General features: G+C 46.2%; 1 protein-coding gene and 1 pseudogene across 5 annotated transcripts; both read right to left on the reverse strand.

Moving 5' to 3' along the window:
• Positions 1–13,462: 13,462 nt before the first annotated feature.
• UBE2V1 (ubiquitin conjugating enzyme E2 V1) lies at positions 13,463–46,686 on the reverse strand. 5 transcript variants are annotated; one of them, XM_036417742.2, is made up of 4 exons: positions 46,541–46,686; positions 27,652–27,800; positions 16,184–16,309; positions 13,463–15,075 (listed from the first exon to the last, which is right to left on the reverse strand). In XM_036417742.2, the coding sequence occupies exons 1-4, from the start codon at positions 46,560–46,562 to the stop codon at positions 14,929–14,931; spliced, it is 444 nt and encodes a 147-aa protein (XP_036273635.1). In that variant the 5' UTR covers positions 46,563–46,686; the 3' UTR covers positions 13,463–14,928. The 5 variants fall into 5 exon arrangements, with proteins under 5 accessions (XP_036273635.1, XP_036273638.1, XP_036273636.1 ...); XM_036417745.2 differs by lacking the exon at positions 46,541–46,686 and adding an exon at positions 28,450–28,537; XM_036417743.2 differs by lacking the exon at positions 46,541–46,686 and adding an exon at positions 17,475–17,624.
• Positions 46,687–52,748: 6,062 nt separating this feature from the next.
• Positions 52,749–52,893, reverse strand: LOC118708567 (annotated as a pseudogene).
• Between the last annotated feature and the right edge of the window lie 5,879 nt (positions 52,894–58,772).

Consider the following 58,772-nt stretch of genomic DNA (forward strand, 5'->3'; position numbering starts at 1 on the left):
GACCGGAATCGAACCCGGGACCTTTTGGCCCACAGGCCAACGCTCTATCCATTGAGCCAAACCGGTTTCGGCTGAGAAACGTGCTTCAGACCCACCTCGCCTCACAGCCGCCTGTGCTCAGACCTTCCACAGCTCAGGCCGCCCCCAGGGAGCAGCCCGTCCTCCCAGGACCGCGGGGCCCTCAGAAGGGGCCTCCCCTCCCCCTCTAGCTCCAGCCACATCCTCCTCCCTCTTCGTCCGCCTCAGCCCTTTCCTTTGCTTTCCCCAAATGTTCCCAGACGTCTAACTCTCCCTCCTTCCCTCCTGACTCTGTCAGCGTCACCTCCTCCCAGAGGCCTCTGTGACCCCCTCCTTAACACCGGCCACCCCCCTTCTCCCTGGCGCCAGGGCCGACGGTTACTGATGTGTCTGTGAGCAGCCCGCCTGGGACATAAGCTCCTGGAGGGAGGAACAGGGCTGGCCTCTCACTGCTGTCCAGGTTACACAGCCTCTAGCACACAGTAGGTGTTCAACAAATGCCAACAGTTTGACTAGTGGATCCCTCATCCCCCGCCCCCTCCAAGAGGCTGATGTTAGTCAGCAGCTGGGGACAGAGGACCCAGTGGCAATCCTCACCAAGGACAGTAGCAAAGGTAGAGGGCCCCACAGACAACACCCCAACACTGCCAGCATGTATGGAGCACAGACTGCGTGCCCCACTCAGGACTGGGCAGCCGGAGCCTGTACCTCTGTGAGCTTCCTGCCCCAGGGCCTGTCCATAGCCACAATGTATTCAAACATTATGGGGCACCTACTGTGTGCCACTGACTCTTCTGGGTAGTGTCTATCTGCCAAGAGAGAACTTCCAGGCAGGAGATTTAGGGAGAAGAAAAGTCAGTGCACTTTTCTATCAATGCTTTAAAAAAAAAAATTATATATATATTTACTTTTTATTGATTTCAGAGAGGAAGGGAGAGAGAGAAAGATAGAAACATCAGTGTTGAGGGAGCATGATTGGTTGGCTGCCTCCTGCATGCCCCACAGTGAGGATCAAGCCTGTACCCCGGGCATGTGCCCCGATGGGGAATCAAACTGTGATCTCCTGGCTCATAGGTTGACGCTCAACCACTGGGCCATGCTGGCCAGGCTATTGATGCTTTTAATTAAATGTGTGTGTGTGTTTTCTGCAGAAAGCGTTATTTGTGTAAATAAATAGCCACGAGGCTGCTCTCCCTCCTGTGCCATTCCATCCCCCCTTGCCCCCACCCCCATATCCCCTAAAGATACATAAATAAATGGTTACATAGATAGACACGAAGGATTCCCAAGTATGAAAGGACACTTCCCTACCGCCCACCGGCGCTGGGAGGACCTCAGGGGGCCTGGGAGCCAGAGGCCCTTTGGCAGGGAGCTCCCATAGGAGGTGAGCTCTGAGCGGCCCAGGGCTCCGGGGGCAGGATGAGCCCTGCCAGGCCCTCGCACAGGCCTGGGGCCGCCGGCACCGATGGTCAGGCCCGCCCCGCCCCGCCCAAGGCCAACCTCCTGCCGCGTGCGTCCCACGTTTCTCCGTGGTGCTCATTGCAGAGTCGTGTCTGCAGTGGCCGTTCTGTCCCCCCCAGCACCCTGAACTGGAGCTCCTGAGGGGGAACCCACCCGTCCTGCTCACCCTCTGGCCCCGGGCCTGGAGCACAGCTGGCGCTGGTAGTGTCCCCCCCAGAAGCTCAGAACGTGACTGGATTTGTCACAGGGTCTTGGCAGATGCCACTGGTGAAGGGTCTTGAGAGGAGATCACGCTGACGCTGGCTCGGGGTGACGGCGTCCTTATACGGAGAGGACACGGAGACACACGGGAGAGGCCAGAGAAGACGGAGGCCAGGGGAGGACACGGAGACACACGGGAGAGGCCAGAGAAGACGGAGGCCAGGGGAGGACACGGAGACACACGGGAGAGGCCAGTGAAGACGGAGGCCAGGGGAGGACACGGAGACACACAGGAGAGGCCAGAGAAGACGGAGGCCAGGGGAGGACACGGAGACACACGGGAGAGGCCAGTGAAGACGAAGGCCAGGGGAGGACACGGAGACACACAGGAGAGGCCAGTGAAGACGAAGGCCAGGGGAGGACACGGAGACACACGGGAGAGGCCAGAGAAGATGGAGGCCAGGGGAGGACACAGAGGCCAGTGAAGACGGAGGCCAGGGGAGGACACAGAGACACACAGGAGAGGCCAGAGAAGACGGAGGCCAGGGGAGGACACGGAGACACACGGGAGAGGCCAGAGAAGATGGAGGCCAGGGGAGGACACAGAGGCCAGTGAAGACGGAGGCCAGGGGAGGACACAGAGACACACAGGAGAGGCCAGTGAAGACGAAGGCCAGGGGAGGACACGGAGACACACAGGAGAGGCCAGTGAAGACGGAGGCCAGGGGAGGACACGGAGGCCAGTGAAGATGGAGGCCAGGGGAGGACACAGAGACACACGGGAGAGGCCAGAGAAGACGGAGGCCAGGGGAGGACACGGAGACACATGGGAGAGGCCAGAGAAGACGAAGGCCAGGGGAGGACACAGAGGCCAGTGAAGACGGAGGCCAGGGTAGGACACAGAGGCCAGAGAAGACGGAGGCCAGGGGAGGACACAGAGGCCAGTGAAGACGGAGGCCAGGAGAGGACACGGAGACACATGGGAGAGGCCAGAGAAGACGGAGCCGAGACCGGGATATGCCTGCGAGCCGAGGAGCACCGAGGCTCCCGGGAGGAGGAGCCGGAACCGGAGCCGGAGCCGGAGCCCGCGGGCCGATTCTGACGCGGAGCCCTCAGGGCCGGCCGGCCCAGCTGACACCTTGGTTTCGGAATTCTCCAGAACCGTGGGCGAACACACGTGTCTTGTCTTAAGCCTCCGAGTGGATGGCAGCTTGTTACAGCAGCCACAGGAGGGCCATACAGACGTCACTCCTGTGGACGAGCGGAGGGAAGGGAGGATCTGACAGCAGCAGGGCTCCGGGGGCCGCCCGGGGCCGGCGAGGGGGCGGTGGGGGAGACAGCCTCATCCCTTAAGCCGGCGGTGGTCCAGCCCGGGGGGTGGTCCAGCCCGGGGGTGGTCCAGATTGGGGCGGGGTGTGAGGAGCTGCTGAGGTATCCTGCTGATGTGACAAGAAATAAGTCCTGTCGATGTCACCCCCTCTCCCCCCCAGAAGCCACGTCCATAGCCGGCTTGGACACTCGGGCTCCAGGGTCTGGGGGCCTGACCCTACTGATGCTGCTGCCTCCCAGATGCCCTGCAGCCGGTGCTTGTCCCTACGTCCTGGATGCTCCTCAGCAGGTCCGCCCAGGTGACTCTCATGGCCATCAGCGGGGCCCAGAGCCCGGGCTGCTGGGAGGGCAGCTTTCCGCCTGCCTCGCTGAGCCCTGCAGGCCGGGCGGTGGCAGGAGGCAGGGAAAGAGCCCGACCCCGGCTCTGAGCCTCAGGTCCTCCGTCTGTGCTGGGAGGAAGGTCCCCGGCCCGGAGGAGGCTGTGGAAGGGGGCGAGACGAGGCTGGTCCCCTGCGGGCGGAGCCCCGGGCCCACAGGTTTCACTGGGTCAGGGGCCCGGGCCCGATCTCCGCAGACAGCCCATCCCAGGGAGGCCGCCAGGCTTTCCCAGCCTCAGGTCCCTTCAAAGCCTGACCCCTGTCCTGTGGCCTGTCCAGTGGCCCCACAGAGCCACCCACCGCCAAGCTCAGTACCTTCAGAGGCACCGAGGCTTAGATTTCATGCCCATAAATGTCCAAAATCAAAGCAGGGCTCCAAACATGAAGGGTTTTGAAGTTGCTCGGGGCAGGAGGGGCCGTGAAATTCCCCTGGGTCTCGGCCGCCCTCTGGGACCATCACACACCGGGTGCCGGGGCCCGGCCAGGGCTGGGGGCACCTGCCATTCTACCAATGATCTGAATCCCCCAAAAGACGTAATCGTCTCAAGTGCTAGAGAAGGCAACTGGGAAAACTCAACCGGAAACCCCTTTACTCGATGTCTGTCGGAGGCAGGGAGCAAAGAGGAAGGGACCCAGCGCTTGGACAGGGAGGACTTGAGCCCTGGAGCGAGGGTTCCAGTCCCTGCTCTGCCACTGACTCACTGTGTGACGTCGGGCAAGTTGCCTGACCTCTCTGTGTCTCAACTTCCTCCTTTGCCAAAGGAGAAAAATAGTAAGCTTTTCTCAGAGGATTGTAGGGAAGGTGACCAGTGACTTCCTGTGGCTGGTGCTCGGCTGCGGACACGGCCACTGCTACTTTCCCCAAGGACATTCACTAGATACTTGTTGAACGCGTGAGTCTGGAAGTGTGGGTGCCGCTGTGTCGCGGGGTCAGCCGGGCAGCTCGGGGCCCTGGGACCCGGGCCACCTGGTGACTGACCAGTGCTGTGCTCATCGCCACGGCGGCTGAGTCAGCGTGTTCTCCCGGGGAGTCTGTGGGAAACGGGCCTCGGAGGGTCCGGGTGTTTACAGGCGGATTCCAGAGCTGGGCGCTGACCGGGAGCCAGGGCAGGGGGCTTCTGGCTCCGGCGTTAAGCCTCTGACCACAGTGTCAAGTTTGTGGAGCCAAGGGTCAGGAAGGCAGCGAGGCCGGAAGTGGCTGGCCCAGCCTTCTGGCCTGAATTATCTGGGAAGAAAAATAATCACATTCCACGGCTTGGGCACTGAAGCCACTGCAGGGGTGGCGGGGGAGGGGAGAGAGAGGAGGGAGGGGGGGAGGGGGGGAGGGGGGGGAGGAGCAGGCTGGCCTGGGCAGGTGGTGGCCCCCCTGAGGTTCAGTACCCACCAAGTGCTACCAAGTTCAGGGCACATCTCCTTCGGGGGTGTGGGTAGAGGGAACCACTGCTCCAGGCTGGGGGGCAGCTCAGGGCCCTGGAGCTGGTGCAGCTGCCAATATGCCAGGCAGTGACCACCCCCATCCCCAGACCCTCTTGGGGACAATGGAGTCGATCCAGGGGCTGCTGATGGTGCCAGCCAGAGACAGAGCCTGAAAGGACTGATGGCCCTTCCCGGGGTGGCGCTGAGGCGTGCCCTCTCGCTGTGACGGACGTGCCACCTCGGCCCCTTCGGGAGAGAGCCCGTGCCCTCCAGGCTGGATTCCAGTGCAGGACAAGGAGGGGAGGGGCTTCAGTACCCCCACATCACTGCCTTCCTCCGAGGAAAAGCCTGGTGTTTCTGAGACCCACTGCCCAGCCTGGCCCCGGGGAATCCGCTCCGCTCAGCTCCCCTCCACCCCGCAGCCCTGCACGGCCATGGGGACTCTGACCAGGCCATTGACGAGGGGCTCAGGCCAGATTGGCGGGGTGTCTGGGGCTGTGCAAGGCTCTTCCAGCCAGAGGTGGCCCTGGAAAGTCATTCCCAACCGGCTGTGGCTGAGGCCAGAACATGCTTGGGAGAGCCAGCGATCACGTTAATGAAACAGCAACATCTGGACTCTGTCAAATCCTGGATTCATTCACTCACTCACTCATTCATTCATCAGCTATTGCCCTTCCCATCTTGGCCTGGCATAACACACCCATGTTCCTTTGTCCACCTGTTCGAAGGGTGTCCCCTGTGCGCTATGCACTGTGGCTTTTCATGTGACATGTGGCCTGCGCCTCAGAGCCTCTTGCTGGTCCCTTCACCGGGTGTACTGGTTAATAATGCGGATTTTGTAATCCAAGAAAACACGATGATTTCAAGAGAAACATCAAAAGTGCTTTATTCAAAGTAACATCCATCGCTAACTACACATTTCCCCCATCTTTCAGGGAATTTGTGGATACTGTTCCAATAAAACTTTTCTTGTTTTGAGGCAAACCATTCAGAGACCCAATTTTCCACTTTTCCGTACATTTTGAAGTGCTGATCAGAAAGTGCATGTGCCATCGATCAGAACAAGTAGTAATCTGAAGGAGCAAGATCTGGTGAATTCAGTGGGTGGATTAATACTTCCCAGGCAAGATCTTTTAACATGTCTTTAACTTGTTCTGAAGTGTGTGATGGTGTGTCATCATGAAGCAAAATTACTTTGCTGTGTCTTCTGGCCCATTCTGGTCATTTCACGATTAAAGCGTGGTTCAAATTCATTACTTGTTGTCGGTAGCGATCAGTAGTAAAGGTTTCACTTGGTTTTAGAAGCTCATAATATACCACACCTTCCAGATCCCACCAAAAGTAGAGCATTGTCTTCTTTCCAAAGTAATTTGGCCTTGCAGTCGATGTTGATGGTTGACCTGGATCAACCCATGATTTTGTTCGTTTGGGATTCTCAAAATATAATAAATCCACTTTTCATTGCCAGTCACAATTCAATGCAAAAAAAGACTTTCTTTTGTGCTATTAAAGTAAAATTTTACTGATGATGTTTTAGTTTTTCATTTGTCTTTTGTTCAGTTGATGTGGCACCCATTTTCCTTCCTTTAAAATCTTTCTCATTGCTCGTAAATGATTGGAAATTGTTTGCTGAGCAACATTTAATCTTTCTGCAAGTTGTTTTTGAGTTTGACACGCATATTCATCCAGTAATGCTTGTAATTGTTGGTCTTCAAGTTTTTTCGGTTGACCTGGATGTTCTTTGTCTTTCACATAGAAATTATCACTTTTAAAGCGTTTAAGCCAGCGTTCACAAGTATCTTGAGATGGAGCATGTTCACCATAAGCTTTCTGATGTATTCCGCAGCACTTTTCTTCAAAATAAAGTAATGAATTAAAACTTCCTTCAAATGCTCTTTTTTGGCATGAAATTTGACATTTTTAAGTGTAAAAATATCTATGATGTTAACACCTTCAGAAAATTGACATATGAAGTTTTGAAGCTTGCTGTCAATACAACAAAATAGCATACATATCAAATCGCATATATATATATCAACATATGTGTAACTCCATCTATTGAAAAAATCTGCACTATTAACTGGTACACCTGGCACCTGGAACTGTCTACTGGAACTCCCTACCCAGAGCTGCCCTCCCATACTCTTCCTTTGGGAATGTGCCTAATGCTCCAAAAATCACTTTGTCTATTGTCCATGCAGAGATCAGCAGCACAGTCCTGGCAGGTGTGGCTCTGAAAGGTTGCCGGTTTGATTCCTGGTCAGAGCATATGCCTGGGCTGACAGTTCAATCCCCAGAGCAGGGGCGGGGGGTGGGGGGGTGGGGAAGTAAGGGGAAAAGAGTATGTTGGAGATAGCTTATCAATGTTTCGCTTTCACATCGATGTTTCTCTCTCTCCCTTCCCTTTCCTCTCTCTAAGAATCAATCCCTTCCCTTTCCTCTCTCTAAAAATCAATGAAAAATCTTTAAAAAATATTTTTATTGATTTCAGAGAGGAAGGAAGAGGGAGAGACATGGAAACATCAATGAACAGAGAGATCATTGATCTGCTGCCTCCTGCACGCCCCCTACTGGGGATGGAGCCCGAAATCCAGACATGTGCCCTTGACTGGAATTGAACCCAGGACCCTTCAGTCCAAAGGCTGATGCTCCATTACTAGACCAAACCAGCGAGGGCAATAGAAAGTCTTAAGAAATAAATAATAAAAGGAACAGCTCTGTTTTGTTCCCAGCACCAGGGTCAGCACACAGCGCTCCATAAATACTTGTTGAGTGAATGAGTGAATGAATGAATGATGAACCAACGGGTGAAAACTCCACTGGCAAAGCTCAGGGATGGGGTTGGGCTCCTAACCCAGCTGGAGATGACCTGTAAACTGAGGCCTGAAGACGGGTGACTGGGCAGGCAAGTGAAGAGAGCAGGGGAGATGGTTTTGTCTCAAAATGCTTTACTCCAAGGGAGCATTAAAAGAGGCTGAAGGGTGTCAATTGGTGATTAAAACTTTTTTTTAAAGCCTTTACTCCATTACCACTGTAGTAATTGCGATTTTTTTTTTCTTACTAAATTCTGATGTCAGGCTTCTCTCGAAAGATTGAAGCGTTAGGCCATCCCAAGCCAGCATTCCAGAGACAAATACGGCGAGTTCAACAGTTCACAGCGGCCCTCCGGAGGACCCTGAGGCTTTGCGCTTTCCTCCCTGCAGCCAGAGGCAGCGAGGGAGTCTGGGCATGATCCCCTCCCGCAGGCGCGCCGGGCTGGGTGACCTCAGTCACGCCCTCTCCGGACCTCGGCTCGACCTCAGTGAAGAATGCGCGGGTAGCACGGGGCGCTCGGTAGGGGTAGAGCTCCTCCGGACATGGCGGTGGGGAGGGTGCGCACCCCGTCCCTGCGTCTGCTGCAGGGTCCCCTGCGCCAAACGCACGGGGCAAGGAGCGAGAGAGCCCAGCTCAGAGCTGGCGTTTCCCGGCCTGGAGGCCACAGCTAACGCCTCCTCCACGCCCAGCCCTGGGGGCCCGGTAGGGAGCAGACTCGGCCGCAGCTGAGCCGGGCGGATCCGCAGCGCGCGGGCGCCCTCTGCTGGCTAGAGCCGGAGCCGGAGCCCTGGGGAGTTTCATTTTTCTCTTCCCAGAATGGGGGTGTACCAGTGGCTGGCTAGTGTTTACTGAAGGTCTGTTTGTATGGGGGACTGTGAGAATCCCATCACGTGTAAAACCTCACATTATCCTTTTTCTTTTTTTTTAATTTTAGTCTTTTTAAAAAATATTTTTTTTTATTGATTTTTTACAGAGAGGAAGAGAGAAGGATAGAGAGCTAGAAACATTGATGAAAGAGAATCATCGATCAGCTGCCTCTTGCACACCCCTTGGTGCCCGCAACCAAGGTACACGCCCTTGACCGGAATCGAACCCGGGACCTTTCAGTCCGCAGGCCGACGCTCTATCCATTGAGCCAAACCGGTTTCGGCCTCACATTATCCTTACAACAACCCTGGAGAGTGGATACCGAAAGGCACAGAGGGGTTAAGGACCTGCCCCAACAAGCGGACTCCAGGGCCCACGCTGGATCCAGTGAGGCAGAGAGATTACCCGAGGCCTCCCACTCACTCATGCATCTCTTCCATCCACTCGCCCATTCAGGCTTCACCTGGAACTGTCAAACTTCTCAGCCGACCCTTCTGTTTGTCCCCCCACCAGCCAACCATCTGCCCTACTGTCCACCCAAAACTTAATGAGTACGAGGCAGCGGGAGGCCTCATGGGCCACCAGACCCTTCCCTTGTCACTCACTACCCAGGCCCGGCAGGCCCCAGCTGAGAGGAAAAAACCATGTTGAGAAGGCACCCAGACTCACGCATAAGAAATGCGTAGGAGCCCTAGCTGGTTTGGCTCAGTGGGGAGAGCGCAGGCCTGCAGACTGAAGCTGGGTTTGATTCCAGTCAAGGGCATGCATCTCGGCTGCAGACTCCTCCCTGGCCCTGAGCCCTGGTCAGGGCTTGTGCAGGAGGCAACCAATCGATCAATCGATGTGTTTCTTTCACATCAATATTTGTCTTTCCTTCTCCCTCTCTCTGTAAAAAAAAAAAAAATCAATGAAAAATATCCTCAGGAGAGGATTAAATAAAGCAAAACAAAACCCCAACAACAGCAACAAAAATAAATGTGCATGAAAGCTAGACTAAGCATGTTCAGCTCCAAGATGGGCAGGCAGGGAAGGATGGTCCTAGAGAGAGGGGGAGGAACCTGTCCTCCTGTTGGCGGGAGGGACAGTCACCACTTTGTAGGCAACTTCAAAATGACCAAAAAAGAGAGGAAAACGACAAAATTAAAAACGCCCCTGTCCTTGGATAAATTCACTTCTAGGACTTTATTCCATGGATGCAACCCCACCCCCACACCCGCTGGTGAGCAAACCACCTCGGTGTCTGTCAGTCAGGCCTGGTCACCTGGGTGATGGGGCATCCAGTTACCGGCACCCCGGGGGGTCTGGTGAGGGAAGAGCAAAGTGGAGGTCACACCCAGTGATGTTAATGTTGTTTTTTAAATATACTTTATTGATTTTGTACAGAGAGGAAGGGAGATAGAGACAGAGAGTTAGAAACATCCATGAGAGAGAGTCATCAATCAGCTGCCTCCTGCACACCCTCCTTCAGGGATATGCCTGCAACCAAGGTACATGCCCTTGACCGGAATCGAACCCGGGACCCTTCAGTCCCCAAGCCGACGCTCTATCCACTGAGCCAAACAGGTTTCGGCGATGTTTATGTTTTTAAAAGTGGGTGGGAGGAGAGGAGAATTGGGGAGAGCGCCCCACCCACAGGCTTGGAAAGGTTGGGGTCATAAGCAGGAGGGAACTCCATCCTATTCCTGTTCTGCTGTCTGGCATTCTCTCTAGGTTCGTGGATTCTCTATTTAGTGAGGATGGAGACGGCTCTGCAGCTCAGATTTGCCCACTGGAGTGTCAGGGGCTGTCATGTGGTCTCTGTTCTTCACCACCGGTGTGGCCACCACCTCTGCTCTTATCCCACGGACAAATACACCTGCTTCTCCCAAACTCTAATACGGATATCCACGTCTTAATCCAGAATCGGATGTTTCTTAAAATCACGTCTTGCCTGGCTGGTGTAGCTCGATGGTTGAGCATCGACCTATGAATCAGGCGGTCAAGGTTCAATTCCCGAGATTCAAACCTGGGCACATGCCAAAGTTTGCAGGAGGCAACTGACCAAGGATTTCCTCACATCATTGATGTTTTGATCTCCCTCTCCCTCTCCCTCTCTCTGAAATCAATTTAAAAAAATCTCATGTCTCACACTTATAACTGGCAGCATTTTTTCCTGGTGGCACATAAAGGCACGTCCCTGCGCAGAGCGTCCGGGACCAGAGGCCGAAGGCGGCCAGGATGGTCTCAGCGGTGGCCTGCAAGCAGTGACCGCACTTGGTCCTGCACAGGGAATGGAGAGCTGTGTCCCATAGTTGTGTGGCTTGCTCTTAATTGCTGACACACTGAGTAGTGCCTTCCTGCCACCTGGCATCAGTCACACACAGAACCTCAGAGATGTGGCCCACGATCCCGGCGACAGGGCCAGCAGCAGCAGTGACCTTGACTCTAGCACCAAGATCCTCCTTCCAAGGTCACTGCAGCCCATGTGCAGCAGCTGGAAGAACAGCAGGTCTTGCTCGCACAGCTGTCACTCGGCTCAGAACCATGCAAGCTGCCTGTCCTCAGAATTCCTTCTGCGGAACGAGGAAGAGGAAACCCTAACGCCATGTCCTGAGTCCCTCCGCTGGGCTCTGTGGTGAGGGAATAACATGGAGCGGGCACACCAAAGGGAACATGGCCGAGGGGCCACTTACTCCCCAAGGGGGAGGGCAAAGGGGCGAGGGGCCAAGCAGAGACCTGCCAGCAGCTGGAGGAGCCCTCAAGGCAGGTCCATGCCAGGGTGGGGCACGCCTGGCCCTCATGCTATATAAGGCCCGTGAAATCATCTGGCCCGGCCCTGCCAAGCATGAGGAGTGTTAATTAAATGTTTGACCAAATATAGCAGGCTAATTTTTAGGTTGATAGCTTCTATGGCCTGTGGATGCTGCTATAAATATCGAAGTGGCCCTTGGCAGGAAAAAGGTTCCCCACCCCTGCTCGACACCGTCCACAACTGGAGAAGCCGTGCATCCCCCCCATCCAAAGAGCCAGGTGCTTTCCGGGCAGACACAGCTCAAAGGCCCTGTCTTCACCCCAAGGTTGTGGTCAGAGGTCATGGGAGACCCATCAGTGGTTTCAGGAGCAGAAGGCCTGGCATGAGCGGGGAACCGGAGTGTGACCCAGGGAGGCGGCCTGTTCCTTCTGTCCTAAGTTTAGGCCTAAACTCCGGCCGTGAATGTGACCCTGCGAACCCACCAGTCACAACGAAGAGCGAGTCACACGACCGTGGGCACCACCATCACCGCTTGAGGGTCCAAGCCGTTGTCACAGAAGGCCTAGTTGTGCTCCTGAGGCCGAGCCGTTCCCTGGAGCCTGCGAAGGTGGCGAGGGACACACCAGGACTTCAGACGGGCCTTGTTCCCTCGCGGGGGGTCACTCTTTAGATTTAGTCCTGAACTTGCTTTGGGGTTTTCCAGCAGCGATTTGAAATCCTTTAGAACCTGTCCTTTCTGCCTGTAGAGAGCTGACTGAGGGTACGGAACCCAGTGTCCCTGGACCAGTCCTTTTCGGGGAAGCTGAGGCAGCCATTCACTCCAGAGCTGACAGGGGGCCGATGGGCAGAATGTGGGCAGTGCTTTCGGGAGGGCGGCCCTGGGAAACAATGTGGCTCTTTCCCGACGGCCAGACATCTGAGCTGACCCCAACGCCACAGGGGAATGGCCTGGCTCCACCACAGGACACCAAGGGCGTGCCTGCTGGCGGCTGGTACCACAGCAGGAAGTTCAGATCCTGGGTCAAAACAACCACAGATGTCCCCACTCCCCTCAGTGAATGGTTAAAAATTGTCAACCACCAGACCAAAAATCTCTTTTCATAGGCTAGAAATGCGTGTGAAAAATCCTTCCTCAAATCCTCCCCACCCCTGCCTCCGAGACTACGTGCAGTCAATACACAGCTTCTGGTGGAGAACAGCTCGTCCCACAAAGCTACTTAACTCAAAGGAAGCCACTCCCTTTGTCCTGGCTGGTGTGGCTGCATGGTTGGAGCATCAGGCTACATAAGGGTCTTGGGTTCGATTCCCGGTCAAAGGCATGTACCTGGTTTTTGGGTTCATGCCCATCGGCAGTTGGGGTGCATGTGGGAGGCAACAAATCAATGTTTCTCTCTTCCCCTCCCTCCTTCCCTCCCAACTCTTTCTCTCTGAAAAAGCAACGGAAAACAATATTCTTGGGTGAGGATGAACAACAAAAACAAACAATAAGAATGCCACCCCGTTTGTTTACTACCATCTTTTAGGACAAGGGCTGGCGGCCTATGGCCCACAGGACAAACGGATCCACTGCCTGCATCTGTGTGACCCGAGAGAAGAATGTTTTAAGATGAACATTTGCAACGGATTTGATAATGGAGAATATAAACTTTATATTCCAACTAAGCAAAATGCCCTCCTCTAAAAAAAGAATTCCCACCACAGCCAAAGCCAGTTCGGCTCGGTGGCTAGAGTGTCGGCCTGCAGACCAAAGGGTCCTGGGTTTGATTGCGGTCAAGGGCATGTGCCTTGATTTCGGGCACATTCCCAGTGGGAGGCGTGCAGGAGGCAGCTGATCGATGTTTCTGTCTCATCGATGTTTCTAACTCTCTCTCTCTCTGCCCCTTCCTCTCTAAAAAATCAATAAGATATATATAAAAAAAGAATTCCCACTACAAAAAAATTATACTCAATTATTATATTTTTAATTTCATCAATAAAAAAATGTTTTCTCTCATGACATAAATACATATTTTCTATCTTGCCTCTTGGCCAACAAAGCCTAAATATTGACTAACTTTGTAGAAAAAGTTTGCCAACCCCAGCACTAGGTCTACCAGAGCCCACAGCATCTAACACATTACTAGTAAATGCTGATCCTGTTAAATGCCAAGAGGAAGAAGAGCAGAGCTTCTTAAATATTAACGCACACTTTTTTTTTATTATATTAAAATCAGGCAATGGTCTGACAATAAAAAGGCTGCTCATGGAATACTGTTATGTTAAACTTTACTTATAGGATGTTAAATCCTTACAACTAAGGTTTTCCCCAGAAAAAGATTAATGAAAACATCAATTGCTTTTCAGACTTGATAGTTGCTGCTTCGAAAGGTGGTTTACACAAATACTAACTTAAAAAAAAACCTTTATAACACAATGAATCACTTTATTTCGGTTTGCATCCACATCCCAGCAATTAGTGGTCCTGAACAGAAAAGTGGAAAAAGGCAGCCATTTGCCAGGAAGTCAAGCCCGCCAATCGTGGGGTTCTGCCGTGCACATCGAGTTCTTTCCGAATCTACGCCGAGGACCGTGAGAAGCTGCAGCACCAAAACCAAAGTATGCACCGAATTCAGGGTTCTTTCTGTTCCAGTTGTCAAGCTTCCAAACTAGACCCAAATGGATTGCAAAGACGACCAAACGAGATCTCGGTTTAAAACTTCAATTTGTAAAAGCAAAAGCAATGATAGGAACAACAACACAATTCATTCAGAGGGATCCTATGTGCTTACAAGTGTCTTCTGTGGCCTTCCTGAGCTTAAAAACAAACGGATCAGCTGATGACGACAGCAGAGTGGCAGGGCTGCGGACCCAATTTCATTTCCGGGCTGCTGGACAGCAAATGGATGTAGTTCCAAACTAAACGCGGGCGGTCAGAGACTCTTTCCAACCTTACTGATGGCTTCTGGCCAAAGCAAGGGAGTGTCGCGGAAAGTGTTGGGCGGTGATGGTGCAGAAAGGGACGTGAGGGGGGGGGGGAGCAGCACCCCTCGATACAAAGGTGGTGGGGGAAGCATGGGGAAAGCCCTGAATTCCTCACCAAAGGCCAGTTTCGGAGGGGAGCGGAGGGGGTACAATCTATGCTTCGGCCAAGGGTGGTGGGAGAGCGGGGAGAGGATGGTGGCTTGGAAGGGGGAGGGGCATCATTTAAGACTTAAAAAAAAGAAACCAGGGGTGCAAAGGAAGCACCCACACACACCCAGCAGTAGTCCCACAGGCTGTGACCTGAAACCTTCACATCTACTCTAACAAGCCACCCCGAGCTGGAGGGCTGTTGCAGGGAGGGGGAGGGGGGGGGGGGGGGAGGGAGAAGGCAGAGCCCCCAGGCCATGTAATCAGCAGCAAGGTGATTGTGATGTGTCTTTTCACAGTTGAGTTAGATGTGCCCCACCAGTTACGATGGGAATCAATTTAAATATGCTTTCTTGATCCCAGAAGTTCAACTATGTGGACAGTGGTTACACTTGACAGGATGATTTGTTATAGCACAACTTATATATTTCAAATGGACAAAAAATTAGTATCATTTACAGTATCTTAAGATAAACTGCCTTTGAACGGGAGCTTCCTTTCCAGTACTTTGAGGTCTACAAGACGTATCTAGAAAATTCACTACTGTGGAAAATGAAGACTGCTTAAATCGAATGGGGGAGGGGTGGGCCTGTGGTTTCTTTTTAATTAGTTGCTGTAACACTGTCCTTCGGGTGGCTGAGGGAGTTTCATGTTTTCTTTAGACATCATTAGGCGCCGAAGCTCCTGCAGGACAACTTTGATACTATATGAATTCTGCCATTTCGCTAGCACTGATATGGCTCTTGGGTCCACCTATAAAAAAGCAAATAAAAACAAATTACTGCTGGGCTCTCAAACAAAAGAGCTGTTGTACACCGTAGTTAACTTACAGTATAAATTCGAGTAAAGTGCATTTTTTAAAGTTGAACATGCTGATCATACAATATCTGACATGCAGAATACCTGTTTTTCCCTTTTTATGTCCCAAACCCTCACTGTCTGAGAGAAGGAACTTATGGGTAAGCAAAGCCACCCTTAGAGAAATGGCCTAATACTTGGTGAGACTCAACCCAACCAGCTCTGAACACCTGCTTCTGGGCGGGCTTGTCCTTCGTCGCCTCTGCACCCAGGTGGTGGATGACAAAGATGTGCGGGGCAGTCGGAAGAGCAAAGACAACGGGGGCCTGGACCCAAGCTCTAGTGACAAGGGCCTGTCTCAGAGTCATAACCTCTCAAGCTAACGCAGCAATCCCTAAGAATTTCCCAAAGCATGGGCCAAGTTCTGGTTCTGGGCTTCAGGTGGAACTTGGATACAACATTAAACGCTGAACACACAGTACAAGGCTCACATCTTTTCACACAACCCTTTAAATCTTTGGAACTCCTCAAAATGAAGGCTGAGCTCAAGTGAAGTTAACGTATGTCACACCCTCCAACACCTGCTGATCTCCCCTTTGAACAGGAGAGCAGGCCTCAAAGGCTCCAAGCCCTTGGCAAAGAACATGAGGAGGAAAAATTTATTAACTTTGCTTCGGTTTTGTAATATTTCTTATTGCCATTACTGCCTTATGGCAAGTGCGACTGGTTTTCATTTATGGCAGTAAAAATAAGTTAAAGAAAGCAAGGACATTAAAATAAAATTTATATACCAGCGGTCCACAAATTAGGCCACAAGGTAAAAGTGTGACCCTGGGCGAGATCTTTCGCCTCAGTGCCTGTGTCCTCATTTCTACCCATCGGGGTATAACACAAGGACCGGTGAGCTCATATATCAAACTGACAAGCACAGTGCCAGCCCACCCCAAATGTTCATACTACAAAATATGTCATCATATAACCAAGGAACACGTGGGCTCGGGCCTAAAAGTACAAGGCATTTCTCAATCCCGGGGAACAAGCAGGGGCAGAAAAAACAACTTACCACTCCATTAGAACTATTAACTCCATTCATATTAATTTTTGTTACAAATCTTACAAAGGGGGGTGCTTCTGGGTATTTAGGTCCACATTCTATTTTAAGGCTGTATATTCGGTTTTCATAAATTGTCTGGAAAAGAAGGGCAGAGATATCAGGCAATTACAGAGAATTCAACAAAAAGGCAGACCTTCTGGAGCCCAATACCCCGACTGCAGAACAGGTGCATCTGCTTCCATTACGCATCCACCTGCTATTTGGTAAGTCAGTAACTAGTCCCTATACTAGTGCCTGTGTATTATAAAAGTTAGCATCAGTAAATTTTTTTTTAAGTCCTCACCCAAGGACATGCTTAGAGAATGGGAGGGAGAGAGAGAGGGAGAAAAGGAGAGAGGGAAGGAGGGAGGAGGGGAGGGAGAAACATTGATCAGGTGCCTTCTGTACATGCCCTGAGTGAGGGGTTGAACTTGCAATCCAGGTATGTGCCTGACCAGGAACTGAACTGGCAGCCTTTTGATGCATAGGACAAGACTCAAGTAACTGAGCCATTCCAGCCAGGCGCTAAAGCTTTAAGTTAGTATTAGTAAGTCCAATCAGGTGGACTGTTTTTATGTTAATTTTTCTACTTTGCAGAGCTGCCCCACACTGTGGGGATGGTGTCCTAAGAGGTATTCTCTATTCTGGGAAGCCACACTGTGTGTCTATCCACTCCAGGATCATAGCCAATGCATTGTGTCAATATGTCCAAAGCACAGAATAGGCATCTCCTCTTTACAGAACTTCAAAATTAAGCAGAAGGCAGGGGTGGGGTGCAGAAGGGTACAGATATGAGAGCTGCTTTCCCACTTCATCATCACTCTGGGGCTGTGCACTGCACAAGGGACCTAGTGGGCAGGTACCAACCCTCCCTTGCTATTTTTACAACGGCCCAAGAGCTTACCAGTCTTTAGCGCGTGTGTGTGTGTGTGTGTGTGTGTGTGTGTGGAGGGGGGGCCCCCAAGGTCACCAGGCCTGCATAAAAAATATTCCTTCTTCAAACACCAGCCGTGCTTTTGTTGGGAAAACACTGGAAAAATCCAAAGCCCACGTCAATGAACTTTCCACTGCAATGTCTACCCAATAAGCAGTAAAATGTGCTGACTTTGCCAGGCTGTTCCTTCTGCCTACAGTACCCTGCCCTCACCTGAGCTACTACCTGTAAGACCCTGTTCAAACATTACCTAGTCAAACACCCTCAGTTCAATTATTATTCAGGACAGAAGGCTAATCCACAGCTTTCTGTCCTGTATTAAATCACATTGTTATCACTTGTGCCTGAAGACCACACTGTGTGGCGTCTCCCCATCAGGAGGTCCCTCCTATGTTCCCTTCTCAGGCACCTGTGCCGTTCCCTCACTGCATGCTGCACAAATAACTGTTCTTGTGTAAACAGCGACATCTAGCGGTCCTTGGAAAAATAAAATTAGAAGATGTGATTTAAACCCCTGAAAAGGATGTGTCTAAACCAGCATGTCAAACTTGTAGCCCAAAACAAATATTTTTGCGGCCCAGCCAATATAATGGTAGGTAAGAAACGTTTTAATAAAAAAAATTAGTAACTTAATTTTTACAATATCCTGTTATACATCATTATTAATAAACTAAACATTCGCTAATTACTATAACCATGTTGCATTCATTTCCCTTATGTGCAGGCGCACCATTTCTCTCCACTAATATTAGCAGCGAATATTTTAGCAGTCAATTGCCACATCATTAGTCTTGGACTGACTTGTTTGGTGTGTGCAATTCGGAGAACAAGAAAAATAGGTTTATTTGAGTTATGCATATTAATTTGTGCAGTTACTAAATAATGGAACATTTTAATAAAAATTATTATTTTTTTTCTTGAACGTTAGCTTACCAGTGCCTGGTAAACTAACGTTCAAGAAAAAAAATATTAATTTTTATTAAAATGTTCTATTATTTTATGTTAACTATTATTTATTTCAGCCCTTTGTATTCAGCATGTCTCTACTGAAAATAAACCTATGTTTCTATGAAAATTGAAGCTTTTATTTTTTTACAGCCTACTTAAGCTTTTAAAAAAATATATTATTATATTTCAGAGAGGAAGGAAGCAGGAGAGAGAGATGGAAACATCAGTGATTGACCAGCTGCCTCCTGCACGCCCCCTACTGGGGACAGAGCCCTCAACCAGGCATGTGCCTTGATCAGAATGGAACCCGGGACCCTTCAGTCCCTCGGCCTACTCTCTATTCACTGAGCCAAACCAACCAGGGCAGCTCACAGAAACCTAAACCTTGTTTATTTGGCCTGTGTTATCCTTTGAGTTTGAGATGCTGTTCTAAAAACAAAAAACAAAAAAAACACCTAAAACAAACAAACAATTGGAACATATTTTAAGATTCAGAAGGTATTGATAATATACCCGTAGAAACCCTTCACATCCACTTACAGAAACTATATATAATACTATAACAAAACCAAAACTCAAACCTGCATTTCCACCCACCTGCAACCTGCTCCACCACCTGGCAGTTAGTTAAAGCAAAAACCTAGCAGCCATCCATGATTCCCTCTTCCGGAACCCCTACCTTCTAGTCATCAAAAAGTCTCACATCCGTCCGCTTTCCTCCACCACCTCACCTGAACCTTCCAAGTTTGGTTTTCCTCCAGCTCCCTCCAACCTGCTCCTCATACAGCAACCTCACTGACCTTCCAAATCCAGAAACCGTCCTTTCGGGCTGAGCCTTTCCACTGGCTCCTAGTTACCTGGGAAGGAAACCAGAGCTTCTGAATCGGACCCTCTGCACCCTGCCTTCCTCTCCTTTTATTTTCCGCCTCCCCGTCCAGGCCCACTGGCCTCCTCACTCACCAAACACGCCAAGTTCTATCTTGGGGCCCTTATGCCAGCCCCTTCGCTGCATCCTGCAGCTCCCAGGCTCAAGAGAACTCTCCTCTCACAAGTCCCACTGACCCTGAGCATCCTCCCCCGGTCCCCCATGTGAAGACTCACACCCAGTCTGGTGTCAGACCTCCCTCACCAAACACAGAACAAGGAGAGCAGGACCCCAACAGAATTAGTATTCAGATGTTCACTGCATGAATGAAAGTTGCCCTTCATATTAACGTAAAATGAGCAGCTTGCTGCCATTAAGGAGCATTCTCAGAGGAAAAAAACCCCACTCAGTAAACATAACAAGTAGCAAGCAAACAGGGACTTGATTTCCACACAGATTTATGGAAAATGTAAAAGGTCTACCTTAGCACATCTATCAGCAGCTACACACTAAGTATCTGTTCACTACATGGGTCCCAAATCTATCCCTGTGTGTGTCCTGCACTCATGCTCACTGGCTTTGTCTGTCATAAAACTCAAAGACAGAATTTCTTACATACAAAGCCCTTAGGGGTTTCGGCCCAAAGTATGATTTTTTATAAAAACAGGGTTCTGTAATTTGGACATGAGTTAGATTAACAAAGTTCCAAGAGTGAAACTACAGTGTGTTATGTGTGTGGGGAAAATTCATCTTATTTTTTCTCTACAGGGGGTCCAAGACTATGAAATTCAGTCTTCAACTGATGGCCTTGCAGTACTCCTAAAACATAGATCTTTGTTTCTTTCTTTAACAAAGTTTAAGCCAGTGTTAATAAATTAAAAAGATAAACTGCTGCCAAAACTGGTATGGCTCAGTGGATAGAGCGTCGGCCTGCGGACTGAGGGGTCTCAGGTTTGATTCCGGTTGAGGGCATGTACCTTGGTTGCGGGCATATCCTTAGTAGGGGGTGTGCAGGAGGCAGCTGCTCGATGTTTCTCTCTCATCGATGTTTCTGGCTCTCTGTCCCTCTCCCTTATATATTTATTTTTTATTTATTTATTTATTTTTTAAAATATATTTTATTGATTTTGTACAGAGAGGAAGGGAGAGAGATAGAAAGCCAGAAACATTGATGAGAGAGTCATCGATCAGCTGCCTCTTGCACACCCCCTACTGGGGATATGCCCGCAACCAAGGTACATGCCCTTGACCGGAATCGAACCCGGGTCCCTTCAGTCCCCAAGCCGACGCTCTATCCATTGAGCCAAACCGGTCTCGGCAATCAATAAAATATATTTAAAAAGAGAGAGAGAGAGAGAGAGAGAGAGAGAGAGAGAGAAAGAGAGAGAGAGAAACTGCTTGTCTGTCCACTTCAACTTTGTTTTAAGCCCATTTCATATTGTTGTGTGTTGTAAGTCATACTTTTGATACCATTTCTGATATGTAAAATTGACTGCCTTGTAAATATCTTAAAGACTTCAATCATAAATAAACTATTGCGGCTGTTAGAAAAAAAAAAAAAATCCAACTGGGTTACGGTTTTCTTCCTTTGATTGTGAGTGCTCCAGGGACCTCCTAAAAGGTTCCATGGCAAAAAGGAAACGTGCCTGATGGCGAATTGTTAGGATATTCTGTCTCTGTATGGTATACAGTTCTTAAAATTCGTTATTTGATCATGAAATAACACTTCCCACGTTGATATGGCTTGAGATTCATGGGACAACTTGGCAGCGCCTATCAAAATGTGAACCAGGCATGCTCAGACCAGCGAGAGCATTTCTAGGAATTTCCTGCAGGCAGACTCATACTTGAGCACAAAAATGTGAAGCACTGTCTGCAACAGTAAAAATAACTGTAAATAGCCGAAACCGGTTTGGCTCAGTGGATAGAGTGTCGGTCTGTGGACTGAAAGGTCCCAGGTTCGATTCCGGTCAAGGGCATGTACCCTGGTTGCAGGCACATCCCCAGTAGGGAGTGTGCAGGAGGCAGCTGGTCGATGTTTCTTCTCTCTCATCAACGTTTCTAAGCTCTCTATCCCTCTCCCTTCCTCTCTGTGGAAAATCAATAAAAAAATAAAATAACTGTAAATAATCTAAATGTCTACATGCAAGGGACTGACTAAATGTGGCATATTCATATAATCGGGTACTTTGTAGCTTCTTCAAAGGCTGAAGCAGAGCACGAACGCACACAGCCAAGGCAGAGCTGGTGGTATAGCCAGCAAGTTGCAATATATGTACAATCTATAAAAGCAAACAGATGCCTCCCTCCAACTTTGGGTATATTTATGTGCACACAGGCTATTTCTCCATTAGGCACAACAGGTTCATAGCCTAGAGATTACAAGCTTTTCCTAGACACAAATATTATACACACACACACACACACACACACACACACACGATCCAGCCTAACCATAAGGAAAAAAACATCAGGCAAATTCCAACAGAGAGAAATTCTATAAAATACTTGACCAGTACCCCTCAATATTAACAAGGGCAAGAAAAACCTGAAATTGTCACAGTCTCAAGGAGCCCAGGATATGACGACAAAATATAATGTAGTATCTTGGGTAGAATTCTGAAACGGAAAATAGACATAGGGTAAAGACTAAGAATACCCGAATAAATTATGGACTTTAGTTAATAATAATGTATCAATATTTGTTCATTGGTTCTTACAAATGTACCACACTAGAACACTAATATATTAACAATGAGGAAAACAGGAGGGAAAGTGTATGGGAACTTTCTGTACTACTTTTGCAACTTTTCTGTTAGACTATTATATATTAAAATTTATTTGAAAAATGTATGATATGAATAAAAGGAAACAGTATTGACTTAAGAAATACAAAGAAAATGATAAAATCTAAATTAACATATAATAAAATGGTGATACTAGGTCATCTAAACATTACCCACTACTCAATTCAAAACTTATATATAGTTAAATGGGGCAGTAAGGGGTATACCAGGAGAAAAGACATGGCACTAGGTATTTTAACAGAGAATTTAATATAGGGAGTCAGTTACATCAGTGTCATTGGACTAAAAGAACTTTGAAAAGGGAACATGAGCCCGAGCCAGTTTGGCTCAGTGGATAGAGTGTCGGTCTGGGGACTGAAGGGTCCTAGGTTCAATTCGGTCAAGGGTATGTACCTTAGTTTCGGGCATATCCCCAGTGCGGAGTGTGCAAGAGGCAGCTGGTCGATTGGGGAACACAGGGAACAGGCTGTAGCTGATCAGACCTAGAGGCTTACAGGAGTGGTTTCTGAGCTGAACAAAGAACTCTGAGGGGTGCTGTGAGGCCGGGCTGGGGAGTGTCTCCCAAAGCCGAGCTGGAACCACAGGTGATGCTGAATGAAGGGCTGCTACCAGAGTGGCAGGACAGAACAGTCCCTCCTCTCCTTATGTCCTCAACAGACAAAGCTAACATGAAGCCAGATGACAAAGGAAAGACGTAGTTTGAAGTACCACAAGCAGAGCAGAGAAAGGTGGGCTTGGAGCTTACTAACCAGCACCTGCACACACCCTCTAGGCAGTGACAAGACACCATTTTCCTTTGTACACAAACTTGCTCTGCCCACCAGTCAGAGTATCCTTCTGAGTGAGCCACAGGACCCATCTAGAGGCCATAGTAATTATTCATTTCTCTATTCAATCCTAGTGCTACAGGAATATTCTACAACCTAAAGACTAAACTGTCAAGCTCACCACACAATACTAATAAAATACAAAGGAAAACAGACACTTGCCCCTTCCCATCACTCTCTGTTTTTGCGGCGTCACCCCAGCATGAGCCCCTCCTCCTGGAGGAAGAGCTGCTCTGGCCGCTAGCGCGCTCCTAACCGGTCCCTCTGGCCTCCGCCCCTGCCCTCCCAGCCCGAGTGGCTGTTTTCTATAGTGTCATCTTTGCGTTCCTACAGTGTACCTTTTTTGCTTTTTTTCAGTCCAACATCTATTGGATTAAGTTCCTACATTAAATTATCTTTGTTGATAAATCTAGTATGGTTTTTCTTTTCCTGACACAAAGAGTTAAGGGGAAAAGTGAACTTCTTACTCCATACTGTTTCGTTTTTTAAAAATTTGAGAATATATTCATCCATCAGATATGTAACTTGAAGCTATTAAAATAGACAAGTCAATATGCACTGATGTGGAATGACATCCATCATTTGTTGAGTGAAAAAAAGTGTTGCAAAACGTTATACCGAGCAAGGCCTCACTTGTATCCAAAGGATATGTACTTGGCTCCTCTCTCTCCAGGGAGCACAACCATGCCATTCCCTCCCCCTTTCCTTGCTCCACAGCATGTAGCCCTACCCTCTAAGGGACCTCATGAGACTTTCAACCAGAGCAAAGGGCGGCGGCAGCTTGTCCCAGGCTAATCCCTAGCCCTGTCTCCAAGGCCCCCTATCATTTGACTTTCCAGTGAGCCAAAGCAAACCCAGCCTCGGCTCTCCTGTTCCTCCTCCTATGCCCTTCCGTTTTTACTCTCCTATATAGAGTTTTGCTAGTCAATAAACTCTTGCTTGCTTTTCTACATTTTGCCTCGATTGAAATCTTTCCCTCAAGACAAAAAAAAAAAAAAAAAAAAAAAGGATATGTATTTGTGTACCCACAAAAACAACCAGTTTTTGTCACAATTGGGGGAGGGAGGTACTACTGGCATATGGTGTGCAGAGACCACACTAAACATCCCACAATGTACAGGCCAGCTCCCCAACAACGAAGGATGATCCAGCCCAGTACATCACTGCTGAGGCAGAGAGACCTGCTCTGGAACCTGGCTACTGCTGGCACCTCTGTGCTCAGAACTGCACATCTAATGCTGGGGACAGCTGGACATTTGCCTGGATTTTACAAGGGGCACTTGACTTGGATGGATTTAGGTTTGGAGAACTTGCTTTCCTTTAAAAAAAAAAAAAAAGCATTCAAATAGCTAACATACACATATAAGTAAAGCATACTCAGAGTACTCAAAGATACTTGGTAAAAAGTAAGTCTCCTTTCCACCCTGGCTCCAGCCAGCCAGATCCCTTTGGAAGAAGGCAAATCATGGTCACCAATGTCTTCTATGTACTCCCAAAAGTACTGGAAGCACACAAGAGCACAAGTATTAATGTATGACCTTTTCCTCTGCCACCATGGCCCCATCCCATATTCTGTACACTGCTTTGCACCTCCTTTCTTTTCTTTTCCTTTTATTAGTATTTATTTTATGCTGAATTTACTCTGGGACCGTGTTTGTTTCTTCAGCTTTTTCTTCTGTGCAACCCCCTCTTCTGGTTTATGAACAATGTGCTCTTTTTCAGTGAGGATCATCTCACTGGGCAGGGAGAGCTCATGTATGGGGAGCCCGCCCATGAGCTCTGTGGGATCTATGTTGCTTCTTCGGAGCCTTTTTCACCTGGATGTGTTCAATGACTAGAGAATCTACATCTAAACCCTTAAGTTCAGCATTGCTGTCTGCATTTTTTTTAAGCTTGTGCAGCCAAAATTTAGCACTCTTTTGGGCCACCAACCCTGCGTTGAGCCCCACTGTTCTGCCTGGGCACACCTACCAACTCCACCATTTTAACGACGGAATGGCACACATTGCTGCTGTAAAGTGACATCCTTCAGATACTTGGTGGCTTTTCAAACATGCATAACCTTGATTGTCTGGGCAGTCTCATGAGTGTTTTTAAAGTGAACAGGAAGATTTGAGCCTCTTGATTGCAAGATTTTGTGGGTTTTTCTGGGTCAAGTGAATAGAAAACAATTTTCATAAGTCACCTCTGGCCACTGTGGGGAAGAGGAAGAGGAAGAGCAGTGCACCTCACTTTTTTTCACTTAAATATCATAGCGATTGTCCCATTTGCAGCACATAAATTTGTTTCATTCATTTCAACAGTTGAACAGTACATAATATAGTCAATTGAATGACTCATAGGCAGTTTTTAATATTTTGCTACTGTTGAAAATGCTGCATGAAAAAACTTTGTATATGTAGGCTTTTGGCCAATACATCCAAGATAACTGAGTTAATTCCCAGCAGAATTGCTGGATCATATGGCATACATTAAAAAAAAATTTTTTTTAATCCTCACCCGAAGATATTTTTTTCCATTGATTTTTAAAGAGTGGAAGTGAGGGGGAGATACAGAGAAAGAAACTTCAACGAGAGACACATCGACTGGTTGCCTCCCACACGCGCCCTGACCATGGTCAGGAATAGAGCCTGCAACTAAGGCACGTGCCCTTGACCAGAGTCAAACCCACAACCCTTCAGTCCATGGGCCAACACTCTAACCATGAGCCAACCTGGCTGGGGCTACTTCTTTTAAATTTTAATGGATTTTCTTTTTAGTAATACAACAGTAAAAATTCAGTAGGGGAATTATTTACTCAAGTGCTCTATTAGATGCTTTAAAAACTGCATTTTATCTTGCTCAGTGGATAGAGTGTGGGCCTGTGGACTTAAAGGTCCCGGGTTCGATTCCAGTCAAGGGCATGTATCTTGGTTACGGGCACATCCCCAGTAGGGGGTGTGCAGGAGGTGGCTGGTAGATGTTTCTCTCTCATCGATGTTTCTAGCTAACTCTCTCTCTTCCTCTCTGTAAAAAAAATCAATAAAATATATTAAAAAACAACAACTGCATATATCTTGTATTCTAATCATAAAACATACTGGTCATAGGAACCACCTAGAAGCAAATAGTTCCTTTTATAACTTTGTTTTCAACTTTGCAAAGTCAGGGCAATCAAAATTATAGGAGTAAAAAGACAGACAATGACGAGTACTGGTGAGGCTGCAGAGAAATGGAAACTGCTGCGTTGCTGGTGGAAATGTAAAATGGGGCAGCTACTTTGAAAACAGTTTGGGCAGTTCTTTAACATCTCAAACACGGAATTACCGTATGACCCAACAATTCCATCCTAGACATAATGAGAATCAAAAACATTAGTCCACACAAAAACCTGTGCACAAATGTTCATAGCAGCATTTTTCATGATTGGAAAAATGCAAATATCTATCAACTAATTTATGGGTAAACAAATATGGTATATCTAAATAATGGAATATTATTCAGTCATAAAAAATGCACAAGCTATTACATGGAAGAACCTTGAAAACATTATACTAAGTAAAAGTCAGTCATAAAAGACCATATATTATATAATTCCACTTATATGAAATGTCTACAACAGATAAATTCATAGAGATAGAAAGTAAATTAGTGATTGTCAAGGGTGAGGAGTGGGGGACAGAATGGCAGTGACTGCCAATAGGGATGAGGCTTATTTCTGGGATAATTAAAATGTTTTGAAATTAGTGATAGTTGCACTAATTTGATTCCTCTCTGAAATTAATAAAGAAATATATTTAAAAAAAAGAAATGAATAAAAACATTTTTTTTAAACCTCTAAAACAAAACTATAGTGCTACAAAAATGACTCAAGAAGTAACATTAAGTGGCAAAGTTAGTCACTTGTCATGGGTGTGTGACAGCCTAAGATCAACATTAAATTGTCCTAACACGTCTCCGTAGTCTAGTGGTGATCACGTTAAACTGTCCTAACATTTTATGAGCAGGCCACTTTCTTTTTGGTTGGGGCCACATCCCATGTGACTCTCAATCTCCTACAGAGGTGGTGCACAGCCTTACATGCAGAGAAAAGAATGAACATAATCATCCTTAAGCACAAGCAGACACAGGAAAGACCTGGCTGCATTCAGGCAGAATCTCCCACTGCTTATCTGAAAAATGTATCACATTTTTCTATTTCTTCACTCCTACATCACATTACTAGACTGGATAATACTATAATGGGAACAGAGGAAAACTCAAATTATAAACCGGAGGGACACAATGTAACAGAGTGGTAAGAGAGCAGGCTCTGGAGTTAGACCTGTTTTGGAAATTACCAGCCACATGACTGGGCAAATAACATCTGTGAGTCTGTTTCTTCATCTATAGAACAGAATGCAAGCACATAATAGTAGCACCTAACAACAGGTTCTAATGATAATTAAATGAAATTCCTGGTGGGCTTACTATGTGTCGTTAAAAAAAAAGGTTAGCTGATTTTATGAAGACTGGGAACTCTCAAATCACAAAGCTTGAAAACAGAGGTCATTTTCCACTGTGTCTTCTTTGCAAAGGCTTCTGGGCCTAACAGTGCCTCAAACAGATCAGAGCGGACCAGGCAGGCAAGATCCTTAATTGAATGGTCCAAAAAACTAGGATACAGACGCTTATTAGACTGGGAAACAATGAATAAAAACCACAGCTGTGAAGGCTTTCCAAGGTTCATCTGGACACTGTCTTCAGGAATGTTGGCTATATATGGAGCCTTGTTATCTGATAAACCCAAGAATTTGTTCTGAACTACATCTGAGGGTACAATTACCTCAAACCTCACTGTCTACATTGTCATGTAAATTCACACTACAAGTCTAAACAGGTTTTTGCTTACCATTTAGAGGGATTAAACAGCATCAGAGGAGGTTCAAATATATAAACTGAAACTGGTCAAAAAAGAATAGCCACATTTCAGAAAATATACCATTGGTGAGCTTTTTCCGTGATAAGACTAATATTTTTTAAAAGGAGGCACAGTGAATTTAAGACATTGACATTTATAGCCGTAGCTCGACGCTTACTCTTGGAGGCCCAATTATCATCCCTGTCCATCTTGTAAGTGTCATGTCTTCGTCATCTTCTAGACCCCAGCTAACTGTGCCATCTCCTACTCCTTTCTGGCCTTCTTCGAGTTCTTCCAACAGTCGAAAATTGCGAGGGACTTTTACTCCTAAAATAAATGGAAAGAAATTCAAGATACTAGCCACTCCAGGGAAACTTGTAAACCTAGAGTTAGTTGCTCATTATCACTACCTGGGAATGACGCTAACATGCAAATAATGCTGAAAGTTGTTGCACCTCAAATCTGCTGCTTTCCGATCTATTTGTAATTGACCAGCAAACCAGAAGGAAGGGGCTTATGGTTTTGTTATAGTTGAAGTAACAACTGAACCAAGGAAGACACTCAAAACTAGAAAGACACCCCATCCCATCTCCGTGGCTTTGACGAACCTCATAAAGGGCTTACATGATTCATTTGGGTCCATTAGTTAGATGAAAACCATCAATATCAATGCTAACAAAAGTGCCTTGAAGACAAGAAACGATTTCTTTTGTTTTGATCTTATTACACATTTCTGTGCTCATTTGTTAGAATGACTCTCAAACTACCTTAGGAGGAAGAGTTGTCCTGACTGCATCAAATAGCAATTATGTCCTCTTGATCAGTAAGAGTCAACCAAAGGCACCAAGGATAACATTTTCAATTATTTAAGCCATACGTTTCTCTCTTAAAAGAGAAAGCTAAAAGAGGGTAGTCAGTTCTCTGATTCACTTGTTTCTAAAAACCCAAAGCCTGCCAAGGAAGTACACAAACACACCTCACAGGTTCCAGCCACTACTCCCGAGTTCAGACTGGCCTGAGCCGTTGTTTCTGGGTGTCTTCCAGAACAGAGCCCAGGTATGGGGCCAGAGAGGGAATGAGGCGGTGGGAGGGCACAGAGCAACTCTCCTAGGGTTGCTCTCCAACCAGTCCCGGCTATCTCTCCTTCCTCCCACCTCTTTCCCTGGAATTTGGACTATTCCTCTGGCTAGACTCTCAGAGATAAGTTACTCAGCATAGGACTGTGAACAAAGACCCACTGAAGGGACTTAAAATGGTGGAAGATAGTTGGTCCGAAGGTTGTGGATTATTGTTAAGCTGATTAAAATGGTGGAAGATGTTCCCGGTATATCTCAGTATTTCCCAAAGTGTGGAATGCATGCTACTAACTTAATTTGAATAAATATCTGTGCATTGACTATATATCAGAACTTTCTAGGCACTGGGGAATAAGTAGTGAACAAAACAAAAATGCCTGCCCTCATGGTGCTTACACTCTAGTGGGAGACATATAATTGATAAGATAAACATGCAGATTATGTAGTATGAGAGTCAGTGGTGTTCTAGAGCACAAAGTAACGAAAGGAGGAGTTGCAATTTTAAATAGGGTGAAAGTCTTACTGCAATCAGGAGTCATGACTACAGACCTGAAAATGAGGGAGCTGACTTATGGAGGGAGAAGGGGAGGGAGTCTTCCAGGCAGAGGAAATAGGAAGTGCAAAGGCCCTGAAGGAGGACCTTGCCCACAGCGTCAAAGAGCAACCATGCCAAGTCAGCTGCAGCAGAAAATTAGGGACTTCAACTATTATTGAGTGACATAAAAAAGCCACTGGAGTTCTAAACAGAAGAGTAACAGAATCTGACTTGTTTTAACAGGATCCCTCTGAGTACTGTGTGAACACAGTGAGGGGAGCTAGGGCAGAAATAGCTAGGAGGCTATTCCAAGAATCCTGCAATAGACAATACCCGCTTGGACCAGGTAATGGCAGTGAAGGTGGTGAGAAGTAGCACAATTCTAGATGTTTAGAAATCTGAACTGATAAGATTCGTTGTCAGATTGCCTATGACACGAGAGAAAGGAGTAAACTATGGTTCCCAGGCTTTTGGTTTGAGCAAAATATAGATGATTTTAGGTGCACATGAATGAACTTGCTTTTACAGTCATGTATTTAAGAATAAGTTATTTAGGCCGAGACCGTTTTGGCTCAATGGATAGAGCATCGGCTTGGGGACTGAAGGGACCCGGGGTTCGATTCCCGTCAAGGGCATGTGCCTTGGCTGCGGGCATATCCCCAGTAGGGGGTGTGGCTGATCGATAACTCTCTCTCATTGATGTTTCTAACTCTCTATCTCTCTCTCTTCCTCTGTACAAAATCAATAAAATATATTTAAAAAAAAAAAGAATAAGTTATTTAGGGCACATAATCTTACACTAACTTCTCATTTATGCTGATGGTAAAATTTTCCTTTTAAAATAAATGTAAGTGCCCTTGCTGATTTGGCTCAGTGGATAGAGTGTCTGCCTGCGGACTAAAGGGTCCCAGGTTCCATTCCTGATCAAGGATACATGTCCAGGTTGTGGGCCCAATCCCCAGTAGGGGATGTGCATCAGGCAGCCAAGCAATGATTCTCTCTCACCATTGATGTTTCTACCTCTCTCCCCATCTCTGAAATCAATAAAAAATATATTAAAAAAATAAAATAAATGTAAGCAAAAACCTGAAAGTATACTTGAATGGCTTGTCTGGGAAACACTGCCATTTTTCATCCATAGAACAGCCATTAAGTCTCCTCCAGCAAACACAAAACTGAAGGATGTCTGTGACATTATAAGCAAAGAGTCAGAGAATACATTTTTTGTTCAAAGAGTTAAATATAAATCTTTAATAACCCTAATTAATTTGGATTAGGGGGGAAAAAATCACTGTGCATTACTAACTGGTTAATTTATAAACCTAAACTAATACAAATGAATGGTCAATAAAGACCATAGAATCATACTTATAGGAAGACTGATAAATATCTGAATACCTGATCATAGATGGTGCAATGGGTTGAATTGTGTCCTCTTAAATTCATGTTGTAGCCCTAACTCCCAGCACCTCAGAATGTGACCATATTTTGAAACAGTGCTTTTACAGAATGGATTAAAGTGAGACTATTAGGATGGGTGCTAATCCAATGTAACTGATGACTTAGAACAGTGCTTCCCAAACTTTTGACATATGTGTACCCCTTCTATAATTTTCCTAACGCTGAGTACCCCTCGTACTCATGAGAACGTAGAATTAGGCGCAGCTAAGCACGGTGCAGTGCATATCCCCACCAAACTCCGGTGCAACGAGTACCTCCACCAAACTCTTTCCGTACCCCTGGGGGTACGCGTACCACACTTTGGGAAACACTGCCTTGGAAGAAGAAACTTAGACACCCACAGAGACTGTAAGGATTCACCTTTGCATGAAGTATAGACCATGTGATGAGGACACAGTGAGAAGGCAGCCATCTGCAAGCCAATGGGAGAGGCTTCAGAAGCAACCAAACCTGCTGACACTGATTTTTTTTACTTCTAGGCTCTAGACCTTGAGCAAATAAATTCAGTTGTTTAAGCCACCCAATCTGGTATTTTGTTATGCAGCCCTAGTAAACTAATATAAATGCTAAGTGACATGTTAAGCTTAAATTGGAAACAGACCAAGATAGCAAGTGATTATCTCTGGGTATAAAGATTATCGGTGATTTCTTTCTCCTTTTCTTATTTCCTGACTTCATTTACCTCTCTTATTATTTGCACTAGAGGCCCAGTGCATGAAATTCACGCACGGGGGCGGGGATGTGTGTGTCCCTCAGCCCAGCCGGCATCCTCTCCAATCTGGGACCCCTCTCACAATCCAGGACTGCTGGCTCCCAACTGCTCACCCGCCTGCCTTCCTGATTGCCCCTAACCGCTTCTGCCTGCTAGCCTGATCACCCCTTAACCACTCCCATGCCAGCCTGATTGATGTCTAACTGCTCCCCTACCAGCCTGTTTGCCCCCAACTTCCCTCCCTTGAAGGCCTGGTCCCTTTCAACCGCCCTCCCTTGCAGGCCTGTTGCCTCCCAATTGCCCTCCCCTGCTGGCCATCTTGTGGTGGCCATCTTGTGTCCACATAGGGGCAGAATCTTTGACCACATGGGGGCAGCCATATTGTGCTGGAGTGATGGTCACTATGCATAATACTCTTTTATTAGGTAGGATAGAGGCCTGGTGCACAGGTGGGGACCAGATGGTTTGCCCTCAAAGGTGTCCCGGATCAGGATGGTGGTTCCCTTGGGGTATGGGGTGGCCTACACGAGGGGCCTGTAGTGGTTTGCAGGCCAGTCATACACCCTGGCGACCCAAGTGGAGACTCTGGTATTGGAATTTATTTACCTTCTATGATTGAAAACTTTGTAGCCTGGAGCGGAGCCAAGCCTCGCCACCATTTCTGTTTGGATTTGTTTGGATCTGTTTGAAACTTTGTAGCCTTGAGTGGAGGCTTAGGCCGGCAAGGGCAGGCAGAAAGCTTGGCTTCCTCTGTTGCCTGGGAAACCCAAGCCTCTCTCCTGGTCACTGTGGCTGTAGCCATCTTAGTTGGGTTTATTTGCATACTCGCTCTGATTGGTTGGTAGGTGTGGCTTGTGGGTATATCAGAGTGGTTAAATTTGCATATTACTCTTTTATTAGGTAGTATAGCAAAACAAAAACAATTAGAATATCCCAGGGCCCACACCAACCACACTGTAGGCAAGGGTCCTACTTTTGGTTCTTTGTACTTGCTATTCCCTCTGCCTGAAACAACACCCTTCCTCCAGACAGCCACCAATCACACTTCACCTTCTTCAGGGCTTCAGTTGTATGACATCTGATTGCACTATGTATTATAGAATCTCTGAAAGTGGGACTCTCATTTAATGGTATTCCCTAAGTGACCAATAACTGTGTCTGCATTTTTTTAATATTACCAAACTTGTACAAGTCAAATGAACAATGGCAAAGTACAATAACTTCCATAGTTAAGTTCTTCATTGAATGAAGATGCTTTTTTTGGCAAGATAAATGTGCTGTTTTCTCGTGTCGGATAAAATTTAAATCAAGCTAGATTAGCTACTTCTGGTATGACTATTTCTCTTGTAAACTTTGGCAAAGAACATCCTGTGGCTAGAAATGTTATTTCTTCATCTAACAACCAGATATCACAAGCTCATTGTTATTAGTTTCAAAACAGGTGATGAATTCAAGGTATACTTTTCTAATGTTTGAGTCCTCCTTGTGAAGTATGAGAAAATATATTAGTAATAATACTATACTTCCAACATACATTACCATGGAGTTAGACAGTCAAATACCTTTTAAAAAGTGTGCAAAGCCCATATACACAATTGAACAACAACAACAGTCAGTTAAACAAACTTATTTTAAGTTAGCCTTTGGAACAGTAACTGAGCACCACAGAGGGCAAAGTCAGCTTTTTATTACAGCAGCACTGACATCATAGGATAATTTAATTTGAGTTAATTATAAAGAAGTCATCAGAAATCTACACTAATAAAAGAGAAAGATGCAAATTGACCATACCTCTGCGACGCCTACTAGCCAATCAGGAGTGAGAATGCAAATCAACCCAACAAAATGGTGGGTTAATTTGTATACGAAGGCATGAAGCAAAACTGAAGACTCTGCCTAAGCGAAGACTGAAGACTGAAGGCTCCACTGCAGCCGGAGCCAAGCCTGAAGGCTGAAGGCTGATGGTTTGGCTCTGCTGTAGCCCAGGTCCTGGGTGACGGAGGAAAACCAGTGCCGGCAGCCATAGGAAGGAAGGCCTATTGCATGAATCTTTGTGCAATGGGCTTCTAGTCCTATCTAATAAAGAGGGGATATTCTAATTGACCCTCACGCCGTCGCAAAAATGGTGGCGCCCAAAGTCAAAGAGGGAATATGCTAATTGACTGCCCCATCCTCAAAGATGGCGGCACCCACAGCAATAAGGAGGGAATATGTTAATTGACTGTCATGCCCTCAAAGATGGCGGTGCTCAGTCCCCTCAGCCCCAGCCACCCAGGGCTGGCCTGAGGTGCAGGGAAGCCTCAGATAGTGGTTTCCCAGTCGCCCAAGGCTCAGGTAACCAGGGCTGGCCGAGGCTTGCGCTGCAGGCAGTGGCAGCAGCAGAGGTGTGATGGGGCTTCACCTTCTCGATTGCCCGGTCGCCTCCCACGCCTGAGGGCTCCTGGATTGTGAGAGGGGGCAGGCCAGGCTGAGGGACACCCCCTACCCCTGCCCAGTGCATGCATTTTCATGCACTGGGCCTCTAGAAGTTTAATAAATGAAAAACTTTGGATTGGCTAATATCTATTAGGCATTCTTAAAATATTCCAAGCTGGAGTTGGAAAATATATATCAGAATAATTGTACTTTATACTGATTAATGATAATAAGCATTTATTTCATATGAACAGTAATTCTCAAACTTTTTTGGTCTCAAGTATAAACTTTTAAAAATTACTGAGGACTTCAAAGAGCCTTTGTTAATATATTGATATATATTAAACTAAAAATTAAGTGATTTTAAAAAATATTTACTTCATTTAAAATTAATCACAATAAACTATTGCATGTTAAGATAACATATCTTATGAAATAATTATATTTTCCAAAGAACAAAATAAGTGAGAAGAGTGGTATGACTTTGCAAATTTATTTAACATCTGGCTCAAACAGGTTTAAAAACTGAGATGAGCTGGAGAATACACATTCTGTCCAAAGGGGACAGTCACTCCTTTGCTCTGGCCAAATGTCTATGGGTCATATTCTTTTTAAGGTCCAATACTTTGCAACATCCCTGGGGTCACCTAATTGTCCTCAAAAATCCCTTTGACACTCAACATCCTAGGGTTATCTCAACAGATATTTTAAACCCTGTCTTTTGTCAGAACGATAAATAAAAACGTCGTGCTAGTTAGGCATCGGGAGTTAAGTAGTCTAACTTTATTAACCTTTATTTAGCTAAACCTTGAATGTAAGCCCACAAACTGGATAGCATTTAAAGGATACTTTTTTTTTTTAATCTTCACCTAAGGATATTTTTCTATTGATTTTTTAGAGAGCATGGAAGAGAGAGGTAAAGACAGAGAAATATCTATGTAAGAGAAACACACTGATTGGTTGCCTCCTGCACGAACCCAGGCCAGGGTCCGGGCTGGGGAAGAATCTGCAACTGAGGTATGTGCCCTTGACTGGAATCGAACCTGGGACCTTTTGGTCTGCAGGCCAACTCTCTATCCACTGAGCCAAACCGGCTAAGGCTAAAGGAGACTTTCTTTTTAATTCATTTTTTTTCTAAGCCATAAAGTTTTATTTTCATTCAAAATTCATTAGAAGCAAAGTTTGGGGAATAAATTCCAGGCAGAAATCAGGAATTTAAAAGTATTTAAATTATGAGGCAATTCATTCAGTCTTTTTTGTTATTTAAATAGAAGTGACTAACTAGCACCAGGTTAGCTGGTATACTGAACTCTACTTGGTAAAGAACTACTTGGGAGCTCACCGTGTCTAATGTATGTAAGTCTGAGCTCACTTCACACTTACGAGTAAAAAAGCCCACATATTTCAGGACTGACATTTAAAAAAAGTTTGCTAGGCTTTTTAACCTAGGCTTTTCCCCCCTTTACATAAATTTGTCAGTAACATGCATACACAGACCTTTTTCAATGCAATAATTACCTAACACCATGCTAGACCTTATAGGGACTATGAAAGAAAAAACAAAAACAAAAAAACAGGCCTCCTAATCAGAGTATAAAACTTCACTATGGAAGCAAGATATAAACATACCAAGTTCAACAAAATAAAACAGTATTAAAATATACAATCTATCACAGGGCAATGTTTCTTAACTTTTGATGGGGGGTGGGGGGGTGCTCATAGAACCCTTTGAATTTGATGAAAGCTAAGGAGGTGGGTTCATGTTACTAGGAGGGACTGGACTTTATCCTGAGGATAATTAGTGGAGAGCTGCAAAAGGCTCTGAGTAGGACAGGAGATAAAATCTCCAGGGTAATGTTCAGGATGGACTGGAAGGCTTAGAGGCCAGGTTAGGGAAGTGCTACTACTAACAGTCTCTAGAGCCAGAGGCATTTGCTTAGAGCAGGAACCTTTGTTCTGACATGGGTTACTTAGGTATTTATAACATCACTCGAGGGCTATACAAAATTATCAACTTAAAAATTACGTTGCTATTTAAAAAGCTCCCAGATTTATTCAATTTCAAGTCCTTTCTGCAGTTGCCTTGGCAGAGCCAGACCAAATTATATGGCCCATGAGCAAATACTGTGACAGGATATGTTATCAAACTTCTTACGGGCCTAGATAGGTAGAAAACAGAAGGAATATTAAGAGATTTAAGGCAGGGCATATTAATTTGCATGATTGTCCTGGTAGTTGCCATTTTTACAATGCGACATAAAAAACAACTGGTCTTCACACCTTAGGCTTCAGATAAATATTTATTTGGGTGGGGGGAGTGTGACTGAGTAAAGGATAAAGAGGTATGCACACTCCATTTATAAAAGATGGAGTCTTTTATTCAAAAATTATATAAAGTCAATCCAGGCTTCCCCATATGTATATACTCATATATTTAGATACTTTCTATGATTACAAATAAGATATTTGATCTACCACTCCATTTCAGAAAGACTGGTCAGGGTAATGGCTATGTTACCTTTTACAAATAAGAATCAGAATAAGTATACTTTAGGTAAATTTCTTTAATCTCTTAGCAGAGAATTAAGAGCACATGCTTAGATTCAAGATCCAGAACTTTCTGGCTGTGTGACTCCAAGTTACCTTGAGCCTCAGCAAAACAATATTCCCTGCCTCTATAGGTGACAGGATGAATGAATGAAATAAAAGCAGCAAAGTACCTTCTGTAATACATGAATCACCTTTATCAGCCTGAATTACTTATCATAAGATTAAAGAAACCCTCACTAGACTCCACATCCCATTTTAGCTGCCATCTCATTTCTTTGTTCCTTCTTAGCAAACAAACAAAAACACCTCAAAAGGGCTGTCTAAACTCCTTGTCTACAATTCTTCACCTTACTTGTACCTACTCCAATCAATCAGCCCTTTCTATCCAGTCACTCACCAAAACTGCTTGTCAGGGGCACCAAGCAGTACCCTCCAGCCAAATCCTAGTAAATTCTCAGTCCCCACTCCAAGTTCCTGGAGATCTGAGTAGCATCTAATTACTCCCTTCTTTATGCCTTTCTTCCTTAGCCACAGGTTCTCTTCTTACCTCACAGAGAGCCTGGTTCACCTCCCCGACCTCCAAACACTGGCTGCTGGGCCTCAGGGCACTGCCCACGACCTCTGTTCCCCTGTCTACTCTACTACCCAAGTTATTTTACCTAGAAGACCAAGGAAGCTGATGACTCTTCAATTTATATTTTCAACTAACCGCCAGCTAGACACCTCCATTTACTAGTAAATGCCTAACAGGCCTAACTCAAAACACTTCCAAACAGAACTCTCTTACACTTCTCAGTCTACTCTAAAAACTTCCCATTCCTCAATTTCAAAAATATAGCACATTTACCAGATTGCTCTGGTCCAAAAATTTTGGAGTCATTAATAAAAAAATCTTTTTTTTACATCCCATACCCAACCTATTTCCAAATAGATCCCAAAAATGATCATTTTCACAATCTCCACTGTGATTACTGTAGTCCTCAGTTTCCTACCTGGTTTCTAGTTGAACTGGTCTCTACTTACAGCCTATCTCCACAGTAAGCCTTTAAAAAAGTAGGACATCACTCCCCTTAGATCCATCAGCCCCCTCCCCACTGGCTTCTCCTTGCAACCAACATACACCTAAACTCCTTGCCTCACCTACAAAGATGCACCTGCTTCTCCAACATCATTTCCCACCACCCTTCCCCTTATTCTCACTCTTCCTCAGCCATACCATCTATCCTTAAGTTTCTGAATGAGCAAATTGACTTTCTTCCATTGTACAATACTTGCTGTTCCCTCACCCTAGATTTCTCTGTCCCAGAGCTGTAAATAGTTGGCTGGCTCCCTCAATCCTCATTGGGGTCTAACTTCCCATTACCTTATCTTGCTTTATTTCTCTTCACATAACTACTTGACATTAGTTTACTGTCTGTCCCATCTGAACATAAACTCCATGAGGGTAAATCTGTTTTGTATACTGCTGACTTTCAATTTAAAGAGTGCTTTGCTGAGTATGCACTCAAATGCTGGGTGTTAGCTTGCTGTATTATTTCAGAATGAATGATGCTCAATGTCACAAAATTCCAATTCTTTATTTCTAAAAATACAGTAGGGAAACACTCAGAATACTATTAAAAGGAAGTCTAACATTATAAATATCACCAGAGGGGCTTAGTATGGAATTTAAATAGCCCGAGAAAAGTTATCCATTAAATCTTGAATTTAATGATCTCAAAAAGAAACACAAATCTTAAGTTAGAAACCAGGCAGTCTGCAGAGGTCCTCTCAGAGCCCTCCCTACTACATATACCTTAAAAAAAATATATATATATATATATATATATATATATATATATATATATATATATATATATATATATACGCCCTTGACTGGAATTGAACCTAGGACCTTTCAGTCCACAGGCTAATGCTCTATCCACTGAGCCAAACCAGTTTCAGCTCCCATATACCTTTACCTAATGTCTATGCTGTACTCTTTCTTTTAAGTTTTATTTTCTTTCTTTTTTATTGTCTGACTCACTCTCTGAGCTTCTTAAGTTAGAGCTGTGACTCATTCAATCCTGCCTCCCCAGAATCTGGTATGCTGCCTGGCATATAATGGTACTCAATAAATGTTTTCCTGATTAAACAGTATCTCTTCCGTTCCTACTGTAAACTCTAATATTGTCTATTGTGGACAACATGTTGGACTCTGATACTGTTTTCTATTTTGAGATAACTATTACTCGATAACTAGTTTTCTTGTAATTTTTTTAGTTTTCAGTTTTATTTTTTTTTTTACTGAAGTGTGCTTGAGACTTTTAGGGAAACAAACTATAAAACAAACATCTTCAGTATAAAATAAATTTTGTTTAATAGGATACATATGCTAGTATGCTACTGATATCCCAAGCCATTTAGAAACTGCATATAAGAGCATTTTATTCCAAATGGCCCAACCACATCCTAGGTCTAGAATTTTAGAGGTACTCCAGGGACAGAAATCAAATATTAGATCCTGTAGACCTTGTGAGTACTAGTATATTAGTCACAAGAGAAGACTTCATCTTATCTCAAATGTAGAGTATAAGCTCAAAATTATAATATGTTAATTTTAACAAAAGATTTTAGTGACTATATTAAAAAATTAAATCCACATATGCAAAAGAAAAAACAAAACTCAGAAGCTTATCACATCAGAAATCTCAAGAATGCTCTAACCTATTTCTCTTCCCACAGCTCTTTAATCCATGGAATCAGCCTAAATTTTAAGATTCCTAACATTAATGTGTGAACCTGATTCCTAAAAGGCAGCTGGAGAAATAGCTTCAAGTACAACACAGAGGATGTAAACATGGACTGTTGTCAATCTTAACTATTAAAAAGTTAATCATGAAGATGTTAAGATAACTTCACCAAGGTGCTATACTATAGTAATCCACGATTTTTTTTTTTTAAAAGCAAACATTTGTTCCTGTTACTTCAGAATTCTTCTTTCAAGAAGGATTTTTCCTGGATCTGTGTCAGTATCAAAAGTCAGCCAGTTATTCTCTTGGCTAAATATAAACTGAAAAGTCAGCAGCTGCAGGATATTACAAAGAAAATATGACAACTAGGTTGAAAAAGCATGAATATTTGATAGGGTGTTATACCATGTCATAGTAAAACATTTAATGCAGCAATTTGAAACACACAACATATTAAAATATTTCTGGTACAATGAACAACATTAACTGATGAACAAAAATAGATCCAGAGACATAGAAGCATCGAACAGACCATCCAACCTCAGAGGAAAGGCAGTGGAGGGGCAGGGAGGTAAGAGAGCAACCAAAGGACTTGTATGCATACATATAAGCATAACCTATGGACACAGACAGTAGGGAGGAGAGGGAGGGTATGTGCTGGGGATGGGAAGGGCCAGGGTGAGGTCAATGAGGGGAAAAAGGAGACATATGTAATATTTTAAACAATAAAGAATTTTTAAGTATATAAGTACCAAGTGAAAAAAAAAATATTTCTGGCACAAAAAGGATTTAGAAACATCTTTTAGGAAAAGTATGATCACAAAGCAGTAGCTATTGTAGCATACCAATATCAGAAAAGACCTTGGCCTGGCCTGGGTCTTGATTTAAAATGACAGAGCCTCAGAGGTTTCTTCTGAAAAGACAGCTGCTAATTAAAACTGGTTTGGTTGCCCAGTCAGAAAGGCAGTGCATTGAGCTAGGAGTCTGGTTGGAAAATAAGGAGGCCTGGAAGGTGTACATAGTTTCAATGTCACTGAAGTTAGATATAAAGGTAGGGAAGTTAACTTTTCTCCTGAGTAACTGGCAAATGCAGTCTAGCTGCCTAGTTAGTTCCTGCCCAGAAGCATACTTTTTCTCTCCTTCTCTATAGCATCACCTAGGAACTTGCTAGAAATGCAAAATTTCAGGCCACACACCAGACCACTATACTACACCACAGAATTACTAAATGTGATACTCAGAGGGTGGGGCTCAGCAAGCTGATCAACTCTCTTGAGCTGATTCCAATGCACACTAGTTTGAGAACCAATGACCTAGGAGGAAGGAATAGAGGCAATCATTCTTTACAATCAAGACAATGTGACAGCAATCGGCTGATGACAAACTCTGTGGTTTTTTTGCTGCTAGGGAGACCAAGGCCAAAGATTAGATTTTCTCTAATAGGGTGGAGACAAAGAATTAGACGTGGGAAGCATCAGAACAGAAAGGGAAGGGCAGGACAGAGATAATTCTATGCTCAAGTCGCTTTATAAATACCAACTAATCAAGACAAGAGCTGTGCTTTTTGAAAGGCTGAACAGCCACATTTGCTTCTGCCCTATCAGACATATTGTTTCTTCAAATATGTCAAGTTTATATATTAAGGTAAGACCTGGATTAATTTACTGTAACTTCAATATTTATGAAGGACCTACTAAATGTCAGGGACAACGCTGAATGCCAGGGACTAGCAGAGAACAAGGCAGAATCTCACCCTAGCAGAGAGGCACAGAAAATATTCAAGAAAAACAAATGAAACTTCAGATAAAGTTAAGCACTTTGAAAGAGAACAGAACAGAGATGTGATAATGACCAAGACTACTGAATGAGGAGGTAGGAGATGGCCTTTCTGAAAAACTAAGACCTGAAGAGTAAGAAGCAGTTAGTCATGTGAAGACAGGCTGGCAGAACATTCATTCCCAAAAGAAGAGCAAAAGCAGAGGTGTGTAACATGAGGTCAGGGAGCAGGCAAGACCAAGACCACAGAGGGCTTGTGGGCCTTGGAGAAAAAATTGATTTTATTCTCAGTGCAGTGGGAAAAGCTTTCTGCAAGGGCGTGGCAGTTTTTGTTTTATGGATCATTCTGCCTTCTCTATGAAGAATGTACTGGAAACTGGAGGCTTTTGCAGTCTTCTAAGCAAATTCTATGAAAGATGGTTCTGGTTGGACAAGAATGACAGTAATGGAGATGGAGAAGAGGAGGATTTGGCATCCGTTGTCTGGTCACACCTAGTAGGCTTGTGATGGAGAGAATGTGAGGATCGAACAGACCATCCAACCTCAGAGGTTGTCACAAAGAATCCTGTATGACAGTCACTACCTATCCATGAAAACCTAATCAGCCAAGGCAGAAATGTCAACAAGCATGGCTGAAGGAACTTGAGATGCCTAGCTGAAGGAACAGGCAATGGGAACTAGAAGAATGACAATACAGCCAAGAGCATGTGTCTTGGTTCTATACCCTGGCTCTGCAAGTCACTGGTTCTGAGCTCAGTTTCCTCACCTTCACAATAGTTACCTGCCTCAAAGGCTTGCTCTGAGAAATGAGATAATGTATTTAATACAGTATCCAGCACATAGTAAGCCTTAGAAGTGCAGCTTAAAGAGAAGTCTGGCTGAAACCGGTTTGGCTCAGTGGATAGAGCGTCGGCCTGCAGACTGAAGGGTCCCAGGTTCGATTCTGGTCAAGGGCATGTACCTTGGTTATGGGCACATCCCTGCTGGGGGGTGTGCAGGAGGCAGCTGATCAATGTTTCTCTCTATAGATCTTTCTAGCTCTCTATCCCTCTCTCTCCCTCCCTGTAAAAAATCAATAAAATGTATTTTTTTTTAAAAAGAAAGAAGTCTGAAGGGTTTGCATGTAAATGAAGGCTAGAACCTACTTTATACAATGAGTATAAATTATTGAGTATAAGGTATTAATCAAAAGCTCCTTTAGAAATAAACTTCATATTCCTCAGAATGGGATTAAAAAAGGGTTCCTGCTACTGGTGGCAAATGCTTCTCATTAAAGCTGTAACCCTGTTCACCAAGCTTAACCATTCCAAAACCTAGGAAGAGAACATGCCCAAACCCAAGCATTTCTGCTTCCTTCCTAAGGTACTGAAGCAGGGTGGGGAGGGAACTGAAGTCAAAACTCCGAGGCTCTAGTCCGAGTATCACACTGCTCCCTCAGCCAGCCACCAATCTCCCTCAGTTAATGCTGTGGGGCCAGAACCTCCCTTGGTTAGCTTACTGGGTTGTGGAGAGTTGGATGAGATGACACAGCAGGTAAATCAAAGTGCTTGGAAAACTCTAAAGCACTATACAAAATATAGAAGTGTTAAAATATTGGGGGGGGGGCAATGTTAAAATATGCACACAGATAATAATTTAATAAAAAAATTTTTAAAAATAAAATAAAATAAAATATTTACTCCACCAACTGTACTTCACTGGGGTTTTGCAAAATTAAACAGAGGGTTCCTGACCTCACATTTTATATTCCACTTTTATCAAATTACTGTAGAGCAACATTCAGGTGAAAGAAAGAAAACGTGGCGATGGAGGGATAGGGTGGTTTTAAAGTTACTGTGAAGGGGAAATTAATGATCATCAAAATTAACCTTGGCAATCCCTAAGGAGAGCAATAGGTTGTACTGGCCCAGCAAAGCGTTTCCCCCTCCACAGCTGCAACAGATCACTGTTTCTTCAGCTGAGTAATATATGAAGCAGCGCCCTTGAATGCAAGGCCCATGTTGTACAAAAGGCGCTTAGCTACAACAGACACAACAAAATGCTCGCACAATGAGACACTCCGGAACAAGACCAACTAAGAGTCTACAGGTTTTCATCTCCACCTCTCTCTGGGGAACACCCTCTAATGGAATGGAAGATTACTTAACTTCCACGGCCTATATGGTTAAATTTTCATAAGCTGAGTGGGTGTATAAGGCCATGTCAATGTATGCAAATGTAAAATCATGCCAGCCAGGGCTTACCCTTCTGGCATCCAGCTTCTGGTTATCTGTCAGCGAAGCCTGTGGGGTACTGGGTGAGAAAAAGGACCTGGCAGCCCAGATCTACTGTATAAGGTCCTGCAATCCTGGACAAGGCACCTGTCATAACAAAGGCATCTGGAGGGATTCTAGTGGGCTTTTCCCAATCCCACCCTCTACATCTATGCAGAAACCACACCCTGCAAAACCAAGGGAGGTGGGAAGGTGCTGTAGTCAAGTGTGAAAGCAGTGACCATAAAAAACTAAGTTCAGCCCCAAAGGAACTCAAAGGTTTCATAGCTGTTTCCTGGCAACCAGGAGCAGCTTAATGCAGAGGCCTGTTTTAAACCTGACTTTGAAGGCCTCAGAGCCCCTGACCACACCTCCAAGACTTCTCAGGATCAGAAAGCAGAGAGGTCAGAACACTCATTTTAGTTAACCCAATTAAAATCTTTCTGCTTCCACTCTTAGCACTCTGCACTCCTTCACTGCCTAGGGCACAGATCAGATCCTGCCATCCTTCTTTTTCAGATCTTTACTCATTCATTCATTCATTCATTCAACAAATATTTACTGAATGCCTACTTCACACCAGGCACTTTTTCAATGGTTTCTCTTTACAATGAATAAAATCCACAGTTCTCCAACTCACCATCCTAAATACCTTCCCTTGTACACTAAGGCATTTATTTATTTGTTTATCTCAACATACCAAGCTTGGTCCTGCCACAGTGCCTTTGTACTGTCTCCTTCTCCTGCCTGGGACACATGCTGTAGGGTTGGCTCCTGCCACCATCTGTCTCAGTTCAAATACCTTCTCTCAGAGAAGTCTTCCCTGATCACCTCTCCAGACACCCTTTATCACTTATGCATCCTCCTTCCTGGTAGTTACTGCTCTCTGAAATTCTTTATTATTTACTCCTTAATGGCCTTCTCCCAGCCTAGACTAGAAGCTCCTCAAGGACACGGGCTGTGCTATCTTGTTCTCTATTCACAATGGACATAGCAGGCTTGTTGTACTAACAGATAAAGGAGTTTGGGGAAACTCTAAGGCATCTCTGTCCATGTTATCTAACCCAGCAGTGGCCAACCTTTCAGACCTCACGGACCACCAGTTGGCAACGGCTGATCTAAACCATGCCAAGTGCTCCTGTAATTCCTGTAGACAGCAGATGACATTGCTTTATCTGACCACCACTGCATTTACAAACCACTCTTCACTGGCAGGGCATCAAGAAGTTAGAATTAAGTAGCTGTTAAAAATTGCAGGTAGCCCAAGTGGCTGACAATAGGGCTGAGATGCAATACCTCCATAATGCTGGCTGCTATAGGTACCACACCACCCCCCCTTTGCCCCAGTTCATAGAACCTGGCAGGGGTGTTATACTCTGGTAAGAAGTTTTCCACAGGAGTCTGGCCTGACTCAGCCTCTCTCCTGACAGTGTCTGTGGCAATATCTTGGTAAATGAATTGACTCAGCACTGTTCCAACTGAAACCAAAATCTATGAAGATTGTACGGTCTCCTCTATCCTCTATGAAGACCCTGCTACTTAAGTATAAATGGTAACTTGTGGCAGGTCACTTTAGTCAGATCCCCTACGTCCATTTCTCACCCAACAATCAGACAAAGATGACACCGTGGGTTACCAGAGGAACAACATCCTGGAAAGATGAACTTCCCTCACCCTGTGCATTTTGTTAAAAAATTTATTTTTTGTTGATTTCAGAGAGAAAAGAAGAGACAGAAACATCATTGATGGGAGAGAATTATTGATTGGCTGCCTTCTGTACACCCACTGGGGATAGAGCCTACAATCCAGACTTGTGCCCCAGACCAGAATCAAACCTGGCACCCTCCAGTCCAAAGGCCAATGCTCTACCCACTGAGCCAAACCAGCTAGGGTATCCTGTGCATTTTAGGTCATCAACCCTCTTCTAACAGTGCTGCCGCTGTGTGGCCTGAAATAGCCAGAGGATTTCAGTACCCAGGCTAGTAGACTGTTTACTTCCTCCATCAGAGCTCACCCTTACCTGGGAGGACCTCCTTGGCCAACTTCACTGGCCAGCACTTCAGGGTACACTTCACTGTCACCCCCAAACACTGCACTTCCAAGAATCTGATTCTCTTGTCTTATCAACCCTTCTGGTGTTTCACCAGCCAATCCTCACTCCTCCTCCTCAGGAAGGCCAGCCTGGGTCAATCCCCTGATGTCCAGCTGTGGAATGCTAGGTCTGAGATCTTCAGGATTTTCATTCTCAGGCCCACATCAGGTGTGTAGAGAGCAGGGAATCCAGTCTCAGAATAAGTGCTGCTTCTCTTAACCTACTAGGGACTGGAGGGACGCCCCTCCCCCTCACTCCGTTGCCCAGCTTCCTTCCCTGAGCAGTCACCCAATAATCCCCGTCTCATCGGACCCCCCCCTCTCTCTCCATGGCCATCTGGCATACGGGGAACTTCTGACCTGACCTGAACCCACACATCCGCTACCAATGTCTACGGGAGTGGAAAGGGGTGCCAGGCTCCACGAAACAGGCACTTCTAGGGGATGCTTCCCTCGCACAATTAAAGGAGGACATGCTTTCTCTCTCAAAGAAACAACTCTGAAACCTGGCCGTTCCCCACTCTTCCCCACTCTGCATAGCCCCCCCACACCCGTCGACCCCTCCACCCCCACCCAACCAGACGCCTCGGGGCTCCCAGTTCACCTATGTTCCACCCAATATCGCAAGTGTCCAGCTAGTGTCCCGTCGCAGCGCCATGTGTATGTCCTTCCCAGCACCAGCCTGCCTCCTAAAACCTCATATCCGTGTCCCCAAGCCCGGGGCTGGCAATGACGGAGTCCTTTCCCCGTCGGCCGCCCCAACCAGCACCCCCAGGAACCTGAGATCTCCCCCCGCACTCACCGCCCTCAATGCCCGCAGGAGCAGCCAGCCCCAGGCTCCCCTTTTCTAACTAAAGTAGAGGTTTCCTCCGCTAACCCCATCCCAGAAACTCACCCCGGAGCCGTCCCCGTGGCCAAAGGGAGATCCTTTCAATTCCCCCTCCGGCTCCCGTTTCCTCCGCCCATCCATCCAGACCTTCCCACCCAGCCCCAGCCAAACGGACATCCCAAGGCTCCCCTTTCCCCCGGACCCACGGCACTCCAGAAGGGACTCCCATCCGCTCTGGGGAGCCTCTCCTCCTTTAAGGGACCCCTCGATCTCCCCCGAAGAGCCGCCGGCCCCAGCTCTTCAGGAGAGGCTCAGGGCTCCCCCCCCCCCCGATTCGTCCGCTCCGGCCGCGCAGCAGCGCCCCCGGGCCCGGCCCTTCCTCGCAGCGGGGCCCTCACGCCGCCCCGGGGAGCTTCTGGGCCTCACCGCGCCGCCCACAGGCCCCTCGGGCCCCCGCCCGTGCTTCCGGCCGCCGCCTGCTCCTCCTCCCCACGCAGGCCGGCCGGGTCGCCGCCGCGGAGCCCAGCGGACAGACTCGGCGCGGAGGCCCCGGCCACGCTGCAATAGCCTTTGCGGGCCCCCGGACCCCGGTCGGGCCCGCGGTCCCTCCGCCGGCCGGGCCCGGCGCCCCTGCTCACCCGAGCCCGTGGTGGCTGCCATCTTGCGTCGCTGTCGCTCGAAGGCCGGCCCCTTCTTCACCCCCCGCCCGCTCCCGGGCGCGTCTGCGCAGGCGCGAGCGAGCGCGCAGCCGCCGCCGCTGACGCCGCTCCGCGGGCCACGCGCCGGCGCGGGAAGTCCCCGCCGCCCGGGAGGGAGGACGTGGTGTGCGTGCGCGGCCGCCCCGCAGCCTGCCAGTCCCTCCGGGCTCGGTGCGGAGCAGGCGTGGAGGTGCTCGGGGAGAAAGGCAGGGCGATGGGAAAAGGAAAAGAAGAAACGAAAGCTGTAAAAAAAAAAAAAAAAGCTCCTTTTCGCTCCGGGCACTTTGCTCTGTGGTTGCATCCTCACAACATCTCTACCGGGTGGGGATGAATGTGAAAAATGAAGCTGAGAGGGGCTAGCTAAGCGATTTATCTACCCTCGGCTGTTGCGTAAATGAGTCAGAGTTTGAACCCAGGCAAGGTCGTCTTGCTTCCGAAGTAGGTGCCCCTTGTAGGGTGTGCAGCTAAATGATTTAAGGCCGTTAGGTGACAGGGAAAGCATTCATTCATTCATTCATTCATTCATTCATTCAGGGAGAGCATTCATTCATTCATCCATTCATCCAAACAAATAATTAAATAACTATCTACCACTGTGCTTGGTGCTGGGGTTGGATATACATCCCTGAAGAAGCAAGTCCCTGCTCTTACAGAGTTACATTCTAGACGGAAACAAAGTAAATAGGGAAGAACATAATTATGTTAGGATAGAGAGTAAACCAGGGAAGGGGCAAGCAGGGTGGCCAGACGCCTAAAGTGGTCACATTTCAAGGGAACTTGGAATGATGAGAAGTAGGTCTGAAGAATGAGGAGGCAGAAAAAAACGGTTTGTTTGCAGGCCCTGGTGACAGAGCGCCACCATTACTGTAAATGTTCTGAGAAGCCTTGTGTGGTTGTGAAAACAGGATGTGAGAAGTGAAGGGACTGCTTCAAGGTCATACAGCAAAACCCTGGCAGCGGAAGCACAGAGGAACAAGAAAGCTGTAAGTCCTTACTCAGCACATCGAATTCATCACCTTGTTCTGACAGCAATGCTTCCCGAGCATTTCTCAACCCCATCCACTTTTCCTGCTTAGGGTACATTGCCCTTGTCCTCCACTTGGGTGACCTCAGCAGTTTTTATTCCTGCCGCTGTGGTCCCTTCTCCGCATCGCATCAGAGTTTGCTCAGAAACCCTTCTGCTAAAACTTTCAGTGATTCAACACTCCCTTGGGATAAAAATACAGACTCTACGGATTGAGTGACCATAGAATAATCATCCAACAAGGACAGTCATCAGAATGAAAGGGGGCCTAGTGTAATCTTGTCAGGACAAGAATAAACCAGGATTCTCCAGGGCAAACGAGGAGGGATGGCTACCCTATCCACAGCCCCGCACATAGGACCAGGATGGGCCAATGAGGTGTCAAAGGCCCCACATTTAAGGAGGCTTTCACTCAGGTCCTAGCTCTGTACTTGCATGACCCTGTGAGTGAGTGCCTTCCTAACATTGGTACCCCGGGAACCTCACTTTCCCCCCTACCTAGCACTGCTTTCACCTCTGAGACTTGCTGTGTCTCTCCTGTTACACTGGCCCTTTTCAAGGCCTCTGGAACACATGTCCTCTCCCTCCTCAGGGCCTTGGATATGCTGTTCCCACTCTTCAGGTCTCACAGCCAGCATTGCCCTGTGAATCTGATTCTCAGAGTGCCATGTGTATGTCCTTCCCAGCACTGGCCACACACAATTATCTAGACACTAGAGGCCCAGTGAGTGAAATTTGTGCACAGGTAGGGTCCCTAGCCACTGCCGGCCACCAGACGGGGCCTTCCTTCATTCCTGGTGGTCAGCGCACATCATAACAGGCAATCAAACTCCTGGTGGGTCAAACGCCCGAGGGGACACTTTGCATATTAGGTGTGTGTGTGTGTGTGTGTGTATGGCCCAGTGCATGAATTCGTGCAATGAGTGGGGGCCAGCCAGCCTGGCAAGGGGGAGGAGACATGGACAGTTGGCTGGCTTGCCTGTTGGTTGAACTCCTGGTCGAGAGGACAACTTGCATATTAGCCTTTTATTATATAGGACCAGAGACTCAGCGCATGAAATTTGTGCATGGGTTATGTGTGTGTGTCCCTCAGCCCAGCCTGCACCGTCTCCAATATGAGACCCCTTGAGGGATGTCCGACTGCCCATTTAGGCCCAATCCTACTGGATTGCTGGCTTTCAACTGCTTGCCTGCCTGCCTTCCTGATTGCCCCTAACTGCTTCTGCCTGTTAGCCTGATCACCCTATAACCACTCCCCTGCCAGCCTGATTGATGCCTAACTGGTCCCCTGCCAGCCTGATTGCCCCTAACTGCCCTCCCCTGCAGGCCTGGTTTCCCCCAACTGCTCTCCCCTGAAGGCCTGGGTTCCTCCCAATTGCCCTTCCCTGCAGGCCTGTTTACCCCAAACTGCCCTCCCTTGTAGGCCTGGTCCCTCCCAACTGCTTTCCCCTGCTGGCCATCTTGTGGCCATCATCTTTGACCATATGGGGGCAGCCATCTTGTGTGTTGGAGTGACTGTCAATTTGCATATTACTCTTTTATTAGATAGGATAGAGGCCTGGTGCACAAGTGGGTGCTGGCTGGTTTGCCCTGAAAGGTGTCCGGATCAGGGTGGGGGTTTCCATGGGGAATGGTGCAGCCTGAGTAAGGGGCCTGTGCTTGTTTGCAGGCCTGCCACACCTCCCCATGACCCAAGCATAGGCCAGGGCTGGTTGGAAGCAAGTATCTGGGAATTTATTTATCTTCTATAATTGAAACTTTGTAGCCTTAAGAAGAGGCCAGGGCAGGCAGGAAGCTTGGCTTCCTCCATTGCTGTGGGCAACCCAAGCCTCCTGTTTGCTCCAGCTCCACGGCTGCTGCCATCTTGGTTGTGTTAATTTGCATACTTGCTCCTGATTGGCTGGTGGGCGTGGCTTGTGGGCATGGCAGAGATATGGTCAATTTGCATGTTTCTCTTTTATTAGATAGGATATACATTGAGTGGCCAGATTATTATGCGTTCAGAAATCATAATAATCTGGCCACTCAGTATATAATTCCATGTATCACATGATTCAGGTTTACCTTGAGGAGAGGAGAAAATATTTGCCCTGGATTTTGGGTCTCTCTAAAGCACCAGGTAGCAAGGGGGAAGCATTTGGGCTCCTAACATGGACTCAACTCTTCAGTATCATTTTCTGGGTTGGAGTCCTCCTTCACTACTCTCTTTGCTGTATGACTTTAGGCAAGAGACTGGAACCTCTCCTGGTATTAGTTTCCCCTTCTGAAAGGATTAACCTAACCTCATAGGGTAGCTCTGAGATAAAATGCTTTGATAAAACCCTTTGGCATAAGGGGAGGAGGAGATACTAGAAGAACTGATATTTACCAATATATATCAAGCTTTTAATCCTCACAACTGAATGCTCCAACCTAGGAATACAGTATCCCCATTTTAGAGATGAGGACACTGAATCTTCATGTTATCAGATGGAGAATCAAGGATCAAAACACATCTTATCCATGATGCTCAAAAATATTTACTTGCATAGGTCTCTTGGTTTTTATAGGGAATTTCTGGCAAACAAAATTGACACTAAAGCATATTCCTATGCAAAGCACCTTGCCAGGAGAAATAGGTTAAGCAGGATGGCCTTGGGGCATACTTGTTATTGTAGTCCAATGGTGACGCAGAGCCTGCTGGGAGTTGTAGTCCCCCTTGCTTACACTCAAAGAGGCTTTGCCCCCTCAACATAGGTCATAGCCAATCCCCAGTGCACAATTCTTCTGGGGTGCCTAAGCCAGGTCTTAGCTCTCAGGCAGTAGCTTCAGTTGATAAGAATAAGAGAATCCAGAGTATCAGATTGTTGGAAAGATTAAAATAGTTGATAGAACTAAAAAATTTAGAAAAGGGCTTGGTGCAGAGTGAATGTTATGTAAGTACTAGAGGGCCGGTGCATGGAATTCGTGCACGAGTATGGTCCCGAGGCCTGGCCTGTGATCAGGGCCATCTTCCCTGGCTGCTGACAGCTGGCCCTGCCCCCATCACCACCCACTCCTAGTCCCCCATTTGCCATTGGGTGATCAGAGCCTGCCAACTAGGCGGAGGGACCACGAGGTTGGCTGTTCCATCCACTCGCCAGCTCCGCCCCCTGTCACAGGTCACTCTCTGTGTGCGGGGTGACCGATGGGTGGGGAACCTTGGCCTGGTGCAACCTGCATATGTCATCACCCACCCTGGTTCTCCACTCCCCATTGGGTGATCAGAGCCTGTCTGCCAGGGGAAGGGGCTGAGAGGTTGGCCGGCAACTCCTGCATTGAGTGTCTGCCTCCTGGTGGTCAGTGTGTGTCATAGCAACTGGTTGTTCTGCCGTTTGGTCGGTTTGCATATTACCCTTTTATTATATAGGACTAATGACCCGGTGCACGAAATTAGGGAATAATTAGAGGGCATATTTTAATATTATTATTATTTGCCCTTTCTCTATAATAGAAGTGTCAGAAATGAAAGAAAATTAGTAAAATGTATATGAAAATAACATAAATGTATTGCCTGCGGGGACACACAGCGCCAAGTTTTGCCAGCGCCTTGAGACTCAGAGTCAAGTCCTGAGAGTGGTATTGGCTGCCTCCTCCCTGCTGTCAGAGTCTGGGCCAGTGCCCACAGGGATGCAGCATCAAGTCCAGCCGGCGCTGCCAGACCCAGTCAAGTCCCCACCCGCCCGCGAGCACCTTGCCGGCATGCTTCGAAATCATGCGAGACCCAGATACGCCGGTGCCCGCAGGGACGCAGCGTCAAGCCCCCGCTGGCCCCTACAGGACTCCCTTGAGTCCTGGAGTCCCACCCTGTGGGGCTGATGCCACGAGGGACTGCCACGAGGGACTCCCATGAGTCCCGCCTCTCAGCTGGCGCCGCAGGTCTCCCCTGATGCATCTCCTGGTCAAGTTCCTGCCGGCGCCCGCAGGGACACAGCGTCCAGTCCCTGCCCACCCGTTTGCGCCGCGCTGTGCACACAGCCCTGTGCACACAGCCTCCTGATCAGTCGTTACAGCGTGAGGGCGTCGTGACCACAGGCTTTTTATAATATAGGATTAGCTGCCATTTTTATTTAACACGTTAAGCTCCTAGTCAGTCACCCGTGACTGACACTATACTTTCTGCCCGGAAGACAAAACAGGCGGGGCGCTTAACGTGTTAAACCTCAGTGATCCTTGAATAATAGCCATTATCATCTCCATTTTTCAGATGAGGAAAAATGAGGCATAGAGGAGTTAGATGGCTTTCCGGAGTCACACAACAAGGAAGGAGCGAAGTCAGATGTGGAATCCAGTTCTCTTAATCCTGGGGCACCTGTCACTGTGGTGGGAGAGCGGGATGGTACCTGGGAGGCGTTAAGCAACACGTGCAGCTAGGTTGAATTGAGTGAAGAGTCTGCAGAGGTGTGCTGGACAGCACTGACCGTCAGTCGTCCAGTCACCACGTCCTTCCTGCTCTCAGAAGCTGGGTTTTGTTTAGGAGGCCAGAAGGTCCAGGGTCTGGGTGTGAGTCAAAGCCAGTACTGGGCACTGCTCTTTCCTTTTGCCATTGATGGATTGGTGGTGTGCCTGTGACCTCGTTTTTCTATTCAATGAATTGGGGAGAGGGCATGTTTGGAAACTTTTACTCACCTGATACAGCCTTTTGTGCTCCCTTTCTTCCTTCCTGTAATATGAGGTTGTGATGTTTGGGGCTGTGATAATTATGATCAAACTATGAGGCCCAACCCTGAGGCCAAAAAGCTGACATATCGAAGACGCCAGCACAGAAAGATGACAAGAGTTGAAACTTAGATGCTATAGTTGAGCTGCTGAACAAACCCTGGGGCTTCTTAGGACAGGAGGTCAGTGTTTTTATTGCATACGTTGCTCTAAAAAGTAAGTTTTTGTTGTGTATGGCCAAAGTATGCCTAATGGATACAGGAAGTTGGCACAGTGCTCCAGTCAAGAAATATAGAGACATGGACTGCTCCATAACATCCCTTCTACAACACTGTTCTCAGCAAGGTGGGGGGATGTTTGGGCAGTTTTGGGATCTCTGGGATGTGAAAGGCATGAAGGTTTTTTTTTTTTTTTTATGTGTGTGTGTGTGTTTGTGTGTGTGTGTGTGTGTGTGCCTCAGACATGAAACAGCTCTGGCCACCAAGACAGGCATCAAGCTAGGATGAACTAAAGACTGTACAACTGCTTTTACCCTGATTGATATAAGAACAACACCACCAATCCGGTGTCTCCTTGCCCATTGCTAGGGGGTGGCATGAATAGTTTTAAAAAGTGTACTCAAAATGTGAAAAATGCAATATTCTTTATAAAACCTACAGTATTATCTTTTAGTTCTTAAACTCTAATGTGCACACAGATCACTAGGAATCTTCTTAAAATGCAGATTCTGGTGCCATGGGGGTGGAGGTAGGAGTGTTGAGATTCTGTAGTTCTAACCAGTCCCAGGGGATGCAGTGCTGGCCCATAGACCACACTTTGAGTAGCAGTTTTCGATGACATTATATGATTTTGCTTATATTTCCAATTTAAATACTTTTACATTGATTTTAGAGAGTGAGGAAGAAGGAGAGAGAAACATTGATCCTGCACACCCCCTACCAGGGTTTAGGCCTGCAACCTGGGCATATACACTGTCTGGGAATCGAACATGCAACCCTTTGGTGCAAGGAATGATACTCAGTCACCTGAGCCACACCAGCCAGAGCTATATTTCCAATTTATAGTTAAGGAAAAAAAAAAAAAAAAAGCTCAACCTCATGCTATAGCTTTTATAGTACAAACTACAGAAAATAAAGCTGATTAATTGTTAACAGGAATTGTCATGCACCTAGAAAGCAGAGAGTAGAATACTTGGGGAGGTGTCTGTGGTTGATGGGGTGTGTGACACATTTGCTAGTGTCATTTTATGGCACATACATCGAGTTAGGTCCTCTTGGGGTATGTCTGAAGTATAGCATTAATGTACTTTATTTATTGTTTGATGTAGTTGTTAAAAATATACAACCAGAGAGGGACTGGAGTGGATGGGAAGGGGGTCATGGTACAGTTCATTCGCTCCTCTATCGCTGGGCATCTGGGTTGTTTCCATTGGATCCCTCCTATACAATTTGTTTCTGTAATGTCAAAATTTTTGTATCATTATCACCTGTTACTTTTGTGGTCGGGGAAAAATAAATAAAAACCAGGGGTCTTGAGGGGGGAAAACAAAAAGGATAAAGTTCCTAAATTTACAAAGCACCATTGCAACTCATTAAGAAAAAAAAGTAACCCCCCAAAAAACATGATAATCATACAAACATTTTTGGAGCATTCACTATATTCCAGGAACATAGTGTTTTGGTTGTATTAATTCATTTAATCTTCACAACTGTCCTATGAGATAGGTATCCTTATTATCCCATCTTACAGAGCAGGAAACTGAGACATGGAAAGGTTAAGTAACTTGCACAAACTTATAAGCTTTGAACCCCAAGCTCTTAACCACCACTACCCTGCCTCCCAAGAAAAATAGGACAAGCACAGAGTAAGGAAATGGGAGAAGATACCCAGTTTCACTCAACATACTGTATTTCAGTGATTCTAAAATGCAAATATTTACATCCAAACATCTGTGAAATCAGGATGCATCTTACAATCAATGAGATCTTAGATTCAATGAAATACAGTAAGAGAAATGCAAATTAAAACCACCTATCAGATTGGCAAAGAACAAAACACTCGATAACACACTGTGTTGGCAAGGGTGTGGGAAAACGGGCACTCTTCAAAGTTGTGAGAGTTTAAATGGGCATGGCTGCAGTGGAAGGCAGTGTGGTACGAGCTATCAAAATGTCACCCACGAACACCCTTCACCCAACCATTTCTTAGGATTGACTGCTCAGGTCTACTGACCCTTATGAGCAAATACTTCAGTTCTCCCATGCACATTATAATAATTTGTATTCCCAAGACTGAAAATGGCCCAACACCCAGTGAGAGGTGGGTTAGAAAGCACAGGTCCATTCTGAAGTTGAAATGCTACACAGAATAAGGAAGTGTTGATATAACACTGTCTTAAAAATATATTGAATGGCCCTATATTTTGCTCAGTGGTTAGAGACTCAGCCTTCGGATCAAAAGGCTCTCGGGTTTGATTGCGGTCAAGGGCACATACTTGAATGCAGGCTCTTACCCCGTCTGGGCCCTGATCAGGGCTCATATAGTAGGCAACCAGTAGATGTGTTTCTCTCGCATCCAAGTTTCTCTCTTCCCTTCCACTCTCTCTAAAACAATAACATAAAATAAAATAAAATAAAATAAAATAATAAAATAAAAATCAATGGGAAAAATATCCTTGGGTGAGGATTAAAATAAAATAAAAAATATATGTATATATACACACATATATATTGAGTGAAAAAAAGGTAATGTGCAGAACTGTGTATATTATATTCTACCTATTTTATGTAGACATGCCTCCCTGCCTATATAAAGGACTTGCAAGGGTCTTGTTGAAATGATGGCCTCTGGGGAGGGGAACTGAGGGCTTGGGGGAATGAAAGTAGGAAGCAATTTATTCTTCACTCTAGATCAGGAGTTGGTTAAGTTTTTCAGTAAAGAGCTAAACTGTAAATATTTTAGGCTTTGTAGGCCATTTGGTCTCTCAGCTGCCTCTGAATTGAACAAGCAGCCATAGACAGTATGCAAGTGAATGGGTGTGGCTGGGTGACAACACAAAGTTATGATCAATACTAAAATTTGAATTTCATGTTAGGAAATATTTTCCCAACTTTAAAAAATGCTCATAGGCCCTAGCCGGTTTGGCTTAGTGGATAGCACGTCAGCCTGTGAACTGAAAGGTCCCGGGTTTGATTCTGGTCAAGGGCACATGCCCAGGTTGTAGGCTCGATCCCCAGTAGGGGCCATGCAGCAGGCAGCCAATCAATGATTCTCTCTCATCATTCATGTTTCTATCTCTCCCTCTCTTTTCTTTGAAATCAATAAAAATATATTAAAAAAAATAAAATTAAAAATGCTCATGGGTTAGAACATTGCCCCAATATGCCAAGATTGTAGGTTCAATATCCAATTACAATATGTACAAGAATCATCCAATGAGTGCATAAATAAATGGAACAACAAATCAATGTTTCTTCCCTCGCCTTTCATCTCCCTCTTCCTCGGTCTCTCTAAAAATCAATAAAAGAAATTTATTTAAATGCTCACGGGGCCATGGAAAAACAAGTGGGCCCAATTTGGCCTATTGGCTGCAATCAGCTGACCTCTGCTCTAGACCTTTATATTGTTTGATTCTAATTCTTTACTTTTTATATGCATTACTATTACAAAATAATGCTTAAGAGAGGAACCTGAAATTTTATGTTTATCCAAAGGAGATGGGTTCCTGAAACTGGTTTGGCTCAGTGGATAGAAAGGTCCTGGGTTCAATTCTGGTCAAGAGCATGTACCTTGGTTGCGGGCACATCCCCGGTGAGGAGTTTTCAAGAGGCAGCTGATCGATGAGTCTCTCTCATCAATGTTTCTCTCTATCCCTCTCTCTTCCTCTCTGTGAAAAATCAATAAAATATATTAAAAAAACAAAACAAAACACGAAAAGAGATGGGTTATAGTTGGGTGCAGGTATCCTGCCCAAACCCCTCTAAGAAGAGAGCACAGAGAAGGATGCACGACCTTCAGTTGAGCTGAAAATCCCTGTTTTCCTGCACTGCCACCTGCCTCCCTCCACCACCAGATAGCAGCACAATTCCACTGAAGTTGGGGCCAGAAGTCAACTCACACATACGTTTTATTTTGCTCAAGTTTGTTAAAAAAAAAAAAAAAAAAAAAAAAAAAAAATGGAACCAGCATTTAAAAATCTGGGTTTGCAGCTCCTTTTTATTTAACTTTAAAAATATTTTTACTTGAATTCATTGGGGGTGACATTGGTTAATAAAATTATATAGGTCTCAGGTATACAATTCTACAGTACATCATCTGTATATCGTATTGTGTATTTATTTACCACCCCACGCCCAGTTCCTCTGAGTAGCAGCTGCCCTTTGGGGCCTGCTGTCTGCAGGCTATCCAGGTTCTCAGTGTCAGCTGCTGCCTCTCATCCTGCGCTGTTGCTGTTTTCTCATGGGGGACACGTGTCACCGGACACCTCCTTCCTCCCCTCCCTCTCTCCACTTGGGCTGAAGGCAGGTGTTAAGAGCACATGGCTCTAGGTCAGATCAGGGCTAATTCCAGCCCTACCATCTACCAGTTTTGAGTATGTTACCTGACCTCGTTGCCTCAGTTTCCCCATTTGCAAATGGGGCTGGATGTATTCCCCTTTCAGAGCTGCAGGGACTGCCTGATGGGACCCAATGCAGAGAGCTCTCCACAGAAAGGCACGTAAGTTCTCAGTAGGTGCCCTGCTCTCTTAGGCACTTGTTTGCAACACCAGGAATCGAACGGTGACCTCCTGGTTCATAGGTCGACGCTCTACCACTGAGCCATGCCTGCTGGTTTTGAACACATTTTTTTTTAAAATATATTTTTATTGATTTTGTACAGAGAGGAAGGGAGAGAGATAGAGAGTTAGAAACATCAATGAGAGAGTCATCGATCAGCTGCCTCTTGCACACCCCTTACTGGGGATATGCCCGCAACCAAGGTACATGCCCCTGACTGGAATCGAACCCGGGACCCTTCAGTCCCCAAGCCGACGCTCTATCCATTGAGCCAAACCGGTCCTAGCTGAACACATTTTTGATTCAAGAGCTCAAAACCAGTCTGAGCATGAGGCCTGGCTCTGCCTTACCAGCTGTGGGCAAGTCACTTCACCTCTCTGGACTCAGGTTGTTTTTTTGCTGGCTCAGGAGAACTAACACACGTTGGTAGGGCCCGGAAAATCTCTCCAGCAGGCCTGAGAGTGGCAAACCAACACCTGCAGTGCCAAGATTGCTTTTCTGGTCCCTCCAAAGGGTTTGGCTGTCGGCCCATCCCACCGTGGATTTCTTTGACGACACCTTTTCTTTTGGGAGCCATCCCTCTCCTCACATCCTGTGGCTTGGAAAATGTTGATTCTGTCTCTGCAATTCCAGGTGAACATGTTTCAGACCTGGCCAATCAGAACACCTCTCCACCAGTCCACGCCCCCCGCCCCCCCCAAGGTGATTGGTTCAGAAATAGACACATGACCCCATCCAGGCCAATGAGAACCTGCCCTGGGGCTTTTGCTGCAACTACTGGGAAAGGAGACTTCCCACTGAGATGGCTGAGCTGGTCCAATGTCAACTCAGAGAAAAAGAAGAACTAGTCAGAAAAAGAAGAATGGAGTCATGTGAGCCCCTGAGTCCTGCCAAACTGTTAAGTTCACTTGTGAACTTTTCAGTTATATGAACTTATAAAATTATTTTTGATTAAGTTTTCTGTAACTTATGAGTTGATGAATTTTAAAACCCTTTCCTTTTATGGTCCCTTCAGACAATCACAAATCAAAAATCAACTGAGAGACAAACTTTAAGGAAATTAAAGTTATGGGTCACAATTTTTAAAAAGTGCTTTATCTGTGACTGCTCTAAAAGTCTTTTGTCATTTCTCTGCCATCAACAGGCTTTTTCTTCTAGTATTGTAGAAATTCTCTAGCCCAGACTAGATATTGACTGTAATGTGTGTAGTGTTCACTACTGAACCCCAGTGCCTAGCATATAGAAAATGCCTTATAATTTGTTCAATGAATGAACAAGATACTCATTTCTCTGAAATGTCCAGTATCTCCCCACTTGTCTCAGCCTAAGAGGTTCTTTTCTAACCTCATCTTCCACCTTCCCCTTGCTCACTTCAGTCCAATCACACCGTCTCTTAAAAACTCCAAGTTGTTCCTGCCTCAGGACCTTTGCACTTGCTGTCCAGTCGAGAGGCCTCTTTCCCCGATTCTTTCCTCAGCTGGCTCCATACCCTCCTCTAGATCTCAGCTCAAATGTCACCTCCTCAGACGGGCCCTCCCAGACCACACTGCCAAACAGCCCCACTCTGCTTTCTCTGTGCTGTTTGATTTTCTTTACAAATCAACATCTGAATGCCCACGTGAAATTATTTGTTTATTGTCCCTCTGCCCAGGAGGTCATCTCCACTAGGATACGTCCTTTCCTGTTTATGTTCACT

Source organism: Pipistrellus kuhlii, unplaced genomic scaffold (genome assembly GCF_014108245.1).
Source record: "Pipistrellus kuhlii isolate mPipKuh1 unplaced genomic scaffold, mPipKuh1.p scaffold_m20_p_6, whole genome shotgun sequence".
Lineage (NCBI taxonomy): Eukaryota > Metazoa > Chordata > Mammalia > Chiroptera > Vespertilionidae > Pipistrellus > Pipistrellus kuhlii.

Coding starts and splice junctions, on each gene's coding strand:
- UBE2V1 (XM_036417742.2), bottom strand. CDS start 46,562: ATGGCAGCCACCACGGGCTCGG. Junction 27,801..46,540: donor GGCAGCCACCACGGGCTCGG/GTGAGCAGGGGC, acceptor CATTTATTTTAG/GAGTAAAAGTCCCTCGCAAT. Junction 16,310..27,651: donor TGATAATTGGGCCTCCAAGA/GTAAGCGTCGAG, acceptor CTTCTTTTCCAG/ACAATTTATGAAAACCGAAT.